We start from the raw sequence: 72,089 nt of genomic DNA, 5'->3' as shown, positions 1-72,089 counted from the left end.
ATACACACTTATGAACATACATGTATGTATATTTTAATATGTACAATATACTTTATCTATCATACATTTTAAGTGCTGTTGACTAACATTCTAACACTCCTAATCTTACCAGCATTTGGTATTGAATCTGCCATCTTTATATTTCAAGCCAAAGCCTACAAATTCAAATCTAATCATTAGATCTTAAATAGCTCTTTATTTCCTCTGTCATTTTTATTTCCTTTTGTGTCTCTTACCTTCTAAGAGCAATAATCAAAGGAAATACACACACACGCACGCACACACGTACACACACACACACACACACACACACACACACACATGCACACGCACACTCACAACTGCTGTTACTGAAATTTAGTTTCTTGCCCCAAACTTCATACTCATTGGGAATATTTTTTAAGTTCATTTGTTAGTATTCTTTGAATATAAGTGGATAATTGTTTTTTTACTTTGAAAAGACTTAGAGAGCTCTTTTGAAAATCTCAATTAATTAAGCAAATTCAATTTATTGAATAATTATTCAATTCAATAAATGGCAACAGACTGGGATTAAGTGCTACATGAAACACAGAAGTTTGGGTAGACAAATTATATTGATAAATAAGTTTAAATTCTAGAAAAAGGATAAGTAATATACATAGAAAATAATATTTCTTATTACTGATTAGAAAAACCACAAGACAAAGCTTTATGTGAAATATGATATGAAACCTTAATACCAATAGGGAAATGAGAGAAGACTTTATGGAAGAGGAAAATTTGAGTTAGTCTTATTAACCAAAAAACTCCTAAACTAAAAAACAAAAAAGCAAAACAAACAAACAAACAAACAAACAAAAAAGCGAGTCCACTATCAAGGCAAATACGCTAAAGGATGTTTAGGATTTAAAAAGCCATAGATAACCCCCAGTCATGAGGATGGGGAGGGAGGAGAATATGTTATTTTGAAGAATGATTACCCCTATTTGGTAAAGAATAAATGACACTGAGATATGGCTAGAAAGGCACTATGTACAAGATTGTGGATTGTCTTAAGTGATGAGCTTAGAATTAGTTTAATGGACAAAAACAATAGTTTGAAGACTTATATGCAGAAATTGACTTAATTCAAAAAATAAACAAGATTAGACTGGTAGTAGGAATAATGAATAGTTTTCATAGGAGACAAAATGAAACCAGAAAGGAATTAGGGTATTTTGTCTAGATCATTGGAAATCAGAGTTTGTATTAGTAGCAGTAGAAATGGAGTAGGGAATAAATGCATGAAAAATAATGATAATCTTATGACATCACAAAACTTTGTGGTCAGCTGATTCCTGTATAATGTTTAAGCTAACTTTCTGGAGATCCTCTGAAAGAGCCTTGGTCTCAGCAGGATAGACACCACCACAATGGACAAGAATAGACTCCAAAGTCTTTATTGTCTCTTACACAGCCTGTCTGTCTTAGTCTCACCCAGTCTCAGTCTGACCCAGTCTCCTTCAGCAATCTGCCAGTCTGCCGACTTCTGTCTGACTGCCTATTCTCAGTTCTTATACACCCTATTACAATTACATCATTACAGAATACTGAATATGTGTGAACTAGAGAACTATTACATCACCATGCTAAGTACTACATATATGTAAAGTAGATATCTATTGTCTCATTAATTTCACTGAGTTAACACCTTATTGTAAGTATCCTTGTTTCAAGTCTAGCACAGGTGGTCACACCCTCCCTGATTTCACAGGAAAGGTGAGAACATCAAAGGGAGATGAGAACACCAAAGGGAAAATGGAAAGCCAAACCAGAAATGGTTAGCAGGTTTCCTCTGGCCTGAAGGGTCTTATACCTCACCCAGAGTTCCCCCACTATCTGCAGCCTTCTACATTTGCCCCTTTCGTTTTAGTTTTAAAAGGTATGCATAAATCCATCATCATGGGATATATTACACAAACATGTAGTAATATAATTCAGGCTAGTAGTGATGTAACAAGCAACATGAATCAACATAGTGATACAACAAACAATATGAATATACATGTCTATAAGTCCTAGAAGGAGGGTATATAAATAACAATCACACATACTCCTCCTTCAGCAGCCAAGAGACAGTCCCAAACTAATCTAGTGTCCATTACTTCATGTTTCAGGGAATCCAGTGATTCCTGCAGATTTTAAAGTTTTTTGTTTTTTTTCTCCCACCCAGTCTTTTATGCCAACATTGAGTTTTCAGAAGCTCTACTTTAACACATCAACAGCATTGATGAGTCTCTCTGGAAGTCCCTTTCCAAAGGGGATGTTGTCTTCCCATGTTGGAATCTTCAAAAATCTGCATCATAACCTGGATATAAAAGGTATTTATGCCCACTGTGACACAGCGTCTTATGATCTCCTCTAAAGGAGCATCCTTGTGTAGTCCTAACATAATTCTTCTACAAACCTCATTAGCATTTTCTCTAGCAAGTTGTCTTATCGTAATTTTTGTTGCTGCATTTTCACCAATAGTTTATATGACAGCTGTCTGCAGACATAACACAAAGTCAGCAAAGGGTTCATTTGGACCTTGGGCTATTTTTGTGAAGACTTCCCCTCTATCTTGTCTTCCTGGGAGGATGCCACATGCTTTGATAGCAGCAGCAGCAACAATTTGCTCATATGCTGTTATAGAGTAATTAATCTATGCTAAAGTGTCTGCATAAGGACCTACACCTGCTACTTGATCACAGGTGACTGGTATATTAACTCCAGGTTGCCTATTTCATTGGGCCTGTATTCTACACCTGAGGGTGGAAATAAAAAACAAATGATAAGTGACTTTTCCTTCAAGGATCTTACAATCTAATATATATGTATGTGGGGAGAGGAAACTAACATTACCCAAATCAATAAACAGAAGACTCTCTGTTTTTCTCACTGTGAATAACAAACGTTGTTACAATACTTGACAATTTAATAGATACATGCTAGAGAACTGTCTAAAGGAAATAGAAATTAATTTGCCTGTCTAGCATCCCACAGCGAATAATTATCTGAGATAGAATTTGAATCAAGGTCTATTCTGAACCAATAATTTATGCACTATGGCAAGTTGTCCCTATTGATCCTTATTACTACTATTACAATTAGTTTTAAGTGATCACTATTATTGCCTCTCTGCTACAATTGAAAAGATAAATAATGATAATACAATACAAATAGAGACTGTCGCTTTGATTTCATTTCTATAAGGAATTGCAATGTGAGAATTCTTTCCATCAATGCAAAATAACATATTCTTTTAATTTATTATATTAGAGATTTGTCTAAAGTCCTGAGAAGTTGAGTACTTTACCTAGGGTCAGTGAGCCTCTGTATCACAGGCAGTACTTGAATGTCTCCCTCACCTCAAATTTGTCTTTTTCTTGACTATGCAATTCTGCTTCTCTAATAATGAATAAAAGCTGACATCTTTCATAGCACCTTAAAGTTTGCAAAACCCTTTGAATGTGTTGTGCAATTTTATCCTTATTAGAATTCTTGTCAGGCTCTATTTATTAGAGTTTTACAAATGAAAAAAATGAATCCCAGAAAAGCAAACCACATGTACACAGTAACATTCTTAGGATTCAGCTAGTAGGAGTCAATCCATGTCTTCCTTGCTCAAAGACCAGGATTTTATGTGCTACATCATGCAGGAGGGCTTTCTTGAGAGACAGTGGACTTAGTGAATAAAGTATTGAACTTTGAATAAGACCACAATTCAAATTATACCTCAAATGCTTACTGAAATAATCTTTGAATTTGCTTTGCACTTGTTAAAGGAAGACATAAATGTGAACTATTTTAATAGTAGAATTTAGCCAAAGCTTTTGGTATAAGACTTGGCAGCCAGCAGACCAAGGCATTTCAAAAAGACAAAACAATTTTCATGGAATTATAAGTCACTCTTATCCGCTATTCCATTCACCAATGAACTCTTTGGATTATACAACTCCAACTTCAGGAAAATCCTTTGCACATCTTTATCATGTTCTCATTTTCAGTGAATGGCTGCCCAGATTTTACAGGACCTAAATTTCCTTAAACAAAATGAAGATCTGGAAAATGTATACAACTTAATGAGCAAAAATTACTCCAAAAGGGCAGCTAGGTGGGGCAATGGATAGAGCACCAACCGTGAAGTCAGAAGTACCTGAGTTCAAATCTGGCCACAGATATTTAACACTTTCTAGCTGTGTGGCCCTGGTACCAGCACTTAACCCCAATTGCCTCAGGAAAAAAAAAAATTACTATGAAGAATAGAATGCATTCTTCAATTCTACAATCTGGATTTAAAAGATGTCATGTGCTGTTATTTTTTTTTTTTCAGGCGATAGCTGTCTTTACATGGACCTTTAGACAGAAAAATAAAAGGAAGAAAGGATTAAAGTATGGAAAAAAAAGGATGAAAGGAAGTAAACAAGGAAGGAAAGAAGGGAAATAAAGATAGAGATGGTGTGAAAATCTGAGATAGACATGAAAGACAGAGAGAGTGGGATAGAAACAAAAAGTTATTTCTAATGTGCAACTTGCAAAAATCATAAGATCTTCACATCTTTAAGACTTTTCCTTGTGGAAAAGTTTGATAAGAGGCTTGTTAACACTTTTAAACCTCTAAACTTACAATTCCTCACAGTGTGTTCAGGGCTAATATATGCAAAATTTGCTAATGCAGACTAAAATTTTTTGAGTTTCATAAAAACTGTTGATATTCAACATGTATTAAGTATCAATGGTGTAAATCACTGAGCTGATTCTAGGGATAAAATAAATTTTAAATTGTCTCCGCACTCAAGTACATGATTGTCTGGGAGGGGAAGAGTTTAAGAGACTTAAAACAAATAATTGTAATGCATATTAAAAGATAAATCAAGAAAAATGTAAATAAAATCTTAAGATCTATGAAGAAAAGATCAATTCAGCTGTAAATATTCAGGAAAGGCTTAATGGTGGAATTAGTACTTGAGTTAAAATTGGAATTCCAGGAAAAGATTTCTACTAGTTACTAGTGAAGAACATAGGCATGTCCACCAGAGAGGACAATAAGTTTCAGAAACAGGGAAATCTCAGTATGCAAGAGAGGGCAAAGATTGTACTTTAGATAAAGTAAAATAAAACATATGCTATGGAACAATTTTTTTTTTTTTTTACAAAGAGAAATTTTATTTATACTACCTGTTTTTTTTGTTTTTTGTTTTTTAATTTTTATTTAATAATTACTTTATATTGACAGAATCCATGCCAGGGTAATTTTTTTTTTTTTACAACATTATCCTTTACAATCGTTTCTGTTCCAATTTTTTTCCCTCCCTCGCTCCACCCCCTCCCCTAGATGGCAAGCAGTCCTTTATATGTTGGATATGTTGCAGTATATCCTTGATACAATATATGTTTGCAGAACCAAACAGTTCTCTTGTTGCATAGGGAGAATTGGATTCAGAAGGTATAAATAACCCGGGAAGAAAAACAAAAATGCAGATAGTTCACATTCGTTTCCCAGTGTTCTTTCTTTGGGTGTAGCTGCTTTTGTCTATCATTTATCAATTGAAATTCAGTTAGGTCTCTTAGTCAAAGAAATCCACTTCCATCAAAATATGTCCTCATACAATATCGTTGTCGAAGTGTATAATGATCTCCTGGTTCTGCTCATTTCACTTACCATCAGTTCATGTAAGTCTCACCAGTCCTCTCTGTATTCATCCTGCTGGTCATTTCTTACAGAACAATAATATTCCATAACATTCATATACCACAATTTACCCAGCCATTCTCCAATTGATGGGCATCCATTCATTTTCCAGTTTCTAGCCACTACAAATAGGGCTGCTACAAACATTTTGGCACATACAGGTCCCTTTCCCTTCTTTAGTATTTCTTTGGGATATAAGCCCAATAGAAACACTGATGGATCAAAGGGTATGCACAATTTGATAATTTTTTGGGCATAATTCCAGATTGCTCTCCAGAATGGTGGGATTCGTTCACAACTCCACCAACAATGCATCAGTGTCCCAGTTTTCCCACATCCCCTCCAACATTCATCATTATTTTTTCCTGTCATCTTAGCCAATCTGACAGGTGTGTAGTGGTATCTCAGAGTTCTCTTAATTTGCATTTCTCTGATCAATAATGATTTGGAACACTCATATGAGTGGGAATAGCTTCAATTTCATCCTCTGAAAATTGTCTGTTCATATCCTTTGACCATTTATCAATTGGAGAATGGCTTGATTTCTTATAAATTTGAGTCAGTTCTCTATACATTTTTGAAATGAGGCCTTTATCAGAACCTTTAACTGTGAAGATGTTTTCCTAGTTTGTTGCTTCCCTTCTAATCTTGTTTGCATTAGTTTTGTTTGTACAAAGGCTTTTTAATTTGATGTAATCAAAATTTTTTATTTTGTGATCAGTAATGGTCTCTAGTTCATCTTTGGTCACAAATTTCTTTCTCCTCCACAAGTCTGAGAGATAAACTATCCTATGTTCCTCTAATTTATTTATAATCTCGTGCCTAGGTCATGGACCCATTTTTGTTCTTATCTTGGTATATGGTGTTAAGTGTGGGTCCTTGCCTAATTTCTGCCATACTAATTTCCAATTATCCCAGCAGTTTTTATCAAATAATGAATTCTTATCCCAGAAGTTAGGGTCTTTGGGTTTGTCAAACACTAGATTGCTACAGTTGACTATTCTGTCTTGTGAACCTAACCTTTTCCACTGATCCTCTAATCTATTTCTTAGCCAATACCAAATGGTTTTGGTGACTGCTGCTTTATAATATAATTTTAGATCAGGTACAGCTAGGTCACCTTCATTTGATTTTTTTTTCATTAATTCTCTTGAGATTCTTGACTTTTTATTGTTCCATATGAATTTTGTTGTTATTTTTTCTAGGTCATTAAAATATTTTCTTGGAAGTCTGATTGGTATAGCACTAAATAAATAGATTAGTTTAGGGAGTATTGTCATCTTTATCATGGTCGCTCGGCCGATCCAAGAGCACTTAATATTTTTCCAATTATTTAAGTCTGACTTTATTTGTGTGGAGACTTTTTTATAATTTTGCTCATATAATTCCTGACTTTCCTTTGGTAGATAGATTCCCAAATATTTTATGGTATCAACAGTTATTCTGAATGGAATTTCTCTTTGTATCTCTTGCTGTTGGGTTTTGTTGGTGATGTATAAAAATGCTGAGGATTTATGGGGATTTATTTTGTAGCTAGCTACTTTGCTAAAATTATGAATTATTTCTAATAGCTTTTTAGTAGAATCTCTGGGGTTCTCTAGGTATACAATCATATCATCTGCAAAGAGTGATAGTTTGGTTTCCTCATTGCCTAGTCTAATTCCTTTAATATCTTTCTCGACTCTTATTGCCGAGGCTAGTGTTTCTAATACGATATTAAATAATAATGGTGATAGTGGGCAACCTTGCTTCACTCCAGATCTTACTGGGAAAGGTTCCAGTTTTACCCCATTGCATATGATGCTTACTGATGGTTTTAAATATATGCTCCTGACTATTTTAAGGAAAAGTCCATTTATTCCTATACTCTCAAATGTTTTTATTAGGAATGGATGTTGGATTTTATCAAATGCTTTTTCTGCATCTATTGAGATGATCATATGGTTTTTGTTTGTTTGGTTATTGATATAGTCAATTATGCTAATAGTTTGCCTAATATTGAATCAGCCCTGCATTCCTGGTATAAATCCTACTTGGTCATAGTGTATTATCCTGGTGACGATTTTCTGTAATCTTTTTGCTAATATTTTATTTAAGATTTTAGCATCAATATTCATTAGGGAGATTGGTTTATAATTTTCTTTCTCTGTTTTCAGCCTACCTGGTTTAGGTATCAGTACCATGTCTGTGTCATAAAAGGAGCTTGTTAGGACTCCTTCAATCCCTATTTTTTCAAATAGTTTATTTAGCAATGGAATTAATTGTTCTTTAAATGTTTGGTAGAATTCACATGTAAATCCATCTGGTCCTGGGGATTTTTTCTTAGGGAGTTGATTGATAGTTTGTTCTATTTCTTTTTCTGAGATGGGACTGTTTAGGATATTTACTTCTTCCTCTGTTAGTTTGGGCAAGCTATATTTTTGGAGGTATTTTTCTATGTCATTTAAGTTGTCGAATTTATTGGCATAAAGTTGGGCAAAGTAACTCCTAATTATTGCTCTAATTTCCTCTTCGTTAGTGGCGAGGTCTCCTTTTTCATTTTTAAGACTAACAATTTGATTTTCCTCTTTCCTTTTTTTAATCAGATTTACTAAGGGTTTGTCTATTTTGTTGGTTTTTTCATAGAACCAACTCTTAGTTTAATTAATTAATTCAATAGTTTTTTTTTTTACTTTCAATTTTATTGATCTCTCCTTTTATTTTTAGAATTTCAAGTTTAGTGTTTGACTGGGGGTTTTTCATTTGTTCCTTTTCTAGCATTTTTAGTTGCAAACCCAATTCATTGACCTTCTCTTTCTCTATTTTATACAAATAGGCCTCTAGAGATATGAAATTTCCCCTTGTTACCACTTTGGCTGCATCCAATACATTTTGGTATGATGTCTCATTATTATCGTGTTCTTGGGTGAAGTTATTAATTATGTCTATGATTTGCTGTTTCACCCAATCATTCTTTAGTATGAGATTATTTAGTTTCCAATTATTTTTTGGTCTACTTCCCCCTGGTTTTTTGTTGAATGTAATTTTCATTGCATCGTGGTCTGAAAAGGATGCATTTACTATTTCTGCCTTACTGCATTTGAGTTTGAGGTTTTTATGTCCTAATGTATGGTCAATTTTTGTATAGGTTCCATGAACTGCTGAAAAGAAAGTGTATTCCTTTCTGTCTCCATTACATTTTCTCCAGAGATCTATCATATCTAACTTTTCTAGTATTCTATTTACCTCTTTGACTTCTTTCTTATTTATTTTGTGGTTTGATTTATCTAATTCTGAGAGTGCAAGGTTAAGATCTCCCACTATTATAGTTTTACTGTCTATTTCTTCTTGCAGCTCTCTTAATTTCTCTTTTAAGAATTTAGATGCTTACCCCACTTGGTGCTTATATGTTTCATATAGATAGTTCTTTATTATCCATGCTACCCTTTAGCAAGATATAGTGCTCTTCCTTATCTCTTTTGATTAGATCAATTTTTGCTTTAGCTTGATCTGAGATCAGGATGGCTACCCCTGCTTTTTTGACTTCACCTGAAGCATAGTAGATTTTGCTCCAACCTTTTACCTTTAACCTGCATGTATCACCCCGCTTCAGGTGTGTTTCCTGTAAACAACATATTGTAGGATTCTGGCTTTTAATCCATTCTGCTAACCGCTTCCTCTTTATAGAGGAGTTTACCCCGTTCACATTTATGGTTAAAATGACCAATTCTGTATTACTTGCCATCTTGTTAACCCCGGTTTATGCTTTTCTCCCTTCTTACTCCCTTACCCCCCTTCCCAGTATTAAGCTTGTGAGCACCACTTGCTTCTCACAGCCTTCCCTTTTTTAGTATCCTTCCCCCCACCTTAGAGTTCCTCCCCCTAACTTACCCCTTTCCCTCCCAGCTACCGTATTCCCTTCCACTTAGCTTATTCCTTCCCTTTTCACTTTTCCCTTCTCACTTTTCAATGAGGTGGGAGAAGTTTCACCATAGATTGAATATGTCTAAAATTTTTCTCTTAATGCCAATTCTGAAAGCAGTAAAATACTCACTATATTCATCCCTCTCCATTCTTTCTCTCAGACATAATAGGTTTCCTATGCCTCTTCCTGAGATGTACTACCCCCACTTTCCCCTTTTTCTGGTACAATGTCCTTTCCACATCTAGTTTCTAGAACAAGGTATACATGTATTCTTTATACATCTTTATAGCCGAAATATAGTTCCCAAGATTAATCTTTACCTTTTTAGATTTCTCTTGAGTTCTGTGCTTGTAGATCAAATTTTTTGTTAAGTTCTGGCTTTTTCATCAAAAATAGGTGAAATTCACTTACTTCTTTGAATGTCCATCTTCTTCCCTGGAAAAAGATGCTCATTCTAGCTGGGTAAGTTATTTTTGGTTGCATACCAAGTTCCTTAGCCTTTCGGAATATCATATTCCAGGCCCTTCGATCCTTTAATGTGGATGCTGCCAGATCCTGGGTGATCCTTATTGTGGTTCCTTGATACTTGAATTGGGTTTTTCTACCTGCTTGCAGTATTTTTTCCTTTGCCTGAGGGTTCTGGCATTTGGCCACTATATTCCTTGGTGTTTTGATTTTAGGATCCCTTTCAGTAGGGGATCGATGAATTCTTTCAATGTCTATTTTACCCTCTGTTTCTATGACTTCTGAGCAGTTCTCTTTGATAATTTCCTGGAAAATAGTGTCCAGGCTCTTTTTTTCATCATGCTTTTCTGGGAGTCCGATGATTCTCAGGTTGTCTCTCCTGGATCTGTTTTCCAGGTCTGTTGTCTTCCCCAGAAGGTATTTCACATTCTTTTCCATTGTTTGATTTTTTTGGATTTGCTTGACTGATTCTTCTTGTCTCCTCGAGTCATTCAATTCCATTTGTTTGACCCTGATTTTCAGTGAAGTATTTTCTTCACTCACTTTTTTAAGATCTTTTTCTAATTGTCCCATTGAGTTCTTTTGTTCTGTGGAATTTTTTTTCCATTTCGCCAATTTTGTTTTTTAGAGAGCTATTTTCTGTTTCCAGTTCACCAATCCTATTTTTCAAGGATTTGATTTCTTTATCCACTCTCTCTTTAACTGAGTGGGATGACTTCTCCAGGCTCTTTTGCCAAGTCTCCCTCTCCTTTTGCCAAGTCTCCCTCTCCTTTTGCAAAGCCTCCTTCTCCTTTTCCCATTTTTCTTCTAGCTCCCTTGTGAGAGCCTTTTTAATTTCCTCCATGAGATTCATCTGTGCTGAGGAACAGATGATCTCCTCCTTTGGGGATTCACCTGGGGACTGTTTGTTTTTAGTCTCCTCAGGATTTGGAGTCTGCTCTTTATCTGTAGAGAAGCTGTCAAGGGTTAAAGTCTTTTTCAGCTTCTTGCTCATTCTGTCTAATAATCAAAGACAAACTATCAAAGAAACAGAAGAAAAAAACCCTTGAATGGAGGCTGCTTTCTTTGGGGGGAGGGGCAGGGTAGCCGTGAGGCACGGGTCCTACTGTGCTGTGGCGCCTGCGCTCTGAGATCCGAGAGCGTGCTGAGACACCGTGGGGGGAGGAGCGGCCAGGTCCCGAGAGACTCCAGCTGTCGGGGCTGCATTCTTCACCCTCGGTGCTTTCAGCCTCTCCGCTGGGCCGCCGACCTGCTGCCGGAGCAAAGCATCCAATCCTGCAGCAAAGCTCTCCCCTCAGAGACCGCCGCCATCACGCCCCACCCCCTCTCCGCTCCGCTCGCCCGAGCTGCCCCCTGTGCTCCCGCTGCAGCCGCTGCCCGCAGTCTGCCTCCGATCCAACAACCGTCCCTGCCCTGGCGAAAAACAGACCCTTCCCGACGAGTCCCAAGGATGGTCTCTCCTGGTAAGCAACTGCATGTCTTCTTTCAGTCGAGCATCAATTCAGAGGCACGAAACGAAACGGACAGTGAGAGAAAAACACGGAGGCCACACAAGGGTGTGCCTCCTCTCCGCCATCTTGGCCGGAAGTCTCGATAAAGTAAGATCTTAATAGGGTGAGAAGGATAGCAAAGAAAAATAGGAAGGAAGAAAATAGAGAAGTATGTTCATAGATATTTAAAACCAATATAATAAAAATGACAACTTTACTTAATTATTTAATGCCATCATGATTAAATTATTAAAACAAAAATCTTACTAAGTTAGGAAAAGATAAAGTTTTTTTGAAGAATTAACTTCAGGAGCTTCAAAGAAACCAGGAGAAAAAAAGATAAAAAGGAAACAAGTTTTGTACTATCAGACCTTAAACTATATTATGAGTTAAGAGCATTTTTTAAATATAAACAGATACTTTTAATTAATTTAAATTAAAATAGTCTTGTTATAAAATATTAAAATCCAGCCAAGAATAGAAGTAATACTAGAGGGGAAATATTTACCGACAATGTCTCAGGATGTCATTGGTTGGAATACTGCAGTGGAATAGGAAATAATGATCTAGGTAATTTAGAAAAAAGAATGGGAAGACTTGGGCTTATGAAGCAAGATTCTGTTTATCTGCAGAGAAATAGATGATAAATCAAAATAAACATAATATGTATTACATATATGTGTGGGTGTATATAAATGTGTATATATATGTATATTTGTGCTTAAATGTAGTCTTTAGATCAGGATTGGGGAAGGAAGGAGATAAAAATTGCAAAAGAGTATGACAGAACAAAAGAAAACCTATAGGGAAGTAAAGAAAAACTGGGTAGCTTTGAAAAAAATGTGTACTAATTACTATATAGGCTTTCTTGAAGTGGAAAGTTATCTTAATAACCCTCCTCAATTAAGAGCTCACTGTTTGTCCTGTTGGAATTCTTTTTCCGAAGAATACAAAATACATAAGCATGTCTCTTGTATGTAGCATAGCTTCGCTATAATATGATTGCATTTTTTATTTTGAATTTCCATTATTGTTTTTGAGTTCTCTCAAAATTGAAACAAAATTGAAAGCTTCACTTAGGGTTTCATTTCTACACAGAAAAAAATAAAATTGTTGATGACAGTTGTAGGAAGGGATTAGGATTTGTACATTCTTTTGATCTATGTTGATAACTATGATGTAATAATTTAAAGAATTATGAGGAAGAAGTAAAAGAAATGGGGATATTGCTCTCCATTGCTAACGAATTAACCAATACTGGGTGTTTTTATGTGGAGGTTGGATTTTGTTTTAGGATGTTAAAGAGGAGTACTCAGTTTAAATATGGATTGTCCTTCACGCTAGGAGATATGATAAAATTAGCCAAGAAAAAGAGTGAGCTGAACTGACTTTTAGAAATTGAAAAGTTTTATTTTTAATAACGGCAATCTCATGCTTTAATATCAGTTTTCTTCCAGTGTTGCTGTATGGCAATGAATCAAAGAGTAATAGAGTTCTGGGAGAAATATAATTCTAGATCACCAAAAAGAAAATGAAGAAATATGTGAGGGTGTTATAAAAATGAACAAATTACAAACTTAAATGTTAGAGTTTGCAGGAGAGAAGTACACACATACACACACACACACATGCACACACATATGTGTATATGTAAGTTTATACATGTGCATGAATAATGTGTGAATAATTATATGTAAAATATGCAATACCTAAGTACTTGTATGTATATAAATATTTATGCATATATTCATATATAAATATCTATACATATGCATATTCATTTGTAAGTGTATATACATATATGTATATATATATGTGTGTGTACACACATATATATATATATATATATATATATATATATATATATATATATAGTATGTATATATATGTATATAATAGTTTGCTTATATGGCTAAAATGAGAAATACCAATGTACAGTCCATATTTCAAATGGTATCTCCAAAATGTCAAGAGAACTCAGGAAATATGTCCTATAATTTTGACTTGAAGTCTTTTCCCAAATTTATGGTAGCATATGGACAAGAGTTCAACAGTATGACTGACTATAAATGTATGGGTCATCCAACACACAAATTGAAGAGCAAATACGCACAAGTGAAAATAGATCCATTGGAGAATAACAATTCTTAGTTTTGTGTGTGGATCAGTAGATATGTCCTTGTTATATTCGTGTCCATCATAATTATTATGCACACCCTCTTGATCAAAATTAATATCATTATCTACCAGCATTGCCAAGATTATCATCAATACTGCACTTCTGGCACATTAAATTGAAAGGCAACATAATATGGCAGTTAGAGTCAGAATCTGGACACCTTTGAAATATAATACATCAGACTCTAGATTTATGATTCTGGCTAAGCTGGGTTTCAATTTTCATATCTATAAAGCAAGATGATTTCCCTCAATGAGCTTAAAAATCTCTGCCATCTCTCTTTATCACCACCAAACTGAGAAGGGAGTGGGGAAAGGGTGTAAAGGGCTTGCATCTTGAACAAGAAGATATCTCCTGAATTGAGTCAAATCCTGTCTCTGGATAATCCCACACTTTCCTCCTCATATCTCCCATTGTTTATGGGTGCATTTAGCATATGGGAAATATACCAGTATTAGGATTAGTAGTTTTTTTGGCAAAAGCATGGTTACTAGTACTATACCTGTACAATAAGGAAATATATATATATATATATATATATATATATATATATATATATATACATACACACACACACACACACACACACATATATATATTATATATACATATACAATAAGGAAATGTAAACATATATATATCCATATATATATATATATGTTTACATTTCCTTATTGTACAGGTATAGTATGTATATGTATATATATGTATATTATATATACATATATATATATCTATATATATAAAGAGAGAGAGAGAGAGAGAGAGAGAGAGAGAGAGAGAGAGAGAGAATCAGTTTCTCTGACAGGTTATTCTCACTAAACTATTGTGTTGTCCAATAGTTGTCCTTAAAATGATTCTTCTGTCATAACCAAGAATGCTATTGACTGGCTGGCTACTCACCGGCAACAGAAATAGGATATATTATTAAATTTATCCATCCCTGGATATCATGAAAAATTAAACTAAATTTCCCACAACAAGGAAGAGGTAAAGATATATCTTTCTTTTCTTTTTCGACCATTGCATTCCTCATTATTGATTATAATTTTTGTGGTGATATCTGTATTATATTCTCACTTTTCTATCCCATACTTCCAAAATCACTCTAATACATATAACCCGGGTTATGGTTGGGCACAATATTAATGTTTTACTAAGTGAAATGGCTCTTCAATCCTTTAGAGGACTCAGGATTTTGATTATCCTCTCCCGGATTCTCTTTGTCCTGACCCCGTAGATGATAGGATTTGCCATAGGTGGGACCAATAAATAAATGTTAGCCACAAAAATATGGACATGAGGAGGAACATTGTGTCCAAACCTGTGAGTGAGGAATGAGAAGTAGGCTGGAATGTAAGAAACAAATATGACACAGACATGAGATCCACAGGTTCCAAGGGTCTTCAGACGTGCTTCCTTAGAAGGGAGCTGGAAGACAGCATGGAGAATGAGAATGTAGGAACAGATGATTAATATGAAATCCAGTCCTCCAGTAAGGAATGCAATAGTGAGGCCATAAGCTCTAAGTATTTTGGTCTCAACACAAGCCAGTTTGACCAAGGCCATAAACTCACAGTATGTATGGGAGATGATATTGCTCTTGCAGTAGGGAAACCACCTCAGTAGAAAAGGAAGAGGACTGATTAGCACAATTCCACGGAAAACAATAACCAACCCCAAGCTTCCAATGACTTTGTGGGTCAGGATTGCTGAGTGTCTAAGGGGTTTACATATGGCCACATAGCGGTCAAAGGCCATAGCCAGAAAGAAACCAGATTCCATTATGGAGCAGGAGTGGATCAGAAAAATTTGTGTCAGACAACCTTCAAGTCGGATTTCTCTGTCTTTGAACCAGAAGAGGCTGAGAAGCTTGGGAACTGAAACCGTAGACACGATTAGGTCTGCTACAGCCACCATGGAAAGGAAGAGGTACATGGGCTCATGAAGACTGGGGTCAGTCTTAATGATGAATAATAAAGTAAAGTTTCCCAGGAGAGCCACCATGTATACCAGGCAGAAGGGGATGGAGATCCAGAGGTGCGCATTCTCCAATCCTGGGATTCCAATGAGGATGAAAGTAGAGGGATGAAGATTGGTCCTGTTAGAGAGTGACATGTTTTAACAGCCAATGTGCAAGATAATCTGAACCTTTAAAAAAGATCAAGATGTCAGGGTTAACAAAGATTTCTCCTGAAATTATCAAAGTCCCAAACTAGAAATCTAGAGCTGGAATTCATAGGTCAATGAGATTATCTTTAATATTTCAAAAGTTCTAGAAAATCTTCTTGAATCACAATGTGTGACCCCAAGCTTTCCTATCTACAATATTTTGCCTGCTGGAAATACTGTTCCCCATCTCTCCATGGCCAATTATAAGACTGTGATGATTCAGCATAGTTAGAGTGCTTAAAATTTTGAAAATTGCTTCACAGGCTACTATCATGCAGACCTGAACACACTAAAGATGAGGTGATAAGATATAGTAACCAGGGACTGGAAATTGCCGCTGAAGAAATTGACATCTAAATGACTTCATTATAGATAAGAACAATTCCTACCTTTAGATAGCCACATTTCCAAAGCAAGTGTAAGTCCAACTTGCTACTTACTTTGGGATCATTGTGCTCCTTCTTTATATATATATATATATATATATATTTTGGTAACAGTGATATACATCTAGACAATATCAAAATGGGTACCATCTTGTTTCCACATTATATTGCAGCTACCTATACTTGCCCCTTGAGGATTATTATTAGATTTATTATAATCACAATAAACTATGTTTTGTTTTGTTCACTAAAATAAAATAATACTGGACAATTTTAATAATGGATCCAAAATATATGTGCAATCAATTTACTAGCAGAGGTACCTAGAGATCATAACATCCTTCCTTTGCCCTGAAATTTTCAAAAGAAGGTTGTTGTGAAATAGTCAAATTAAAATTGTTCCAAAACTCTCAACACTCATCACCTCCCAGTGAATCTCATTCTACTTGTGGGCAGCTTTGTTATTTAGTCTTTCCTTTTATGTTTATGAAATTTGTCTTTAACAGTAATCATGAGCCCCATTTCTTCATTTTACAACTATTCAGAACAAATTTAATCTCTCTTCCACAATTGTGGAAGTTTTAGTGCTTGAATGTATTTTAAACTCAAGATGACTCATCACTTTGTTGTGAAGCCACAAAAGTTAGTGCATCCAGTGTACTTTTGAATTTGCTCTGTAGATTGATACAAGTGAAAGCTTAAATAAATTCTATCCTAACCCAAACAGAGCTGGTCTATTGTATTATCTCCTGGTTATCCCTCTTTGAGATGGACATTGAAAAATGAGAGTATGTCTTCAGGAAGTCAGTAACATCATGAGGAAATATGAATCATGTTTTGCAGCAATATTTAGAAAAACACTCTAGTAATTCAATATCAAACATATCTAAGAAGTAGACTAGTAATAATATCAGTAAGCTCAGGTGTAGATATTAAAATGAAAGAAAGTGCCCACTATCACCATTATTATTCAATATCGTATTAGAAACACTAGCCTCTGCAATAAGAGTCGAGAAAGAGATTAAAGGAATTAGAGTAGGCAATGAGGAAACCAAACTATCACTCTTTGCAGATGATATGATGGTATACCTAGAAAACCCCAGAGATTCTACTAAAAAGCTATTAGAAATAATTCATAATTTTAGCAAAGTAGCAGGATACAAAATAAATCCCCATAAATCCTCAGCATTTTTATACACCACCAACAAAATCCAAGAGCAAGAGATACAAAGAGAAATTCCATTCAAAATAACTGTGATAGCATAAAATATTTGGGAATCTACCTACCAAAGGAAAGTCAGGAATTATTTGAGCAAAATTACAAAAAAGTTTCCACACAAATAAAGTCAGACTTAAATAATTGGAAAAATATTAAGTGCTCTTGGATAGGCCGAGCGAATATAATAAAGATGACAATACTCCCTAAACTAATCTATTTATTTAGTGCTATACCAATCAGACTTCCAAGAAAATATTTTAATGATTTAGAAAAAATAACAACAAAATTCATATGGAACAATAAAAAGTCGAGAATCTCAAGGGAATTAATGAAAAAAAAAAATCAAATGAAGGTGACCTAGCTGTACCTGATCTAAAATTATATAATAAAGCAGCAGTCACCAAAACCATTTGGTATTGGCTAAGAAATAGATTAGTGGATCAATGGAAAAGGTTAGGTTCACAAGACAGAATAGTCAACTATAGCAATCTAGTGTTTGACAAACCCAAAGATTCTAACTTTTGGGATAAGATTTCATTATTTGATAAAAACTGCTGGAATAACTGGAAATTAGTATGGCAGAAATTAGGCAAGGACCCACACTTAACACCATATACCAAGATAAGATCAAAATGGGTCCATGACCTAGGCACGAGATTATAAATAAATTAGAGGAACATAGGATAGTTTATCTCTCAGACTTGTGGAGGAGAAAGAAATTTGTGACCAAAGATGAACTAGAGACCATTACCGATCACAAAATAAAAAATTTTGATTATATCAAATTAAAAAGCCTTTGTACAAACAGAACGAATGCAAACAAGATTAGTAGGGAAGCAACAAACTGGGAAAACATCTTTACAATTAAAGGTTCTGATAAAGGCCTCATTTCCAAAATATATAGAGAACTGACTCAAATTTATAAAAAATCAAGCCATTCTCCAATTGATAAATGGTCAAAGGATATGAACAGACAATTTTCAGATGAAGAAATTGAAACTATTACCACTCACATGAAAGAGTGTTCCAAATCACTATTGATCAGAGAAATGCAAATTAAGACAACTCTGAGATATCACTACACACCTGTCAGATTGGCTAAGATGACAGGAAAAAATAAGGATGAATGTTGGAGGGGATGTGGGAAAACGGGGACACTGATGCATTGTTGGTGGAGTTGTGAACGAATCCAGCCATTCTGGAGAGCAATCTGGAATTATGCTCAAAAAGTTATCAAACTGTGCATACCCTTTGATCCAGCAGTGTTTCTATTGGGCTTATACCCCAAAGAGATACTAAAAAAGGGAAAGGGACCTGCATGTGCCAAAATGTTTGTAGCAGCCCTGTTTGTAGTGGCTAGAAACTGGAAATTGAATGGATGCACATCAATTGGAGAATGGCTGGGTAAATTGTGGTATATGAATGTTATGGAATATTATTGCTCTGTAAGGAATGACCAGCAGGATGAATACAGAGATGAATGGAGAGACCTACATGGACTGATGCTAAGTGAGATGAGCAGAACCAGGAGATCATTATACACTTCGACAACGATTTTGTATGAGGATGTATTCTGATGGAAGTGGATTTCTATGACAAAGAGACCTAACTGAGTTTCAATGGATAAATGATGGACAGAAACAGCTACACCCAAAGAAGGAACACAGGGAAATAAATGTGAACTATTTGCATTTTTGATTTTTTTTCCGAGTTGTTTTTACCTTCTGAATCCAATTCTCCCTGTGCAACAGGAGAACTGTTCGGTTCTGCAAATATGTATTGTATCTAGGATATGTTGCAACATATTTAACATATATAGGACTGCTTGCCATCTTGGGGGGGGGGGGGTGGAGGGAGGGAGGGGAAAAAAAACGAAACATAAGCGAGTGCAAGGGATAATGTTGTAAAAAAAATTATCCTGGCATGGATTCTGTCAATACAAAGTTATTATTAAATAAAATAAAATTTAAAAAAAAATGAAAGAAAGTATTAGTAATAAGTGTCATGAATTAAGCATTATAATACAAGGAGTCTATTTTTGCATAGATATGTTAATAACTGAAATACAGAAGTGGTGATTTATACACTTTATTACAAGGAATGGATTAACTTAAAAGTGGGAAAGTGTAGAGTAAATGGTGATCTGGTAATATTGCACATAAAAATATAAGAATTCTTTAATGAAAGCCACAAATCACAGAAGGAAGATATTAGTAGAAAATATTTGGTTGAAGATAACTGAAGGAAGAAATAGAAATAATATTGCAGTAGAAACACAATATTTACATACCAGAAATAAAAATATAATAAATTCTAAAAGCACTTTACAAAGCTAACACAAGAAAGATATATAGTTAATAAAATTCAACTACATGCAAATGGTTAGATGTTTTTCTTTTCTAAAATTAATAAAGCCAGGAAATTCTCAATTTGTTTTAATGATACCATTCTTTCAAAAAAAATGAAGGAAGCAGAGATTTAAAAATGGATCTGTTCCTTATCAATGAGTGAACTTGTTGACTAAATGGAAATGATAGGAGCTCCTGGTGGATTTACAGGAAAGTATAATCTGAGAGCAGTGAAGATGTAAAGAAAGGCTTTCAAAATTATACTGAAAAGTTAAGTGGGATGTCATAGTAAAAAGCTCTTCAGAGAAAATGACCTCACAAGGGATGAAATATTTTCAAGGATTAAGGAAAACATAATGATTTTAATGTTTAAAATTTAGGTTGCAATGCAAAAAATTCATGTGGAAAAATGAGGACTATGTAGACCACAGCTGTTTTAATGTTTAAACAAAAAAAAAAAAAAAAAAAAGAAAAGGCAAGTAAGAGGAAATGAGTACAAATTAGCAAATGCTCATAAGCATAATATCAAGTACTTTAAAGTCTAGATAATTTGAGTCTTTTGATAGATTAAAAGGATAAGAAAAAAGTGCTCTTAAGTATATTTTGGAAGCAAATAGAAGATCAAGGAAGGCATAAGACTACTATCTTACGTTAGATACATATTGATGGAGACAAGAAAGATCTATCCAATTTAATATTTAGTTATTCTATAAGAGATAATAATTTTCATAACAGAAGAGATAGAAGGTAAAAGGCTTACAGGGGGCTATAACCCAATGAGATAACTTTTTAAAACAGCAACAGCTAATCTGAATTACATTTTGGACCAGACCTCCAGATACCACAATACTGAAAACAAATTGTGAATATAATTCCTTAGCCATTTTCAAAAAAAGAGATCCTCAAAAAATCAATTCATTGAGGTTGTCCTAAAGGTCAGAAACTAGGTCATAGTGTTATTCTCTTCACAAAGGAAAATATGGGTTGTTTATAATATATGTTGTTGAATTTGATTTTGATTCTTACAATATTCTAGAGGTCTAGAATATGAAAAATCCTGGAATATTAAATGGATAGTTTCAAGAATTCTTTTTTTAAAATGAAAGATTATATTCTGTCAGGGGACAGATATAGGACATAGTAAAATTTAATTGATATAAAAAGAAACATTAATAAAATCCTATTTGAAGAAAACTGTTTTTGAGGAAAAAAATATTCATTTGAGATCAATTTTGGCTTCATCCAACACAGGTCATGAAAGAACAACTGAATTTTTTTTTCCTCCCTTCCTTCCCTCCCTCCCTCTCTTCCTTCTTTCTTTCCTTCCTTCCTTCCTTCCTTCTTTCCTTCCTTCCTTCTTCCTTTTTTCTTTCTTTCATTAGCCTGACAGATGAAGTAAATTCCATAGACATAATATAAACAGTTGAGCAAATTATTTCATAATATCTTGGAGATCACTAAAAGATTTTACCTATTTAATTCACAGTTAATCAAAAGGATATTACCCAAAAAGTGGCAATGATTATTATCGTGGGAGGAGGTCTCTGGTTTATCATGTGAGTAAGGAGGAGAAAATATTTTAGAATTGTTTTGACACCAGAGATTAGAACTAAGAGTATCAAGGAAAAGGAGCAGAGAAGAAATTTTAGCTCAGTACATCTAAATATTTCCGAACAAATGAAATTCTCAAAAGAGGGACTAAGAAAACTGAGGGAGGAAAGCATGATCACATTCCTGCAGATCTTTAAGCTGTCTAATGATGCAGGACACATATAAGTCAGACTACATGATCCTAGAATTCCCTTTAATTCTGAGATAATAAGAATCTAAAATTGTTGAATATACATAATCTAGGAAAATAGAAGGCTTAAGGGAAAAGAATAACTAGGTAGCTATTTTCCAATGTGTGACTATCATGTGAAAAGGGAATTTAAGTTTTTATTACTTCAGAAGTCAGGTCTCTGATCATTGGATGAATGTTGCAGTGCTACAGATTTCAAATAAATAAGGAAATATATAGAGGAAATTTACATTACTACAACTGTCCCAAAAGGAAAGGACCTGTTTTGTAAGGTAATGAATCATGTATCAATGACAATGTTTATGCAGGGTTCTGTGACTTATTTCAGAAAATCTGCATTGTTTAGTTAGGAATCCTAACTAAACTGTGTTAAATTAATTGCAGTGTTAAATTAATTGAACTCAAAAGACTATTTCTGAGAATGTATGATTCCAAGAAAAGATTCACTTACATGCTTAAAAGTTTTTTTTTTTTCTTGAAGTTGTGAGTAATGGATGAGTATATATTTGATTTTCAGTTATGAAAAGTAAATTGGAAAAATGAAATTTAAATTAGATAATTAAAACCCAGAAGCACATCAAAGAATAATCAAGACTGGAGGTTATTTATCTTCCTCTAAAAGAATGTAAACTTCTTGGGGGTAGAGACTAAGTTTTATATTCAGAGATGGTGGCCTAAGATTTGAAAAGAGAATGGCATTGAATTGTAATGTAATAAAGCATCAAAAGGAAGGTTCATTCAAGTAGATGCTTTTGGCTGGTCAGTTAATGTTAATTTGATAACCAAACAAAGCCTTTACCTTTGTTTCTAGTAATAACTAATGGTTCTTATATCATTATTTGACAACTTTGCTTGAAATAAGTGAAAGGAACTATATTCATCTATTTCACTTTTTCCTCTACCCCAACTCTCTGGGAATATGTCCACTATTGGTAGTTGGTCTATGCAACATACACAGTCCATGCTAAAGGGTCCTGATTGTAGTAAAGAAATTTATAAAATAACTACTAATTTGAATTACATGTTCCAGAAAATTCTGTCAATAAACTTTAATGAAATTTCAAAAAACTGTCTATCTCAAAGTTGACAAATGTTGAATGCCAAATCATTACTGATTTTAATACTACTAAATGTATCTGAATCACAATTAAAACATAATTGTGAAATAGTTAATGAAATAAAGAATATATTATAAAATATAGATCCCATTATATTTAAAAATTAAGTTGATATGCAGTGTGTTTAGGAAGGATCCTTAAGTATGTATTAATGGTTCCAATTCTGTTTTGAGTTTGATGGCATGGTCTATCGCATTCATTTTCTTCTCTCACAACCACAGTAGATTTTTCTGTTTTTCTTTTCCTTTTTCTTTATAAATGATGAAATAGAAGCCAACTGTAAAATTTAGCCAAGTCATGACACCAAATAAGAAATATGAGAAGCCAACTCCTCTACTTATCTGTAGAGGAGGGGGCCTAAAGGTATGGAACACTCTATATAATATTGGAATTTTTCAGTGTTTCATAGTTTTGCTGATTTTCCCCATATTTACTCTTTTTTATAAAGTAAAATGGTTCACTTGCATTGTTGAGTATACTAGTACTAGTACAACTAGTAGTTAGTACTGTTGAAGTACTAAATAAAGGGAAGAAGGCATTTTTTCTAAATTGATAAAGTGACTAAAGGAATTATCCTTATGGATTTTCCTGGGAGAGGATTGTACTTTATAGTGCTACACAAGCACTTAGTCTTTATCTCCACTGCAAAGATAATTAACTTAATGGCCCTGGATAAAGCATTTTTTCTCTTCAGGATCAGTTTCCCTAATAGTAAAATGAGTATAAAGATATTTAATCTTATTTCATCATAGGAATTGTTGCACAAAAAAGCTTTGTAAATTTTAAAGCCCTTTCAAAATTTATTATTTCAATTACTACTTAATTAAGTGCTGTGCCCACTGGTTATACTTGGTCTATCCTTTTATGTACATATCTTTTTTCTAATAATCAATTATAAACTCCTGAAGAACATCAAACCATTCTTTTAGATGTGAATCTTTTATAATCTTGTTGTTTCAACTTGGTATTGTCAATGGAATCCCCTAAGTCTATTTCCTTATCCTTTTGTGATTTTTGCTATTTAGTTCTATATAAAAGTCAATAATCCTTCCCCTCAGTGATTTTTAGAGCTGTAACTAGGAGGCTTGAAAAGTAAGTATTTAAAAAAAAAATATATGACCACCTTTAAGGAATGAGTCTTCCTGAATCCAGCCTCCCTCTTGCTTCAATTACTTCATCTCTGCTTACTAGACAGTTAATACCCAGTAAATATTCATAGAAACCAATGACCCAGCTGAAGGCAAAAGAAACTGCTAATACTACAAGAAAATTAACCAAGGAGAGCAGAGGGAGCCATGTATACTCATGTCTTCTTGGATGATAGTCGCAAAGCCTTCCTGCTCCAGTGATCTGTTTCCCTTCTATATCCCCAGTTTACTCACTTAGGATACTCCTAGGGTGGGATTGATTTATTCCAATGCCAGCATCTTTACCTGTCCTTGCCCACTGTAATACTGAGGAGAATTGCTGCCAGAGAAGATAGAGACTGTGGTTCTGTCTCCAGTTTATAGATTGTGACCATTGAAATTAAAGGGATTTATACCTTTTTTCCCCCAGGCATTCTGAATTCCCATAGGCTTTCACAAGTATTTAACAGAGACACTGAAATGAAAAAGTTTCCAGGGAAATTGCTTTTAGATGAGCATCCTTAGGGTTTAGGACTGAGGATTCCCAGAGTGAATATTTTTAGAATCAAGGGACAATCAGGCAAAGAAGGGACCAAGCCACAGATTGGAAGACCTCCACAAAGGGTGGAACCATGGAGCTAAACTGATCTCTATCAGTGTCTTCTTCCTAATTGACTCAGGGATCAATTTGTTAGTTTCTCTGTCCAACACACTATTCAGGACCTCATCACTCCCAGGTCCACATATCATTCTTTTACTTGTATTTATTAATCTATGTACAGGCTATATCCATACTTAGAAAAACAGACTAGGATGCATTTGTTTTGTTTTGTCTTTTGATCTTTCTCTTACAACTAGCATAGTGCATTTTTTAGAATGCACATAGAAATCATAGAAACACTCAATAATAGTTATTAAATTGAATCAGACTCCCTCATTTTACATATTAGAAAAGTGTAGTTGTTTAATATGGAAGCTTCATTGAGTGAGCCTAGGAATGTAACTCATGCTCTCGAAACATTAAGCTAGTCTTTCCATTGCTACACTGTTCCATCATTCTGTCACTTATTATTTATATGACTTTGGCTTAGTCATAAACTTTCTGACTCCCAGCTTCTCTCTATATATAAAATAGAAATTATAGTTTTATTGCCTTTTTTGAAGAGTGGTATGAGGAAACTGCTTTGTAAATGCAAAACTTTCACATAAATATTCTCATTATAATATCTATATCTCTCTCTCTATATATATATATGGCAGCTGAGTTGTGCAGTGGTTATAACATTTTCCACAGGGTCTGGAAGACTTGGTTTCAAATTTGGTCTGAGGTGTTTCCTAGCCTATGTTATCCTGAGAAACTTGACTTGTCAGTCTCGTTTTCCTCATCCATGAAATAGAGACAATAATCTCTACTAGTGATGTTGTGAGAATGAGATGGTTCAAAAGCAATCAATTAATCAATAATAGTTTATTAGGAGTAGGAACAAAGACAACAGATGTCAGAATTAATTCTTGGTTGAGGCTCAGAAGAGCAAGAACATTAACAGGATAAGGGAACAAAGGATTTAACACAACACCACAGTATAGGATTGAATGGCTTTATTAAGGGATTAAGATTGGGAAGGCAGTAGAGTAGAGAAGATGTAGGAATTGCTCTACCTCTCCATCTTGTTGCTTTTAAATAAAGATCTATATAGCATCTGCATATCTAGAATGATGACATAGTCATGAGTCTCTTCTATCATGTCATTCATTAGGCTAAGTGTACCTTTTTGTATTAAGTCCTCTTTTTTAATAACTTTGCTTTGGGTCTTTATAGTCATTTGAGGCCAGGAGCTTCACTACTGTGTCTTATTTTGGTTTTTGCCTCTTGTGAACTTGTGAATGTTTCAAATGTTTTTCTGGTTAGATAACATTTCTCTATGATAATTTGGAATACACACTTATGAACATACATGTATGTATATTTTAATATGTACAATATACTTTATCTATCATACATTTTAAGTGCTGTTGACTAAAATTCTAACACTCCTAATCTTACCAGCATTTGGTATTGAATCTGCCATCTTTATATTTCAAGCCAAAGCCTACAAATTCAAATCTAATCATTAGATCTTAAATAGCTCTTTATTTCCTCTGTCATTTTTATTTCCTTTTGTGTCTCTTACCTTCTAAGAGCAATAATCAAAGGAAACACACACACACACACACACGCATGCACACACGCACACACACACACACACACACACACATGCACACGCACACTCACAACTGCTGTTACTGAAATTTAGTTTCTTGCCCCAAACTTCATACTCATTGGGAATATTTTTTAAGTTCATTTGTTAGTATTCTTTGAATATAAGTGGATAATTGTTTTTTTACTTTGAAAAGACTTAGAGAGCTCTTTTGAAAATCTCAATTAATTAAGCAAATTCAATTTATTGAATAATTATTCAATTCAATAAATGGCAACAGACTGGGATTAAGTGCTACATGAAACACAGAAGTTTGGGTAGACAAATTATATTGATAAATAAGTTTAAATTCTAGAAAAAGGATAAGTAATATACATAGAAAATAATATTTCTTATTACTGATTAGAAAAACCACAAGACAAAGCTTTATGTGAAATATGATATGAAACCTTAATACCAATAGGGAAATGAGAGAAGACTTTATGGAAGAGGAAAATTTGAGTTAGTCTTATTAACCAAAAAACTCCTAAACAAAAAAACAAAAAAGCAAAACAAACAAACAAACAAACAAACAAACAAAAAAGCGATTCCACTATCAAGGCAAATACGCTAAAGGATGTTTAGGATTTAAAAAGCCATAGATAACCCCCAGTCATGAGGATGGGGAGGGAGGAGAATATGTTATTTTGAAGAATGATTACCCCTATTTGGTAAAGAATAAATGACACTGAGATATGGCTAGAAAGGCACTATGTACAAGATTGTGGATTGTCTTAAGTGATGAGCTTAGAATTAGTTTAATGGACAAAAACAATAGTTTGAAGATTTATATGCAGAAACTGACTTAATTCAAAAAATAAACAAGATTAGACTGGTAGTAGGAATAATGAATAGTTTTCATAGGAGACAAAATGAAACCAGAAAGGAATTAGGGTATTTTGTCTAGATCATTGGAAATCAGAGTTTGTATTAGTAGCAGTAGAAATGGAGTAGGGAATAAATGCATGAAAAATAATGATAATCTTATGACATCACAAAACTTTGTGGTCAGCTGATTCCTGTATAATGTTTAAGCTAACTTTCTGGAGATCCTCTGAAAGAGCCTTGGTCTCAGCAGGATAGACACCACCACAATGGACAAGAATAGACTCCAAAGTCTTTATTGTCTCTTACACAGTCTGTCTGTCTTAGTCTCACCCAGTCTCAGTCTGACCCAGTCTCCTTCAGCAATCTGCCAGTCTGCCGACTTCTGTCTGACTGCCTATTCCCAGTTCTTATACACCCTATTACAATTACATCATTACAGAATACTGAATATGTGTGAACTAGAGAACTATTACATCACCATGCTAAGTACTACATATATGTAAAGTAGATATCTATTGTCTCATTAATTTCACTGAGTTAACACCTTATTGTAAGTATCCTTGTTTCAAGTCTAGCACAGGTGGTCACACCCTCCCTGATTTCACAGGAAAGGTGAGAACATCAAAGGGAGATGAGAACACCAAAGGGAAAATGGAAAGCCAAACCAGAAATGGTTAGCAGGTTTCCTCTGGCCTGAAGGGTCTTATACCTCACCCAGAGTTCCCCCACTATCTGCAGCCTTCTACATTTGCCCCTTTCGTTTTAGTTTTAAAAGGTATGCATAAATCCATCATCATGGGATATATTACACAAACATGTAGTAATATAATTCAGGCTAGTAGTGATGTAACAAGCAACATGAATCAACATAGTGATACAACAAACAATATGAATATGCATGTCTATAAGTCCTAGAAGGAGGGTATATAAATAACAATCACACATACTCCTCCTTCAGCAGCCAAGAGACAGTCCCAAACTAATCTAGTGTCCATTACTTCATGTTTCAGGGAATCCAGTGATTCCTGCAGATTTTAAAGTTTTTTGTTTTTTTTCTCCCACCCAGTCTTTTATGCCAACATTGAGTTTTCAGAAGCTCTACTTTAACACATCAACAGCATTGATGAGTCTCTCTGGAAGTCCCTTTCCAAAGGGGATGTTGTCTTCCCATGTTGGAATCTTCAAAAATCTGCATCATAACCTGGATATAAAAGGTATTTATGCCCACTGTGACACAGCGTCTTATGATCTCCTCTAAAGGAGCATCCTTGTGTAGTCCTAACATAATTCTTCTACAAACCTCATTAGCATTTTCTCTAGCAAGTTGTCTTATCGTAATTTTTGTTGCTACATTTTCACCAATAGTTTATATGACAGCTGTCTGCAGACATAACACAAAGTCAGCAAAGGGTTCATTTGGACCTTGGGCTATTTTTGTGAAGACTTCCCCTCTATCTTGTCTTCCTGGGAGGATGCCACATGCTTTGATAGCAGCAGCAGCAACAATTTGCTCATATGCTGTTATAGAGTAATTAATCTATGCTAAAGTGTCTGCATAAGGACCTACACCTGCTACTTGATCACAGGTGACTGGTATATTAACTCCAGGTTGCCTATTTCATTGGGCCTGTATTCTACACCTGAGGGTGGAAATAAAAAACAAATGATAAGTGACTTTTCCTTCAAGGATCTTACAATCTAATATATATGTATGTGGGGAGAGGAAACTAACATTACCCAAATCAATAAACAGAAGACTCTCTGTTTTTCTCACTGTGAATAACAAACGTTGTTACAATACTTGACAATTTAATAGATACATGCTAGAGAACTGTCTAAAGGAAATAGAAATTAATTTGCCTGTCTAGCATCCCACAGCGAATAATTATCTGAGATAGAATTTGAATCAAGGTCTATTCTGAACCAATAATTTATGCACTATGGCAAGTTGTCCCTATTGATCCTTATTACTACTATTACAATTAGTTTTAAGTGATCACTATTATTGCCTCTCTGCTACAATTGAAAAGATAAATAATGATAATACAATACAAATAGAGACTGTCGCTTTGATTTCATTTCTATAAGGAATTGCAATGTGAGAATTCTTTCCATCAATGCAAAATAACATATTCTTTTAATTTATTATATTAGAGATTTGTCTAAAGTCCTGAGAAGTTGAGTACTTTACCTAGGGTCAGTGAGCCTCTGTATCACAGGCAGTACTTGAATGTCTCCCTCACCTCAAATTTGTCTTTTTCTTGACTATGCAATTCTGCTTCTCTAATAATGAATAAAAGCTGACATCTTTCATAGCACCTTAAAGTTTGCAAAACCCTTTGAATGTGTTGTGCAATTTTATCCTTATTAGAATTCTTGTCAGGCTCTATTTATTAGAGTTTTACAAATGAAAAAAATGAATCCCAGAAAAGCAAACCACATGTACACAGTAACATTCTTAGGATTCAGCTAGTAGGAGTCAATCCATGTCTTCCTTGCTCAAAGACCAGGCTTTTATGTGCTACATCATGCAGGAGGGCTTTCTTGAGAGACAGTGGACTTAGTGAATAAAGTATTGAACTTTGAATAAGACCACAATTCAAATTATACCTCAAATGCTTACTGAAATAATCTTTGAATTTGCTTTGCACTTGTTAAAGGAAGACATAAATGTGAACTATTTTAATAGTAGAATTTAGCCAAAGCTTTTGGTATAAGACTTGGCAGCCAGCAGACCAAGGCATTTCAAAAAGACAAAACAATTTTCATGGAATTATAAGTCACTCTTATCCGCTATTCCATTCACCAATGAACTCTTTGGATTATACAACTCCAACTTCAGGAAAATCCTTTGCACATCTTTATCATGTTCTCATTTTCAGTGAATGACTGCCCAGATTTTACAGGACCTAAATTTCCTTAAACAAAATGAAGATCTGGAAAATGTATACAACTTAATGAGCAAAAATTACTCCAAAAGGGCAGCTAGGTGGGGCAATGGATAGAGCACCAACCGTGAAGTCAGAAGTACCTGACTTCAAATCTGGCCACAGATATTTAACACTTTCTAGCTGTGTGGCCCTGGTACCAGCACTTAACCCCAATTGCCTCAGGAAAAAAAAATTACTATGAAGAATAGAATGCATTCTTCAATTCTACAATCTGGATTTAAAAGATGTCATGTGCTGTTATTTTTTTTTTCAGGCGACAGCTGTCTTTACATGGACCTTTAGAGAGAAAAATAAAAGGAAGAAAGGATTAAAGTATGGAAAAAAAAAGGATGAAAGGAAGTAAACAAGGAAGGAAAGAAGGGAAATAAAGATAGAGATGGTGTGAAAATCTGAGATAGACATGAAAGACAGAGAGAGTGGGATAGAAACAAAAAGTTATTTCTAATGTGCAACTTGCAAAAATCATAAGATCTTCACATCTTTAAGACTTTTCCTTGTGGAAAAGTTTGATAAGAGGCTTGTTAACACTTTTAAACCTCTAAACTTACAATTCCTCACAGTGTGTTCAGGGCTAATATATGCAAAATTTGCTAATGCAGACTAAAATTTTTTGAGTTTCATAAAAACTGTTGATATTCAACATGTATTAAGTATCAATGGTGTAAATCACTGAGCTGATTCTAGGGATAAAATAAATTTTAAATTGTCTCCGCACTCAAGTACATGATTGTCTGGGAGGGGAAAAGTTTAAGAGACTTAAAACAAATAATTGTAATGCATATTAAAAGAGAATTCAAGAAAAATGTAAATAAAATCTTAAGATCTATGAAGAAAAGATCAATTCAGCTGTAAATATTCAGGAAAGGCTTAATGGTGGAATTAGTACTTGAGTTAAAATTGGAATTCCAGGAAAAGATTTCTACTAGTTACTAGTGAAGAACATAGGCATGTCCACCAGAGAGGACAATAAGTTTCAGAAACAGGGAAATCTCAGCATGCAAGAGAGGGCAAAGATTGTACTTTAGATAAAGTAAAATAAAACATATGCTATGGAACAATTTCAAATGAGCTGGATAGATAATATAGAACCTGAAATTTGGATTTTATCCCATGGGGAACAAGGAATCATTCAGAGATCTTGATCAACAAAGGTCTTCACATTTGCATATTTTAATATCTGTTTTAAAACTTCCTGAAATGTAGAATTCATTAACTACCAAGATGGCTCCTTATATTTTGGAATAGATTAAGTGATTAGACAAGTAGTGACTACAGATAAAATCTGAATGATGGCTGTTTGACTGTAAAAATGAGGATTCAAGTATTTCTTTCTGGGTTGTAAAAAATGTCAAACTTTTTTTTTCTTTATATGTCAGAACTTCAACTATTTGAAAACACTTAAACATCTTCCAAGTGTCTCTGTTTATCCAATTAAATTTCTCTTCTTTTAATGAACATCTTTACTTCATTTAATAAATACTGATATAACATAATTTTAATTCTCCTCATCTTTGTCCATGTTGGGATGTGATCCTGCCGCTCTGGAATCTGGCCAATAACCTGATAATTGTCTAATCTTACCCCTTATCTGCCTCTCTGACTTTTGATTTTGTGCTTGCTTTGACCTTTATCTTTTGTATGTGAACTGAGTTTCATTGATTTTGTTTTTTTTCTTTTTCTTCTCTACTAGATGATGTCAATGGTCTCTCAATGGACCTGTATCCCTTTCCCTGTATGCTACACTTAAACCCTTATTCCAGCTCCATGGAACTTTTCTTCTCTATGGTACCAATATACTCACGGCTGCTAAAAAAAAAATCTGACTCTGCTCATATTTTTAAAACAGCATTAAGGGACAAATACATAATTTGGGAGGGACAGTTATTTTCAGTTTGTCAATGGTGCTAATAATAAAAATTAGAGAAATCATGGCTAAGAAAACAATTCATTTTTAAACATTGCATTTGAGAATATTTTTTAAATGACTAAGAAAACAGGCTTCTTTCCAATTACATAATGTCAGTCAGTTGGAGCAATGGAAAGTGAATGATTATAAAGGGCAGGTATATTTCATTTTTTCTGTGTACCCTGCAACCTAAATCAGGAAAATACTAAATATTTTCTTCACTACACTCAACACTCCCAAGTCAACTATTTCTCATATTAAACTATTTTGAGCCTACTTACCCAGCTTTGTCACTTTCTTCTATATATACACTAATTTACCACTGTACCTGTCTGAGATTTAGAATTTAGGGTGATTGAAAAGCTTCCCAGGATTAGAAAAAGTAGAAATATATATGACAGGTAAAAATGGTTAAAGTAAATTTGTTGTTGTTGTTGTTATGCTTTGTTTTGCTTGTGATTTTGTGATTTCTTAGCTAAAATCAGACAGTTTAGATAATGTCATTCTTAATTATTTTCATAGGTGAAAAGAACTGAAGTTGGAATTGTTCTTTTATCTCATTCTTCCCCTTCTTAAGTTTTTTTTTTTTTTTTTTTTTTTTTTTACAATTCTCTCTTCATCCTTCCATTTCTTTGTGGGTGGCCAGGATTCTCCGTCTTTTAAAAAATCTTCCCTGAAAAAGGGATGCAATATTATACATCAACACTAACTATGAATTAATCTGTGTTTCCTCTCCCAAGGACAGTGGCCTTTTATATATATATCTATGGAATAGATATCTGATTCTCTATTAAATGGCTTCTGAGAAGCATCAGTGATTGGTAAATGACTATAGAACTAAACCCAATATGCCAACTCTATATAATAAAGACAGAATACAGAAAAACTAGCACTTTCCTCTTTGGGAATGCAAAATTTCTGTTTACAACTTAAAATTTCACTTTAAAGAAAAAGGCAGTTACTGAATTCAGATTTTGATCAATCTTAATCACCTGAAATGTTGGCAATCCATGCCACTCTTATTCTTCTGTCTGATTGTTTTTCTGTTTATTTTTGACTATTATGACCTCATATTATAAATTCCCAGAGGTTAAAAATCACATTTTAGATTTTTGTCATTCTTTTAGGATATATCCAGAAAAGCTTGTAAGGTAATTTTTCAAATTTTCAGTGGTGCTAATTATTGAAGTCAGGGAAATCATGGTTAAGATAAAATGAGTTTTAAAACACTAAATTTGAGATTCAATGTGATCTCATTCAGTCTTAGAGAATTGCTTCTATATATCAATGTGTTTTTGTTTTGGCAAGACTTTGAGACAAACAATAGGGAGAATATCAAAGACTGAAGATATGTTTTTAAGTAACAAGGATTGAACTAAACAATTTTTTGAGAAACACTAAAAATGGTAAATAATTTGTGGTCATCTGTTAAATAAAAACAACAACAGCAACAACAATTAGAAAGTTTAGAGTTCCATCCAAATGGAAAGAAACCACAGAGCTTATCATAGAGATAAACTAGATAGGCACCTTTTATGTTATAGAATACCTGGATGAATCTCTCTCTTTTTCCATATTCTTCTTTAGTTTACCTTTAATAGAGGATACAGAAATCATTAAGAAAAATAAAATATTTCTGGATAAGTCTAAATAGTGATTCATTTAACATAGCATGACTGATATTATTTCCTTAGTGTAGATTTTTGAGAAAAGAAAAACAGCTCATATGAGAAAGATTAAATAAGCAATAAAGGTGAGATATAATGAAGAATAACATATACATTAAAAAAAATTCTCCTCCTGATTCAGGGATCACATAGTGCTCCCTGATTCCCACCAGAATTAGCTGTTTCCAAAAATGTTCGATCTTTTATAAAAGCAAAACATACCAGAAAATCCTTTTCACTTTGAGATTATTTGAGTCCATCAGAGACTTATTATCTGGCCAATCTTGGGATGCTAAACATCAGTTCTTTTGAGTCCCAACGATATTCAATACCTTTTCAGGAAGAAGACTCTTTGGATCCTGATGCGAATCTGCCTGGTCTTGATGCTATAGATGATGGGGTTCATGAGAGGTGGGAAAAGGATATAGATGTTTCCCATTAGAACATGGACGAGAGGTGAAAGGTGTTTTCCAAACCTATGCACCATTGTAAGACCAATAATTGGAATGTAGAAAACCAGAACAGCACAGATATGGGAAATACAAGTCTGCAAGGACTTGAGTCTCTCCTCCTGAGATGCAATAGCTAAGACTGTATGTAAGATGAGAATGTAAGAGAAGAGGATGAGGAGGGAGTCTAATAGAAAGATGCAGATCACCAATGCCAGGGCATAGAAGCTATTGAAACGAATGTCAGAGCAAGCCAGACGAAGGAGATCCTGGTGAAGACAGAAAGAATGGGAGAGGATGTGGTGGCGACAATAATGGAAGAACTTCAGGCGGATGATTGCAGGAAGAATTGAAAAAGCACTCCTCACCAAAATAATCAGCCCCACTTGTATGACTTTGGTATTTGTCAAGATAGTTGTATATCTGAGAGGATTAGAGATTGCAATGAATCGATCAAAGGACATGGCAAGAAGGACTCCAGATTCTGTACCAGACAGACCATGAATGAAGTAAGTTTGAGCAATGCAGGCATCCAGGCTGATTTCATGGCTGAACTTCCACAAGATCCCCAATACTGTATGAATGGTAGAGAGCCCCATGCACAAGTCAGTGAAAGCCAGCATAGCTAGGAAGTAAAACATGGGCTCATGTAGACTTGGCTCAGTCCGGATCACATGGAGAATCAGACAGTTCCCCAGCAGGATGATAGCATAGATGGAGGAGAAAGGGATGGCAATCCAGGAATAAAATTGTTCTAATCCTGGAAAACCAGTGAGGAGGAATGTGGTGGTACTAAGATTGTGAACAGAAAGAGCCGACATAAGTGAAAAAAGTGATTTTTTGGGTGAGATAAAAACCTCCACTTATACAATCATATTTAAAAGATTTTGAAAAAATGCACAGTCACTTAATCTCTTTCAACACTATCACTTCAAAAGTAGGAATTACTGCTTTCTTGTAGAAATATTATTTTATGTCAATTCTGGGAATAATATGTGCTAATGGCTGGATTAGAAACACTCCAACTATTAGCAATTCACTTTATTCAATGTTCTCCATAAACCAGGAAAAAAACATACCTGTTAGTCTGAATCTGATTGTTGGATTCATCATCACTGTAGAGGAATTATTTCTATCCTGCTTTGAATTTTTTTTCTTCCCAGAATTTTGAGCTTTTCAATTAGTTCTCAATAATCATAAGAAATCAACTGGAATGAATCATATAACATAGCTATTGCTGCTCCTTGATGTTCTAGTAAGTAGATCCTAAGAGACCTAACCATTCCTCGGCCTCTGCCATAGGGAAGGACAGAGTTTCCAGTACTTATACAAACAAGAAAATGATAATAAGTCTTAAGGGAAACATTTATCTCTTGGGATAATTAGAATTATCTTTGAATCTGAAGAAAATGCTGCAATCCCTATCTTAATTACCCCTGTCTCCAGAGTGCTATGAGAGACTCATGTAAGAATATGCATGAAGTTTATATCTTGGCTATATATTCCCTCTAGTCCTACAACATGTAGATCATATGGTTATATGCCCCTGGAGCTAATGACATCCAAAATAGTTTGAGAGAAAAGACTGAGGGATAGAGAGTAGAGAAAGAAAATATATAAAATCAATGAAGGAATGGGAGTGATATTGCTATCTCGATATTTTTAGTGTCTAAGATACCTCTTTTCTCATAAAATATTGGACATAATAAAATTAGTTGATATTTACATAAGGTTTACATTGTGAAAAATACTTTATTCACAATTTTCTTTAATGTGAAATAGAAATTGTAGCTATAAATATTCATATATACTGGTGAGAAACCACACTCAGAAAGGTTAAATTATTTGCTTATGATTTTATTGCTAATAAGTCTAGGCTACATTATTCAAATCAAGGTGTCTTGATTTCAGTCTTACAAGCTTTCTATAGCATATCACTTTTTTCCCTCCAATATTTGCTTTGTCCCTGATGTTAAGTTTTCAGATCTGACACACCTGATGAAGTCCAAGGAAGTGATGCTGATTATTCTCTCTGTGGAATCTTCAAATGTTTTCACTTTTCTAAGTCAGACACTTAACTATAATCATATGTATATATACCTACATAGATATCAAAGTACAATAACCCTCATATGACACCAGTTCTTCTAGAGATATAAGATTAAAGGAAGAAATTGGAGAAAAGAAAAGGCTACATAACTTTTTTTTCAGTATTTATTAGCTCATGACAGTTTATTTAAAAAAAAATCTTTAGAGTCATAAGATCATAGTTTTTGTTTTCCAAGCAGTAAGGGAACTTGGACATCATCTATTTCAGCTATCTTAACTCATCTAAGAAGAGGGGACTGAAGCTCAGGATCAGTAAACATCTTGTTGCATTAGTAGTAAGATTGAGAACTCAAGGCTAATTTTTTTTTTCTTCAAGTTCCCTGTATTCATTATCATATATATGCTAACATAGAATCCTAATGATTTGTATGTTTCTATATAAGAAAAGGTGGAACCTCTTGTTCCTCTTGACATCTGGGAGAAGGGAGTTCAGGAATTGTTGAAGGCTAAGCAGCTTTTGATGTTGTCAGTAATGATTCATCACAAGGATCTCGGTTTCTTTTTATATTAAAAACACCAGTGAATATGGCTTCAATGGTTGTTTGTTTCTTTGCTTCCTTAACAATCAACTGTAGTGAGAACTTCATCTATCCTCTTTTGAGTGAATATGAACCAACAGCAAATGTGTTGAAGTGGGATATCTTTCAACCTGATATCTGCCTCTAAATCTGTATGAGTTGTTCTTCATCCTGAATATGCTTTTCCTCAGACAAAACTGTTAGGCATCTGTCGTATTTAAAAAAAATTAGGCTAAACCATTTTTAATTTTTTTTTTAGAGAATATTTGACCTGTGATTTCATTTTTCTGGAAACTTCTTTTCTTGGAAACTACATTAAGTGATAAAGAACATTAATTCATCCATAACTTATATTAGAGCTTTTCCTGAGATATCTGGGTTTGCTAAGTTCCAGTAGCTCTCTTTTATTTATTAGACTAATATAATCTTCAAAACTGTTCCTTTTCTTTCTTCTTGATTTTCTTACACCTTACTTTTATCCCTATACACTACAATCTAGCTACACACTACTATACTAGCTTATTTCTATTCCTGACACATGACATTCCACTTCTCCTCTGTCTACCTTGGAACTATATGTTCTCCACACTCAGAATATTGTATTTCTTCACTTGACTTCCATTTCTTGGCTTGATTTCCCTCAAAACTTAGCTCAGCTCCCAACAAACAATGATTTGATATATTTATGATATAAAGAACTGAAATATATCAGTAACTAATCATACACGCATGTCTACATATACATACACATATGTATATACATGATATACATATGTATGTGACCTTTATGACAGCTCCCCATTTTGTTTCAACTTATCCATTTGTTTATTATCCATGGTTGCTTCCAATGACAAAATGGTAGAGTAGAATGATTATGACAAAGGTCCTATGTGGTGTTCTCATTGATTCACTTTGCTGCTCAATGAGCTACAGATTGCAATGATGCAGTTATGATTAGATAACCTTTCTTGTGTCATACATATGGCTATCCAAGCACATTTTTTAAATTAAAAGTGCACAACTATCATTTCAAAAGAAGAAGAGAAAAGTAAGCTTTGAGGGTTCACACTTTAATTTCATATCAAGGTGTGTATTACTTTATTATAAGATTAGATGGCAAAGTAATGCATCATTTAATTACATTCTAGCTATATCGAAATATACACAATATACATTGACATTACCAAACTAAGCTCTCATCATAATATTCTCAACTCACAGGATATTAATAATTAGGAAAATTAGAACATTTGAAACTTCGTATCTCATCTCATCAGAATTTCTTGAAAGAAAGGTTTGATTGATTCTTTTGATAACCAAGAAAGGAGTGATTTACTTATGTTAATTAAATCATATTTGATCATAGGATTTGAAGAAATGTGTCCAGAGAAAATAACTCATTTAAGATAATTATCATTTCAGTTCAATTAGAATCATATAAATTATGTCAATTTAAATAAAATAAAATTTTAAAATAAATATCATTACAACTTAACATATTCAGTTAATTTTGATCATAGGGAAAACTGACATTAATACCCCATTAAATAAAATGTTATACCCCCAAATTCCACATTTTCCTCATTAGTAGACCTGTATTACAAAATGTATTTCTTATACATATACATTTTTCATTTAATCATCTGTGTACATGTTGTATCCCTTCTGTAGAAAAGAAATTCCTTTAGACCAGGGACAGAGTGTCTTGTCAAATGATTGCTTATTCCATTGTCAATTATCCCATTAATATATAGAGTGATATTAGGTAAGTCCCTTCCTCTGTTTTATGAATTTTATAAAATTGGTTTGAATTCAAGCTCTCCTGACTTGGAGGCCAGCACTCTACCAATCAAATAATTACAAAAAAAAAAAAATGTGCAAGAGGAAAAAAAAAAAAGTGTGGCATAATAATGACAGAATTACAGAATTTTATTGTTAAAAAAATTGGAAGCCATTGATCTTAACCTATATTTGACAAGGAGAACACAATATAACAAAACAACAAATGATTCTGTAAGCTATGGAAGACCTCCAATGAAGGTAAATCTATTCCTTTGCTCTCTTTCACCCCTTCCTGAAACAACCAATATTGGAATGATAAACATATAGTTTATATGTTTATGGAGAGATCAAAGGAGAACACAGCTTAAAACAAAGGGTACAAACTGGCACTAAAGCCACATACTCTCCAATGCAGTAAAAGTAGATCTATTTGTTTAGAAGATGTATAGCATATAGAAGGAACTCAGTAGTGAACTTAAGTACAAAATATTTATTATTGCCTTAGTACTTCCAAATTGTAGAATGTTACAATAGGAATAAAATCTTAGTAATCATCTTATCTAAACTTTATTTTACAAATAATAAATTGAGGGGCATGGAGTTGGAATATAATGTCTTTAATCACATTTATAAGAACTGACTGAGTTTGGAATATCAGTAAAGGTGTGTGTGTGTGTGTGTGTGTGTGTGTGTGCGCGCACATGTGTGCATGCACAAAAAATAGAGATGACTGAGATTCATGAAATTATTATATTTTTCAGTACTCTTCTCAGCTCATCACAATTACAGGCTTCATGGGATGGTATCTTAATAGTGCTTATCTTAGGGTGGGCTGCATTCTCTTTGGGGTGATTAAATAGATGATCCCCTTACGAATTTTCTTGTTTTTCACACTATAGATGATAGGGTTGAGAACTGGGGGCACTAGCAAATAGATGTGAGCCATAAGAACATGCAAAAGGGGAGAGGCATTCTTGGCAAAGCGGTGAACAATGGAAAGACCAATCATGGGGATATAAAGGATGAGAACAGCACAGATGTGAGAGGCACATGTGTTCAGGGCCTTGAGTCTCTCCTCCCAGGATGCAATGTTCAACACAGAGTGAAGGATAAAGATATAAGACACAAAAATGCCCAGTGAATCAAGTCCCCAGTATAGAATGAGTACAACTAATCCATAAATAGAATTGAATTTGGTGTCTGCACAAACCAGGCGTATTATATCCTGATGCAGGCAGTAAGAATGAGAGAGGACATGGGATCGGCAGAATGGAAAGTATGTCAGCCGGATCATCAATGGAATGACAGGGAGAGAGCTCCTAAGAAAGGCAAATATTCCAATTTTAGCAATGCGTTGTGGGGTAAGAATAGTGGCGTATCTTAATGGATGACAAATAGCTACATAGCGATCAAAAGCCATTGCTAGAAGCACTGATGATTCCATGAAGGAGAAGGAATGGATAAAAAACATCTGTATCACACAGGGATTGAAGTCAATCTCCCTGGAAATGGACCACAAGACTTGGAGGACAGATATAAGTGTGGGAAGGGACATGCCCATGTCTGCAAAGGACAACATAGCCAAGAAATAGTACATGGGTTCATGGAGGCTTGGGTCAGTCCGAATAGCATGAAGAATGGTGCAGTTACCCACTATTCCAATAAAGTAGAGGATGCAGAAAGGGATGGAGATCCAGTGGTGTATAGCCTCATAACCGGGAATTCCAGTGAGGTAGAATATGGAAGAAGAGGGAATACTGGCATTGAAATCTGCCATGGAAATACTCCACAGGACCACAATCCCATTCCCTTAAAGAAAATGAAAAAGACATTAGAGGATAGAATGAAGACTTCACTATGTATCTGGATACTGTTCCACACCATATTTGGATTTGTATCTTTTCACTGTATGTCTGTCCTTTGATCAATAATCATAAAACTGTTCTAAGATTCAAAGTTATTTTTAATGTTTTAAGTCTATTATTTTGCGATTATATTTCTCAAATTAAGTAGCTAGAAAATTGTTGAAAGTCAGTCTTTGCCCTCATTGCCAACATTATCTCTGTCATTTGCTCTATTAATGTTATTTTTAATTTTATATTTAAATCTGATATTTGTTTTTGCAGTAGCCCTTTTCAAAGAGCAACATTTTTAGAGTCTGAAAAGGTACATCCCAACTGAGGAAAGAGAAATTTAAAGACAATAGTCACAGATCTTCCTGGAGAAAGGAAAGATCCATATATTCATTAGAAAATGGAAAAGAGGATGCATGAATATGATGAAAATGAGGTAGATAGCAAATTGAGCAGGCAGAAATATTTCTTTATGTTTCATAATGGCATAAGTTCAAGTGATTGATTTAATTTTCTACATTTTTACATTATCATTGCCTGATTTCATTTTTGTTGTTGTTTTTTTGTTTTTTAGAAAAAAATTGACTTTTTAGATGTGGTGGCAAAAAGAAGGGATCTATTCTTTTTTGCCATGAGTAATAAGATTTAAAAACAAGCCTCTATTTAAACATAAATGGACAGTCTTGTCTAATCTGTAGAATTTACTTTCATTATTTCTAGTTCTTATGCAAGGGCATCCAAAAATGCAAGGGCATACAAAGTTTGTCCTATCTTGTGATGTAAGGTGAATCCAGCAGCTTAATATGTCACTGTCCTGTTACCTAGAACCAAAAAGTCACTAGTGACTGTCCTGTTGTGAACCCAATGTGATGATATATTTTCTGTATACTATAATTACCATGAAAGTTGAACGGGTAAGAGAAGAGTAGCTCATTCAGATTTCCACTTGTTCCATATGGATTTCCTTGCTATATGGAGTAATTGATGCATCCCAAAGCCTTGGTACCAATGATTGAAAGAAAACCATTTATTGCCTTTTGCCTTTATTCATAAGCAATGGATTTTCCTTCCATGACATACCTTACAATATTTTAAGTACTTAGTAACCAGGGGAAGTATAGTGTTATAAAATGACTCCTCTATTTGAAATTAGAAGAACTGGATTAAATTCCAATTCTAACACTTGCAGCCTGTGTGATCTCAGCAAAGTTACTTAACTTATCTAGATTTCAATTTTCTTTTGAGTAAAATGGGAGGATTCTTTTGGGAAATAAAACTGTTCTAATTCTAAAATCTATTACAGCTACAAGTGAAGGATTTCTAAATCTTTGCATTGTCCAGACTTTTTATGCCTACTCTGAACATTGGAACGAGGAACATAGAGCCTTCCAGTTCAACTGTGGACACTGTATAGCAAAGATCTGTATATCTAGCTACCCGAACATTACATTTTCTTTGCATTTATATGGAAAGATTATGAGATGGGGAGAAATTATGTTTTCAAGTTGGAATGAAGTAATAGAGTACTTTACAGTGTAGTATGGGGTACCTTTTTGCCAAGCATTGTCCACATGAACATCTCTTGGTCAAGGAATGAATCCTATTTTGCTTAGTAGTTTTTCAGCCTGGTTCCCAGTGATATGAGCCTTCTACCCCTGTACACAACACTACTCCCAAGCTATTGCCACGTATTTCCTTTTCCATTTACAATTAATACTGTTTCCTCTATCTTTGTTTCCATTTTAATATAATGTCCAAATAGAAAAGACTCCAAAAGACCAATTGTTTTGGATTTAGGTTGCAAGAATGATTACCTCATGAGTCTCCAATTTCTTGTGTTCAAAAGTGAGTACAGCCAATAACTCCCTCCTTTTATTGGAGATTTCTGATGATGAGCAACAAACTTCCTCTAGAAATACCCATTCCATTTTTGGTTTTTTCTCACTTTTAGAAAGTTTTCCTTTGCATCACTTCAAATATGATTTTCTTCAGCTTCTATACCTTACTCCTTTTGAAGAAAAGTCAAGCAAATCCAATCTCTAATCATAATGGCAGTCCTTCAAATAATAAAAGTTACCATATCCTTTCTTAAATATTTTTTCCTATCATTATCAAGTAGATAATGCAAAATCATCTACTTTTTTTAGTTTCTTTTCCTGTACTTCCTATAGTCTTCTGTTGTTTAGGTTCAAGATTGTCAGTCTTTTGTTATTAATTCAAATCTGTAAGGGTATTTCAAATATGGTCTTAGCAGAACAATGTGTAGTAACTGTATAATACAATAAAAATGTCTAAAGCTAAAAAGATCTTTGATGCAGTCTAGTGCAACTCCTTGATTTTCATCATCATCAACAATATTATTTAATTATTTAATGTTGCATAAAATTCATTAATTATTTTTGACTACTGTCACACTGTTGACATATATTGACCAAAAATTCACTGAAACTCTCAGATTTTTTTCATAATTGTTATACATTCACACTTTATTCTATCCTCAAATTATTTATTTTTGGACCCCCCAAAATGAAATTCATTTTTTTAAATTTAATTTGCCCACTTCATTAGCTACTAAGATGATTTTATATACTAATATTCTCATTTTTGATATGTGGTCTCTTCCAGCTTTATTTCAGGGGCAGTTTTGATAAGCAGCCCATTTATTCCCACCGGTCCTTCACCTCAGATATAGTTAGAATTGTTAAAACAGCACAAGTTCCTGTTCTCTTTCCCCTACATTATAAATTCCACATTTAAACATCCTTCCTCCTTTCCCCATTCCTGAGTTTTTTCTTTGCCCATCTCTGTTGCTCTTTTCCCTATGTTAACTCACTTGGTTGATTCCACTGGTCTACCTCATTCATTTTCTTCTCTCATAATCACAGTAGAGAGGTTTTCTTTATACATGATGAAATGGAGGGCAACTGTAAAATTTAACCAAGCCATGACACCAAATAAGAAATGTGAGAAGCCAACTCATCAACTAATTTGTAGAGGAGGGGGACTAAGGATATGGAACACTCCATATAATATAAGCATTTTTCAATGTGTTTCTTAGTTTTGCTGATTTTTTTTCATTTTTACACTATATTAAAAGACTCTAAAATGGTTCAACTGCATTATTGAGTCTTGAAGTACTAAATAAATTATTGATGGCGTAACTAAACAAATTTTCTTATTGCTTTTTCCTGGGAATGAATTGTACTTTATGAGTGATGCAGAAGCACTAAGTCTTCAAGTCCAGAGCACTAAGTCTTTATCTCCACTCCAATAGTAAATAACTTAATGGACGTGGGTAAAGTATTTTTCCCCCAGGATCAGTTTTCCTATCAGTAAAATGGGTATAAAGATATTTACTCTTATTTTGTTATAGGAATTTTTGTGCAAAAAAGGCTTTGTAAGCTTTAAAGTCCTTTCAAAATATGAGTTACTGCAATTACTATTTAATTAAGTATTATGCCCAATAGTTATACTTGCTTTTATGTACATGCCTTTTTTCTGGTAATCAATTATAAAAGCCTAATCAAAACCCTTCTTTTAGGTATAGTTATTTTATTCTCTTGTTTCAAGTTGGTATCTATTTTCCTCATCTATTGTGATTGTTGCTATTTTGTTCTTATGGTTCTATATAAAAGTTAATAATCCTTCCCCTCAGTGACTATGTAACAGAGAGATATAACTAGGAAACTTGAAAAGTAATTTTTTAAAAAAATTGACCACCTTTAAGGAACGAGTCTTGAGCCTAGCATCCTTCTTCCTTCAATTACTCCATCTCTGTTTATTAATCAATATCCAATAAACATTCTATTAAAAATAATCTTCTTTTTCATAGAAATCAATGACCCAGCTGAGGGCAAAAGAAACTGCTAATACTATAAGAAAATTAATCAAGGAGAGCAGAGGGAGTCATGTATACTCATGTCTTCTTGGATTATAGTCTCAAAGCCCTATGATATTTATGACAATGATACTTCTTCTCCTCTCTCCTTTCCTGATCTGATGACCAGTCTCCCTTCTACATCCCCAGTTTACTCATTTAGGATACTCTCAGGGTGGGAATGATTTGTTCCAATGTCAAAAACTTTACCTGTCCTGGGCCCCCGTAATACTGAGGAGAATTGCTGCCAGAGAAGATAGAGACTGTGGTTCTGTCTCCAGTATATAAATTGTGACTATTGAAATTAAATGGATTTATATCTTTTTTCCCCTAGGCATTCTGGATTCCCCATAGGCTTTCACAAGGATATAACAGGGACAACAAAGTGAAAAAGTTTCCAGGGAAATTGCTTTTAGATGAGCATCCTTAGGGTTTAAGACTCAGGATCCTTAGAGTGAATATTTCAAAGGACAATCAGGCAAAGAAGGGACCAAGACACAGACTGGAAGACTTCCACAAAGGGTGGAACCATGGAGCTAACCTGATTTCTATTAGTAACTTCTCCTTACTTGACTCAGGGATCAATTTGTTAGTTTTTCTCTGTCCAAGATATTATTCAGGACTTCATCACTCCCAGGTCCACATATCCTTCTTTTACTTGTATTTATTAATCTATGAACAGGCTATATCAACACTTAGAAAAACAGACTAGAATGCATTTGTTTTCTTTTGAGTTTTTGGTATTTCTTTCTCTTACAACTAGCATTTTGAGTAATGATTGAAACACTCAATAAATAATTGTTGAATTGAATCAGATGCCCTCATTTTACATATTAGAAAAGTTTAGTTATTTAGTTAATATGGAAGCTTCAATAAGTGAACGTAGGAATGTAATCCATGCCTTCAAAATATTAAGCTAATCTTTCCATTGCTACACTGTTTCATCATTCTCATTATTATCATTATATTAAGATAAATATTCTCTAAATTTACCTCTTTGTATTAACTCCTCTTCTTTAATAACTATGCTTTGGGGTTTAATTATAGTTATTTGAGGCCAAAGGCTTCATTACTGTTTTACTTTGGTTTCTATCTCACATTTAACTTGTGAATGTTTCAAATATTTTTCTTCTAAGATGGTAACTTTTCTCTATGATAATTTGGAATACAACTGTATTATGTTATATAATACATATACAACATATATGTATGTATGTTTTTATATACACAATATTCTTTATTTCCTATAAATTGTAAGTACTATTGACTATCATTCTAACACTTCTAATTTTACCAGCTTTTGGTATGGAATCTATCATCTTTACATTTCAAGCAAGGGCCTACAAATCCAAGTCTGCTCATTAGATCTTAAAACAGCTTTTTACTTCCCCTGTCATTTTTAGTTTCTTTTGTATACCTTTCCTTCCAAAAGCAATAATCAGAGTAAACAAAACAAAACAAAACAAAATACCTGTTGTTACTGAAATTTAGTTTTTTGCCCCGAAGTTCATATTCTTCAGAAATATTTTTAAAGTTCATTTATTAGTATTCTTTGAGTCTAAGCAGATAGCTGTTTTATTTTGAATGCTCAGAGAGCTCCCTTGGAAATTTTTAATTAATTAATTCAATTTATCGAATAGTTATTCTTTTTTTTATAGCTTTTTATTTATAAGATGGGTAATTTTTCAGCACTGACAACTGCAAAACCTTTTGTTCCAATTTTTCCCCTCCTTCCTCCCACCCTCTCCCCCAGATGGCAGGTAGACCAGTACTTGTTAAATATGTTAAAGTATATGTTAAATACAATATATGTATACATATCCATACAATTATTTTGCTGTACAAGAAGAATTGGACTTTGAAATAATGTACAATTAACCTATGAAGGAAATAAAAAATGCAAGCAGATAAAAACAGAGGGATTGAAAATGCTATGTAGTGGTTCACACTCACTTCCCAGAGTTCTTTTGCTGGGTGTCACTGGTTCTATTGATTATTGAACAAATGGAACTGATTTGGTTCATCTCATTGTTGAAGAGAGCCATGTCCATCAGAATTGATCATCATATAGTATTGTTGTTGAAGTATATAATGATCTCTTGGTCCTGAATTTTTCACTCAACATCACTTCATGTAAGTCTCTCCAGACCTTTCTGAAATCATCCTGCTGGTCATTTCTTACAGAACAATAATATTCCATAACATTCATATACCACAATTTACTCAACCATTCTCCAATTGATGAGCACCCACTCAGTTTCCAGTTTCTAGCCACTACCAAGAGGGCTGCTACTAATATTTTTGCACACATGGATCCCTTTCCCTTCTTTAAGATTTCCTTGGGAAATAAGCCCAGTAGTCACACTGCTGAATCAAAGGATATGCACAGTTTGATAACTTTTTGAGAGTAGTTCCAAATCACTCTCCAGAATGGCTGGATGTATTCACAGTTCTACCAACAATGTATCAGTATCCCAGTTTTCCCACATACCCTCCAACATTGAATAATTATTCAATTGAATAAATGGCAACAGAGATTTATTAAGTTACCTACTCTGTATGGAATTAAGTGCTAAATGAGACACGGATGTTTAGGTATACAAATTATATTGATGAATGAAGTTTAAATTCTAGCAGAAGGATAAGTAATATATGCAGAAAATAAGATTTCTTATTATTGAATTGGAAAACTTCAAGAAAAAGCATTATGTGACATTTGATATGAAACATTAATTCCAATGGGGAAATGAGAGAAGAATTTTATGGAGGAAAAGAATTTGAGTTACTCTTATTAATGAAAAAAAAAAGTAAGTCCACTATCAGAGCAAAGACTTTAAAGGATGTTAAGGATTTAAAAAGCCAAATAGATAACTCTCAGACAAGAGGATGAGGAAGGGAGGGAATATGTTATTTTGAAGAATGATTATTGAAGATTTTATGAAGAAGAATTATTATTGGTAAAGAATAGATGACATGGAAATATGGCTAAAAAGATACTATGTGCAAGATTGTGGATTGTCTTAAATGATGTTAAATTGAGATTAGAATTACTTTAATCGACAAAAACAATAGTTTGAATATTTATGGGCAGAAATTAACTTGTCAGTTAAAAAAAATAAACAAGATTAGACTGGAAGTGGGAATAAGGAATGGCTTTCATAGGAGAGAAACTGAAGTCAGAAAGAAATTAGGATATTTTGTCTAGGTCAGTGGAAATCTTGGTTTGTATTAGTAGCAGTAGAAATAGAGAATAGGGGATAAACATATGATAAATAATGATAATCTTATAACAAGACCAAACTTTGTGGTCAGCTGATTCCTGAGGGTAGAAATTAAAAAAAAAAATGACAAGAGACTTTTCCTTTAAGGATCTTACAATCTAATGTATATGTATGTGGAGAGAGGAAATCAACAAATCAATAAACAGAAGAATCTCTGTTTTTCTCACTATGAATAACAAACATTGTCACAATACTTGACAATTTAATAGATAAATGTTAGAGAATTATCTAAAGGAAGTATAAATTAATTTACCTGTCCAGGATCCCACAGTGAATAAGTATTTGAGACAGGATTTGAATTAAGGGCTTTCTGAATCCAAGCCCAGTAATTTCTACATTATGTCAAGTTGCCTCTATTGATCCTTATTGCTCCTATTACTATTAGTATTAACTGATCACCATTATTTCCTCTCTGCTACAATTGAAAAGATAAATAATGACAACAGTCTCTATTCCTGTCACTTTGATTTCATTATAAATAATGACAACAGTCTCTATTCCTGTCACTTTGATTTCATTTCTATAAGGAATTTCATGATGTGACAATTCTTTCTACCAATGCAAGATGACACATTTTAAAAATTTGTTATATTAGAGATTTGCCTAAAGTCCTGAGAAGTGGAGTGCTTTACCTAAGGTCAGTGAGCCTCTTTATCACAGGCAGGACTAGAAAGCCTCCCTAATTTCAAATCTGCCATGTTCTTGACTGTTCAATTCTGCTTCTGTAATAATGAATTAAAAAGCTGATTTCTTTTATAGTACCTTAAAGTTTGCAAAGCCCTTTGAGTATATTGTCCAATTTCATCCTTATTAGAATTCTTGTCAGGCCCTATTTATTACAATTTTATAAATGAGAAAAATGAATCCAAGAAAAGCAAACCACATGTACACAGTAACATTCATAGGATTCAGCTAGTGGGAGTCAATCCATGTCTTCCTTGCTCAAAGACCAGGGTTTTATGTACTACGTCATGCAGTGATTCTTGAGACAGTGGACTTAGTGAATAGAGTATTAAACTTTGAATAAGACCACAGTTCAAATTATATCTCAAATGTTTGCTGAAATAATCTGTGTAATTTGTTTTGCACTTCTTAAAGGAAGACATAAATGTGAACCATTTTAATAGTAGAATTTAGCCAAAGCTTTTGGTATAAGACTTGGCAACTAGCAGACCAAGGCATTTCAAAAAGACAAAACAATTTTGATGGAATGATAAAGGTCACCCTTAACCTCTATTCCATTTACCAATGAACTCTTTGGATCATACAACTCCAACTTCAGGATAATCCTTTGTACATCTTTCTCCTTTTCTCATTTTTTTGTGAATGGCTGCCTGGATTTTATTGGAACTAAATTTCTTTATTTTTTTATTATAGCTTTTTATTTATAAGATATATGCATGGGAAATTTTTCAGCATTGATAATTGCAAAATCTTTTGTTCCAACTTTTCCCCTCCTTTCCCCCATCCCTTCCCCCAGATGGCAGGTTGACCAATACATGTTAAATATGTTAAAGTATAAGTTAAATACAATATATGTAAACATGTCTAAACAGTTATTTGCTGTACAAAAAGAATCAGACTTTGAAATAGTGTACAATTAGCCTGTGAAGGAAATCAAAAATGCAGGTGGACAAAAATAGAAGAATTGGGAATTTTATGTAGTGGTTCATAGTCATCTCCCAGAGTTCTTTCTCTGTGTGTAGCTGGATCAGTTCATTACTGCTCTATTGGAACTGATTTGGTTCATCTCATTGCTGAGAAGTGATCATCTTATAGTATTGTTGTTGAAGTATATAATGATCTTCCAGGCCTGCTCATTTCACTTCATGTAAGTCTCTCCAGGCCTTTCTGAAATTATCCTGCTGATCATTTCTTACAGAACAATAATATTCCATAACATTCATATACCACAATTTACTCAGCCATTCTTCAATTGATGGGCATCCACTCAGTTTCCAGTTTCTGGCCACTACAAAGAGGGGGAACTAAATTTCTTCAAACAAAATGAAGATCTGGAAAATTTATACAACTTAACCAGCAAAAATTACTCTAAAGAATAGGGTGCATTCTTCAATTTTACAATTTGAATTAAAATGTTATGTGCTATTATTTTTTTCAGGCGAAAGTTATCTTTACATGGAAGTTTAGGGAAAGAAATAAAAAGAAGGAAAGAAGAAAGTATGGAAAGAAGGAGGGAAGGGAGCAAACTAAGGAGCAAGGAAGGGAAATAAAGCTAGAGACAGGGTGTGAAAATATGAGACAGACAAGAAAGACAGACGGGAGGAAGGAGGTGGGGGGGAGAGGGACAGAGACAAAAAGTTATTTCTTTTATGCAATTTGCTAAAATCATAAGATCCTGAGATCTTTAAAAAATTTTCTTATGGAAAAATCTGGTAAAAGGCTTGTTAAAATTTTTAAACCTCTAAACCTATGGTTCCCCCACAGTGTGTCTAGAGTTAATATATGCAAAATTTGCTAATGCAGATTAAAATTTTTTGAGTTTCATAAAAACTGTTTATATTCAACTTTTATCAGGTACTGATGGTACAAATCACTGAGCTGATTCTAGGGATACAAATAAATTTTAAGTTGTCTCTGCACTCAGGGAAGTGATAGTCTGAGAAGGGATGAGTTTAAGACACTTTAAAACAAATAATTGTAATGCATTTTAAAAGATGTCAAGAAAAATATGAGTAAAATTTTAAGATCTTTGAAGAAAAAATCAAATCATCTAGAAACATCAGGGAAATCTTAATGGAGGAATTAGTACTTGAGTTAAAACTGGAATTACAAGAAAATATTTCTATAGTTACTAGTGAACAACATAGGCATTCTATCAGAGAGGAAAATATCTTCTAAGTTTCAGAAACAGGGAAATCCTCAGAATGCAAGATTTGGCAAAGATTATGGTTTTGATGAAATAAAATAAAACACATGGTAGAGAATAATCTCAAATCAGTTAGATTGATAATGTAGAACCTTAAATTTGGATTTGTCCCCTGGGGAACAAGGAATCATTCAGAGATCTTGATGAAGGAAATGATGTTTTAGAAAGAGTTTTCTGAGAAGTGAGGAGTCCCATCTACAAAGACCTTCATATTTGGATATTTTTATATCTGATCAAAGACTTCCTGTAATGAAGAATTCACTGATTATCAGGATAACCCCTTATATTTTAGGATAGATCAAGTGATTAGGTAGGTAGTGGCTGCAGTCAAAATCTGTATGACTGCTATGTGACTTGTAAAAATGAGGACTTAAGTATTTCCTTTCTGGATTGTTAAAAAAAAATCAAATTCTTTTTTCTGTTATACCTCGGAACTTCAGAAATTTGAAAACATCTAAATATCTTCCATGTATCCCTTCCTCCCTCCCCATCCTTATTTCATCTAATTAATCCTGATGTAACATTGTTTTATCATTGCCTATGTTGGGACATGATTCTGCTTCTCTGTACTCTACCCAATAACTTGCTATCTCTTATCTCAAGTATTTGTTAAATCCTATCTCTTATTTGCCTGTCTACCTTCTAATTTTATGCTTGTTTTGACCTTTATCTTTTGTATGTGAACTGAATTTCAGTGTTGTTGTTTTTTATTTTTCTCCTATATTAGATGATATCTGTGGTCTCTCAATTGACCTGTAGCCCTTTCCCTGTATGCTACACTTGCAGCCTTATTTGTGTTCCATGAAGCTTTTCTTCTCTATGCTACCAATATACTCATGGCTGCTAAGAAAATCTGACTCTGCTCATATTTTTAAAACATCATTAAGTGACAAATACATAATTTGGGAGAGACTGTTATTCTCAATTTGTCAGTAGTGTTAATAGTTAAAATTAGAATAATTATGGCTAAAACAATAATACATTTTTAAACATTGCACTTGACAATGTTTTTTAAATAACTAAGAAAATAGGCTTCTTTCCAAATACTCAGGGTCAGTCATTTGGAGCAAGGGAAAGAGAAAGATTGTAAAGAACAAATATATTCCATTTTTCTGTGTACCCTACAAACTAAATCAGGAAAATAGTAAATATTTTCTTCACTAGACACTTCCAAGTCAACTGATCCTCATGTTAGACTATTTTGAGCCTACTGACTCAGCTTTGTCACTTTTTCTATACATACACTAATTTACCACTGTCCCTAATTGAGATTTAGAATTTAGGGTGATTGAAAAGCTTCCCAGCATTATAAAGGGTAGAAATGTATAACGGGTAAAAATAATAAGTAAAATTTTTTGTTGTTTTGATTTGTTAGGTTTGTGTTTTTCTCTTTCTAAAATCAGAGTTTATGCAATGTCATTCTTAGTTACATTCAAAGGTTACTTTCTGAAGGAAAAGAACTGGATTTGGAACTGTTCTTTTATCTCATGTTCTTCCCCCTCTTAACCTTTTTTTTTTTTTTTTTTTATAATTCTCCCTTCATCCCTCCATTTCTTTGTGGGTGGCCAATTTTCTCCATCCTTTTAAAAATCTTTCCTAAAAAAGAGATGCAATATTCTACATCAACACTAACTGTGAATTATCCTGTGTTCCTTCTCTCACAGATAGCTGCCTTATATAGATATAGAATGGATATCTGTATCTCTTTTAAATGGTTGCTAAGCAGCATCAGTGATTAGTAAATGACTCTAGAATTAAACCAAATATGCCAAATCTATATAATAAAGACATAATGAACAAAAGTAGCACTTTCCTATTTTGGAACACAAGATTTCTGTTTACAACTTAAAATTTCACCTTAAAGAAAAAGGCAATTACTGACATTCAGATTTTGATCAATTTTATCACCTGAAATGTTGGCAACACTCTTATTCTTCTGTCTGTTTTTTTTTTTCTGTTTACATTGGACTATTCTGATCTCATATTATAAATTCCCAAGGTTAAAGATCAAATTCTGAAAATCATTCTTTCAGAATGACAGAAAAGATCAAGGCAATTTTTCAAATTTTTAGTGGTGTTAATTATTGAAGTCAGAGAAATCATAGTTAATATAACAATGAGATATAAAGCACTGCAATTTAGAATCAGTGTGATCTTATTTAAGTCCTAGAGAAGTGCTTCTATATATAAATGTGTTTCTGTTTGGCAAGATTTTGAGACATATCAATAACAATGGGGAGAATATCAAAGACTGAGCATATAACTTTTAGAAGTAAAAATTGCTATAAACAATCATTTGAGAAACATTATAAATGGCAAATGATTTGTGGTCATTTGTTAAGTAAAAACAACAACAGCAACAATAATTGGGAAATCTAGAGATTCCATACAAGTGTAAAGAGACCACAAAGCTGACCATAAAGATAAACTTTAAAGATGCCTTTCTATGTTAAAGAATATGTGGATCTGTCTCTGTCTTTTTCCATATTCTTCTATCTTTTACCTTTAACAGAGGATGCAGAAATCATTATGAAAAATAAAATATTTCTAGATAAGGGAAAATGGTGATTCATTTCACATAGAATGACTGATATCTAGTTATTTCCTTAGTGGAAATTTTGAAAAAGGAAAAACAATTCATATGAGAAAGAACAAATAAGCAATAAAGGGAAGACAATGAAATAATGAAAAATAGCATATAAATTAAGAAAAAAAGATTTCTCCTCCTAATTCAGGGATCACACAGTGCTCCCTGATTCCCACCAGAATTAACTCTTCCCAAAAATGTTTGATCTTTTATAAAAACAAAACGTAACAGAAAAACCTTTTCACTTTGAAATCATTTGAGTCTGTCAGAGAGTCATTATCTGGCCAATCTTGGGATACTAAACATCAGTTCTTTTGAGTTCCAAAGATATTCAGTCCCTTTTCAAGAAGACTCTTTGGATCCTGATGCGAATCTGCCTGGTCTTGATGCTATAGATGATGGGGTTCATGAGAGGTGGGAAAAGGATGTATATGTTTCCCATTAGGACATGGACGAGAGGTGAAAGGTGTTTTCCAAACCTATGCACCATTGTAAGACCAATAATGGGAATGTAAAAAACCAGAACAGCACAAATATGGGAAATGCAAGTCTGCAAGGACTTGAGTCTCTCTTCCTGAGATGCAATAGCTAAGACTGTATGTAAGATGAGAATGTAAGAGAAGAGGATGAGGAGGGAGTCTAATAGCAAGGTGCAGATCACCAGTGCCAGGGCATAAAAACTATTGAAACGAATGTCAGAGCAAGCCAGCCGGAGCAGGTCCTGATGAAGACAGAAAGAATGGGAGAGAATGTGGTGGCGACAATAATGGAAGAACTTCAGGCGGATGATGACAGGAAGAATTGAAAAAGCACTCCTCACCAAAATAATCAGCCCCACTTGTACGACTTTGGTATTTGTCAATATAGTTGTATATCTGAGAGGATTAGAGATTGCAATGAATCGATCAAAGGACATGGCAAGAAGGACTCCAGATTCTGTACAGGACAGACCATGAATGAAGTAAGTTTGAGCAATGCAGGCATCCAGGCTGATTTCATGGCTGAACTTCCACAAGATCCCCAATACTGTATGAATGGTAGAGAGCCCCATGCACAAGTCAGTGAAAGCCAGCATAGCTAGGAAGTAAAACATGGGCTCATGTAGACTTGGCTCAGTCCGGATCACATAGAGAATCAGACAGTTCCCCAGCAGGATGATAGCATAGATGGAGGAGAAAGGGATGGCAATCCAGGAATAAAATTGTTCTAATCCTGGAAAACCAGTGAGGAGGAATGTAGAGGTACTGAGATTGTAACCAGACAGAACTGACATGAGTAAAAAAAAAAAAAAGTGATTTTTTTAGTTGAAATAAGAACCTTCACTTACATAAACATCTTTAAAAGGCTTTGAAAAAAAGGACAGTTACTTAGTTTTCTTAAGCACTATCACTTCAGTGCTTTCTTGTAGAATCACTGCTTTCTTGTAGAAATATTATGTTATGTCAATTCTGGGAATAGTATGTGTTATACGACTAGATTTGAAACACTCTGACTATTGGCAATTCACTTTGTTCAAAGTTCTGTTGACCATTAACCAGGCAAAAAAAAAAAAAAATACCTGTTAGTCCAAATCAGATGGTTGGATTGATCACCTTTGTAGAGGAATTATTTCTCTCCTGTTTTAAATTAGTCTAATTTTTTCTCCCTATAATTTTGAGCTTTTCAATTAGTTCTCAATAATCATAAGAAATCAACTAGAATGAGCCATATAACAGTTATTGTTGCTTCTTGATGTTCTAATGAATGGATCCTAAGGGACCAACCTATTCCTCAGTCTCTTTGGCAGGGAAGGACAGAGTTTCCAGTACTTATACAAACAAGAAAATGATAATAAGTCTTAAGGGAAATCGCCATCTCTTGGGATAATTGGAACTACCTTTGAAACTAAAGAGAATGCTGCAAACCCTATCTTAATTACCCTAGCTCCAGAGTGCTATGAGAGACTCATAGAAAAATATGCATGAAGTTTATATCTTGTCTATGTATTCCCCATAGCCATTCAGCATATAGATCATATGATTACAGGCCCATGGAGCTAATGACATCCAAAAAAAAAAATTAGTTGGAGAGAAAAGACTGAGGAACAGAGAGGAGGGAAAGAAAAGTACATAATACGGGTGATTAGGTGGGGGGAGGAGGGGAACCAAGATATCTCATTGATATTTTTAGTGTCTAAGATATCTCTTTCCTCAAAAAATATTTGGCATAATAAAACTAGTTGACATTTACATGGTGTTTTACGATTTGAAAAATACTTTATTCATATAATTTTCTTTGTTATGAAATGGACATTGTAGATATAAATATTCCTATGTACTGATGAGAAATCAGATTCAGAAATGTTAAATTATTTGACTATGATTTTATTGTTGATGAGTCAATTAAATGTACACATCAAAAAAAAAATAAATATAAATTTATTGGGCAGCTGGGTGGCAAAATGAATGCAGGACTGGGTGTGGAATCAGGAAGACTCATCTTTTGAGTTTAAATCTGACCTTGGACACTTACTAGCTGCCTGTCCCTGGGCAAGTTACTTAAGCCTATTTGTCTCATCTTCCTCATCTTGAAATGAACTGAAAAAGTAAATGGCAAATCACTCCAGCAATTTTCTCAAGAAAATCCCAAATGGAGTCATGAAGATTTAGACATGATTGAAACAAGTGAACAAAAATGATAAATTGCTCACATGCTATATTCTTTACTGTTTTTCTTTGTTTACTGAAGCATTTATGTTTGCTAATGCTTGTTCAGATCATAATTTAAAAAAAACATTAAATTAGTAATTTAAGACAAAGATTTTGATAGTTGTAATCTATGTAAATCTGAAGTATATGGCTTATTTCTTCAGATATTTCTGGGCCCATTCTTGTTTTTCTAGGGCAGCATGATGCTGATGTATCTAAAAGAAGTGTCTAGACTGCAAGAAAGTGAGTAATCAAGGCTGTTAAAAAGTTTGATTATTAACAAATAGAAAAGATTCAGGATATTTATAAAACTATACATTACAAATACAAAAACAGGGAATGTTTAATTCCTGGTGATAAATAATATAAAAGGAGTAGGGCAGATTAATGGGGGATATTTGACCCAAGAGTCCAGTTTAGTCTTCCTGATCACCAATTGCAATTTTTATTGCAATTCCCTAGGTATGAAAGCATCTATAGGTACTTTACATTTCTTAAGATGAATCTTGGCCACAGAATTAAATCAGATAAACTAGGAAAATCAAAATGTGTGGTTTTATAATTGTTAGCTTTATTGTTAAAATAATACTGTCATCACTATTCTCTACATCTCACCCTTTTCTACTTGTGGATGACTTAATGATTCAAACACATATTGTGCTATTCTGGACATTCCTTACTTTGATTTGGGTATATATTCCCTTTTTTTTTTTCTTTTATTTTTTCTGACAGAGTCTAAAGATGTGAGTACGAATCTCACTAGTTTTAATACAATATACAATGGGGTTGAGCACAGGGGGGACCAGCAAATAAACATAGCCCATGATGATGTGAACCACAGGTGGGACATGTTTCCCAAAGCGGTGGATGATGGATACACCTAGCATGGGAATATAAACCAATAAAACAGCACAGATGTGAGAGATACAGGTGTTGAAGGCCTTGAGCTGCTCCTTATGGGAGGCAATGCCCAACACTGTGATCAGAATTCTCAAGTAAGAGAGAAGAATGAGCACAGAATCTAGACCAAAAGTAATGAGGATGATAATAAGACCCAAGATGCTATTAATACGGTGGTCAGAGCAGGAGAGCTTGATAATGTCCGGATGAAGGCAGTAGGAGTGAGAAAGGACATTTTCCTTACAGAACTTTAGTCGTTTGATGAGGAATGGTGCTGGGAGGATGACTGCAGTTGCTCGAAGTATTAGGCCAAAGCCAATCTTGACAATGGTAGCATTGGTCAAGATAGTTGTATAGTGGAGCGGACTGGAGATCGCTATATATCGATCAAAAGCCATAGTCAACAAGATGCCTGATTCCATGAGGGAGAAGACATGGATGAAGAACATCTGAACCAGGCAGGAATCAAAAGGAATCTGGCGAGCATTAAGCCAGAAAAGCTTGAGCAGGGTGGGCAGGGTGGTGGCACAGAGGCCTAGATCACTGGCAGCTAACATGGAAAGGAAAAAGTACATGGGCTCATGGAGTGACTGTTCTTGCCAGATTACCACCAAAATCAAACTGTTCCCTACAAAGGCAATCACATAGAGGGCACAGAAGAGGACAGAGATCTGTGGGTGTGAAGCCTCTAGGCCTGGAAATCCAGTCAGGAGCAAGGGTCTGAAGTCACTGTTGTTGAAGGAGTCCATTCTCAAACAGGAAGATGTCCTGGGTGTCTACAGAAAAAATAGTCTGGGTTACTTCATCATTGCCTCTTCCACCAAACAATCTTTATCTACTTTTGTGGATCTCCATGGTGAGTACCTGTTAAAAACCAATCAAGCCCATCACTTATCTCTTTATTGTCCTTTTATCTCCAAATCATCAGATACTTTGATATCTTTTTGAATCCTAGAATTATGAAATCATTAAACTAGCATTGATATTTAAAAATATCAGCTAAAATATCCTTCTGTAAAAACCCTTTCTCAGTGTTCCTTAATCCTAGTGTCTTCCCCCAAAGATTATCTCCAAGTTATCTGTACATGAGGCAGCTCTGTAGCACAGAGGAAATACCAGAAGCCAGGGAGAAGACCCATCTTTCTGAGTTCAAAACTACTCTCAGAGAAATATTAGCTCACTTAACCCTGTTTGCCTTTATTTCTCCATCTGTAAAAGGAAATGGAGAAAGAAATGGAAAACCATTTCAATACTTTTGCCAAGAAAATCCCAAATGGGATCACAAAGAGTTGGACATGAAAGAAATGACTGAACAGCAAGAACAAAAAAATATATATAATGTATGTATCTTGTTTGTACATTTTAAAGGGCTGAATCTCTGAGCAGATGCACTTGGATAATGGAGCACCTAAGGCTAATTACTTATTGGAGAATACTCTATTAGCATATGCTTGGAAAATGCCTCGCCCTACTACTCTGTGCTGGCTTGATCTGTTGGTGTATAGAGAGATTTGGAGGAAGGATTAGAGAGGGGAGTAAGACAAGCCAGGTGATTCCTGGCTGAGAGAGCAAGAAGAGAGGTGTAGAGATTCCTATATCCATTCCTCTGACTTTGGCAGAGAATAAAGACAAGAGCTTTTGCTTATCCTGAGTCCAGCTGATTTTAAAGTATCTAGGGTGCTAACTCAGTCTTCACAGTATATTCTTATTTTCATTACATTATTAGAATCTAGAGGATATAGATTGGTTTTTACCTTTCTTTGTATCATAAATACTTTGCATGGTATCTGGCATTTAATAAATGTTTGTTGATTTGATGAGGTGAAAAAGATATACTTTCAGTTCAGAAAAAAGTTTGAGATCAATAAAAACAGTAAATTGTTTTCAGAAAGACAAAACAGCACCCTTTCTTCATACTTCATTCTAGGCCAAGTTTAATATCTGTCTGTAAAATCTATATAGAATGAAGACAAAATCTATATATTATGAAGAATGAAGATCATGTCTATGGATTTTCTACCCACTCATATCATAATTTGGTAATAGGCATTCTTCAGTTGCTTCAAATATGCATCTTCTATATAGCAGGCACTTGATTAGCCAATGCAGAAATTTATTTTTTGTACTATATACAATTGTTGCTAAGGATGTTTTGAAGCATTTTTTTTTCCTGAATAACATTCGAAAGAAATTATTTAAACATTAAAAAAGAAGATTTTTCAAGTTCTGTCTAAATATAAGGTATAACGATATGATCAGATAGAAAATATGTATAAAGTAAAGGGAATGGAAAAAAATGAAAAAATAAAATGCATATATTTCTAATTTTTTAGAAACATGGAGGGGATAACTCAAAACTTTTGAGGTTTTTATGAGCAAAAAATTGATATATTTAAATGTAGGTCCAAAGCAAGTTCAAATATTTGCTATGAGATTTGATGTTGTTTAAAATTAATCATAAACAACAAGAAGAAAAATATACTTGATTGAATGCATAGAAGGCACACTTGGAATATGAGAGACTTTCTGGTCTAGTGATAAGACCATTTATGCTAGAGTCAAGGACTGTAAGTTCAAATCCATTGCTAGATATGGAACTATATACTCTTGTCTCTATTACAATGAAGGGGCCTTTGAAACTATTGACTGAACCTTGGGAAAAGGAACAGTGTTGTGAATGCTAATATCAATTATCATCTGGAAAGCCTATTGCTTCTTGTTAAATCATGTTATCGAATTTGGAAGCTATGACTGAACAATGATGCCTAGAATTTAAAAAAAAAAGCATCAATTTTCCTGAGTTTCAGCTTTATCATATGAAAAATAATGCTAATAATACTTAGAGTAAAAATGGAGTAGTACTAGAGGACCTGTTAGATTTCTTCTAGTTGTATACTTATGACACTTGTTTAGTTCCTTTTTCAGCTATTTCTCAATAGTCATGCATGTGATCCTGGAAAATTCATTTGATCTCTTTGAGTATCATTCTCACCATTTGTAAAATGAAAATAATATAACTTGAAGTGCATAACTTAGGGGGTTGTGAAGTACACTGATAAACAAATGCAAGATATATACAACGTGAATGACTATGTCTTCTGTGGAAATGGTTCTTGTTTTCTTTGAATACTAAGAAAGCCAACTCCATGAATTTCTTTATTTATCTCTCCAAGGAGAAGTTGTAAATAATTCTTTTACTTAATTTTAACTGGAAACTCCCCAGACCTAGCAGACACTTAGTAAATGTTTGGCAATTGAATGCATTTCTCCATAGTTGACACTTTCAACAAATATTAAACACTTTTCTAACTTGGTAATGTTCCTATAATAGGCAACACACATCTCACAACTTGTAGTTAAACTTTTCAAGCATTAGTAAAGATTCTCCATTCTTAGTGAAAATGGATAGTAAAATTAAACAAAATTTTTAACAAGTCAGTTAAGGATTTGGAACCTTATTTAAAGATACATTTAAAATGATAATAAGATAGGAAAAGACCCCCTTCTTCAATAAATCTTTCCCTCATGTTCTTTAATCTTAATATCTTCCCTCTGAAACAACCTCCACTTTATCCTGTGTATGTAAGTGTAGTTTGTATGTAGTTGCTTTTGTGTAGTCTCCCTCATTAGACTGTGAAATCCTTGAGAGCTGAGACTGTTTTATGCCTTCCTTTGAATTCTCAAAACTAAATCTCTGGCATACAATAGGCACTTAATAAATACTAGTTAACTAATTCTAATAATTCCTTTCAAGATGTTACCTTAATAGGTGAATAGGCACAATCTGAAAAGGGAACTTAATTTCTCTGCCTCTAAAAAGAGACTCTGGTGCTGATATTCTTAGTTAACTTTGTCAATATTTAATAATGGCAAGAAAATACATTGATTCCCTTCCTCTCGCACATTTGCAAAGTGCTTCTATTGGTAACTTTTTTCTAAAAGCCCATCAAATTATTTGTTGAGGGTCAACTCTAGATAAGAATTTAATTGATATAATTTGCAAAAGTTTCTAATATTAGTAACTCATGATTGATCACTTAACTTATGTTCTATCCCTAGTATAGGAATGTTTGGGAGGAAGAATCACATATAACCTTTAAAGGTCTGCTTCTATCCTAACCCTCAATTTTTGTCTGGTATTTTCTGGTTTTCTTTTGTTTTTCTTCCCTCATCCTAAAATGTACTTTTCTTCCTAAAATACAAAAATTAACTCCTTGAGAGCAGAAATGAGGATATGGTCATGTCTGGAGAATTAGTCAATCTATATAAAAAAAAAATAGATCCTAGTTTTTTGTTTCAGTAGGGAATAATAAGAAGGATGATCATCTTACCGTTGTGATCAGCAGTTCTGGAAATCTTCATAGAGTGCATGAAATTTGTGTGATGTATGAGAGAGAGAAAGAAATAAGTCAGTCAACTGGATTGAATAACAACACATAGTCTGTCCAGCCTTGAGGGAATATGACTTGGAATACAAAAAAGCTAATATAGCCCTTGAACTCAGAAAGACTATTTTTAGTGTTCTTATATTTTGACTATAAACCTAATTACAATCATATTTTGTTATTATCTGTCAATAAACCCATGTAAAAATTGAAGCCATGCTGGTGACTCACTATATAAAGATAGAACTAGGTGGGGAAAACCTAGAAGTAGGGTGGACACCAAGTGGATTATTGTATTCAATGAAACTTGAAGTAATGAGAGCCTGCACTAAGGTGATAGTAGTTTAAGATGAAAAATAGATATATAAAAGTTATAATGATAAAATTTTCTTTTAAAAAATTGACAATAGATTGTTGATGGGGAGCTGAGGATGAGATGTAGGTTGTAAGTCTAGGAGAATGGCAGAATATCATTGACATCAACAGCAACTTAGAAGTTCAGAAGAAGGAAGATTTAGAGGAAAGATAACTACATTATTAGACACAGTTAATTTATCTATGAGACATCTATTTTGAAATAACTTACAGTGGAATATGTGAGACTGGAGGAAAGGAAAACAGATTAGAGCTGGATAAGCAGACATGGAAATCACTAGCATAGAAATGATTAATGAATGCATGGGAGTTGGTGAGTATAAATAGAAAAGAGAATTCAAAACAGAACACTAGTCATATGGGTCAAGCCTCATTAGCAGTTATGAATTATATAAAATCTCCAAAGAATGATCAGAAGGAGTGATCAGAAAGCTAAGAGGAGAATCAGAATAGAGTAATGTAGGAAAAACACAGAGAAAGGAAAATTTAAAGTAGAGAGGGTGATCAGCAATATCAAAAGCTGAAAAGAGACAAAAACAAAAGAATGAGTTTTGAAAAATGTCCATCATATTTGGCAATTAAATATGGGTAATTTTGGAGAAAGTAGTTTCAGTTGAATGATGAAGTTAGAAACCATACTGTAGAGTTAAAAAACAAAGTGAGAGGAAAGGAAGTTTTTGGCATAAATTGTAGATGTTTTTAAGGAAAGGAAAATGAAGGGAAAAGAGATATAGAATGGTGAAACAAACAGAATGAAACAAAACAAAAACAAAAAGTGTTCAAATCATGCATTATGGGCAGAAACCAGTAAGAATCCAGACACCAGAGAAAACTTTTGGTAGAATGACTAATTAATTGAACATGAATAGACAGTAGAAGCATGAACTAGCTTCCATTGAGTACTGCTTTATCAATGAAGATCACCATCTTTTCTTCAGTTAAAGATTAGAGTGCCAAAAATCTATAAAATCATGCATATCACTTTGATCTAACTATTAGACATAAATTCCAAAATAAAATTTTGAAAAGGTAAAAGATTTACAGATATAAAAATACTTATAGCTATTCTTTTCTTAGGGCTGATTTGAAATTTGAGGGGATGATCATCATTTAGAGAATGGATACTTAAGATGTGATATTTGCTTATGATGGAATATTATTGTTCTATGGAAAATAATTAGAAAGATGCTTTTAGAAAAATCTTGAAACTTCTTTATGAACTCAAGCAACATGAAATATACAAAGTAATAGCAATGTTGTGGGAGAATCAGCTGTGAACGACTTTATTATTCTCAGCAATAAAATGAACCAAGTCTACTCTGAAGGAATTACTTATTATGAAAACTCCTAACATGCCCCCAGAGGAAAAAAAACTGATTATATCTGAATATTGATTGAACCATATTTTTAAACTTTGTTTTCTTTGGTTGAAGGAGATCTATTTTTCTTTCATGACATGATTTTGATGGAAATATTTTGCACAACTTCACGTGTGCCTTCTTAATTGATGTTGGGGAGGAAGTGAAAGAATCTAGAAGTCAAAGTTTTAAAAACACATAAAAGAATCATTTTACATGTTGCTGAGGAAGATAGAAATGTTAAATTAAAACATAAATATAAAATGAACAGGAAAAAAGAAAGAAAGGGACACAAACAAATAAACAAAAAACTGGAGTTCTGAGGTTAAAGAAATTATCCAGAATCACAAAGCTGGAATTTCTCAGAGGAGGGACATGAAGCCAGATCTTAATACCAATATCAGCTACAACCTACTTCAGTGCATTCTCTCTCTCAAGGCGCATATATTTATAAGACATATTATTGCCTGAATCTCTTGGCATCTTTCTGATGTAGGTAAGATAAATGTAATTATAACTGTTTTACAGGTAAAGGAATTAAAAATTTAGAAAGGTGATGACTTGTCCAAAGTCACTTGGTAAGGTGGGAGTACACCTATTACACTGTCTTGATTTCCTTTTAACATCACTGCTTTTTCTTAAGAAGAGATTTTGATTGTATAGTGACTCAAACCACTCATATAAGTGGTTATTCTTCCTTTCAAATATCCCAAATTCAATTATATCTGTGACCTAATTGAGGTGGCTATTCCCTTAAATAATTTAGATCATTTTGTGTAACTCTTGTCTATGTCCTCCCACATGTTTAATGTAGGTGATAGAAGGAATGCTTCTTGGTCTCCTAACATGCCAAGGATAACAGGGGAGAATTCAGACTGATCATCTGTCATCCCTCACCCTTGAAATAAGAGCAACGCATCATTTTTCTGTTATTCACTAGATGGCAGCTTGTCACTCCACAGTTCAGAGCACAGGGCAGGGATTCTTGGAAGACAATGAATATCCATCCTCAGGAATTTACTAATATTGTAACTGTGCAAATCACTTTTCATCCTTTTGTCTCAGTTTTCTCACCTGTAAGATAGAAATAATAATAATAATAATAACTAATTCACAGGGATGTTTTGGTGATCAAATGGTACAATAACTACAAAGCACTTTGAAAATCTTAATAGATGATAATATAAATACTAGTTATTTATCCTCATTATCATCTTTATAATTATTCCCTGAAGATACATTTTGCTTCTATTCTTCTTCAATATACTCATTTTATATGACTCAACATGATCACAACCACAATGCTCTTAAACCTTCGTGGTTATTACCTTTCAGTTCTTCAAAGATTGTTTTATTAAGGCCTTTTTTTGTGTACCTATGTTTATGACTTCTACCTCTTTTCTTTAAAAAAAAGTAATTTCCATTTGTGATTTATGCGGAAAAGCTAGTCACCAGCTCACTTTCATCCTCACCTACTGAACACTGGGAATCTCAATCTCTCTCTCTTTTTTTTTTTTTTAGTTACAAGTTATATGTATGAGTAATTTTACAGCATTGACAATTGCCAAACCTTTTATTCCAATTTTTCCCCTCCTTCCCCCCACCCTCTCCCCTAGATGGCAGGATGACCCATAGATGTTAAATATATTAAAGTATAAATTAGAAACACAATAAATATACATGATCAAACCGTTATTTTGCTGTACAAAAAAAAATCAGACTCTGAAATATTGTACAATTAGCCTGTGAAGAAAATCCAAAATGCTGGTAGGCAAAAATGTAGGGATTGGGAATTCAATGTAATGGTTCTTAGTCAACTCCCAGAGTTCTTTCGCTGGGCATAGCTGGTTCAGTCCATTATTGCTCCATTGGAACTGATTTGATTCATCTCATTGCTGGAGATGGCCAGATCTATCAGAATTGGTCATCATATTGTTGTTGAAGTATATAATGATCTCCTGGCCCTGCTCGTTTCACTCAGAATCAGTTCTTGTAAGTCTCTCTAGGCCTTTCTGAAATCATCCTGTTGGTCATTTCTTACCGAACAATAATAATCCATAATATTCATATATCACAATTTATTCAGCCATTCTCCAACTGATGGGCATCCATTCATTTTCCAGTTTCTGGCCACTACAAACAGGGCTGCCACAAACATTTTGGCACATACAGGTCCTTTCCCTTCCTTAGTATCTCTTTGGGGTATAAGCCCAGTAGTGACACTGCTGGATCAAAGGGTCTACACAGTTTGATAACTTTTTGAGCATAGTTCCAAAGTGCTCTCCAGAATGGTTGGATGTATTCCCAATTCCACCAACAATGCATCAATGTCCCTGTTTTCCCACATCCCCTCCAACATTCCACATTATCTTTCCCTGTCACTCTAGCCAATCTGACAGGTATGTAGTGGTATCTCAGAGTTATCTTAATTTGCATTTCTCTGATTAATAATGATTTGGAGCATCTTTTCATATGGCTAGAAATAGTTTCAATTTCTTCTTCTGAGAATTGTCTGTTCATATCCTTTGACCATTTATCAATTGGAGAATGGCTTGATTTCTTATAAATTAAAATCAATTCTCTCTATATTTTAGAAATGAGTCCTTTATCAGAACCTTTGACTGTAAAAATATTTTCCCAATTTATTGCTTCCCTTCTAATCTTGTCTGCATTAGTTTTGTTTGTACAAAAACATTTCAGTTTGGTATAATCAAAATTTTCTATTTGCAATCAGAAATGATCTCTGTGAACACTGGGAATTTCATTTATGGTGGCATTTTTGTTTATTTTTTTCAATTTTATTTTAATGTTCTCGTTTGTCTTTCCATTACACTCATTTCTGATTTCTTCTTCTTCTTGCCCCCTATTCAGTTAGATACCCATTACAAATTTTAAAAAAATAAGGAAAAGCAAAAGCAAATAAACACATTAATCATGTATGAAATATATCCAACATTTTACCTCTGCATTCCTTGACCTTTGCAAAGAAGGAAAGAAGGTACAATTTCTCAATTCTTCTCTGAGGCAAAGCTTGATTCATAAAATATTAAAGCACTCACAATCAGTATTGTTATAGTCATATAATTTGTCTTCCTACTTTTCCTTACTTCCTTCTAAATAAGTCCACACAAATCTTCCAAAGTTTTCATAAATTCTACATATTCCTTATTTTTAACAACACAATAGAATTCAATTATATGAATGTACCACAATTTTTTAATCCAACTGATGGTTGTTTTATTTCTGATTTTTTGCCCTCACAAAAATAAAGCTATGAATCGTTTTTGGTCTATGTACCATTGGAAGGGGTTAGAGGGATTATCAAAATAGTATTCATTCTATCATCTTCTACAGCTTCTCCAACACATATATAGTCAAGGGGCAGGGCAAGAACCCTGACAACTAAAGATGTGCACCAGAAAAGAAGAAATTCTCTAAAGTCAGGGTTCCTAATATTTTATGTCACTCACTCCTTAAGAAGTCTCAAGAAACCTATGAAAATCCTCATTATAGTAATGATTTTAAATACATAAAATAAAATATACATAATTATAAAGGAAACTAATGAACTTGAAATAAAATGTATTTTTTTCTCATCCAATGTCAAGGACTTCCTTAATATGTCTACAGAACTCATAGGGGACTGGGGTGCCCAGATTAATAACCTCTACTGCAAGGGAACTTCTACTATCATAGGGAAACATAGCACTTGCCTGAAAAATGTAGAGGTATAAGCTAGGGACTTAGATGCAAATCTTCCCTGAACCAATCAGAATTTATCTGCAATAAAATCATATGCCCACTCTCCCATTCTTCTTAGTTGAACTGAGAGCCTTAGGGCCGGGTTTCTAAATATGAAAAACCTCTGCCTAGAACCTTTCCTTCTTCATTTCTTGTCTTTCTTTTATATATTCCTCTATTCTAGAGAATGAAGAGTCTACAGATATGGTATTTAATCTTCTGCTGTCTGCTACTTTTCAGGCACTGACTCATTTTGGAGGACATGAATGTTATTAGATATCTTTGCAAAAAATCTATCTAGTCTTTTCCTCCCAGACTCCTCCAATCGCCCCAAAGCCAATTACTCTGTTAGGACACTGATACTCTCTTATGACAATTGTAAATAGTGAATCATTGCATATCTATAGACTGATAGAATATTAGAGCTTAGAAGGGATCTCAGAAATATTTTATTCTTTTTCAAAAAGGGAAATTGAGGATCAAAATGTCTAAGTGTCTTTCTTAAAATTAAACAGCAAGTTAGGTACCAGAACAGAAAGTAAGTTTCTTGACTCACTGGGTAGAGCTCCTTTTACCTATTGTGATAGCTTTTTTTCTCCTCATGTATAAGTGTGGCTTAGAGCAAGATCTCTGACAATGATAATAATAATAATAATAATAATAATAATAATGTAATCATAGTTCAATTTTACATAGGACCTAATGAATAACCAAACTTTTTCCCCCACAAAACCCTCAAGAGAGTTACTCTTAATCACTACTTAAAATATATAGAAAGTCTGGGGTGAAGGAGGGGTTGTCTACAGTCTCGCTTTTATCAAACACCATATTTGAAACTAAATCCAGTTGTTCTCTTCTCAGTTCTATACTGAAAAATTAGCCTAAAAGTCTCTAGGGAGCAGATAAAGTGAAGACATTAATTTCTTTGATCAATACAATGACCACAGCTTTCTAGAGGATCAATGATGAAACATGCTACCCATCTACTGACAGAGAGGAGATGAACTCATGAAACTAAATGAGTCACACATTTTGGATATGGCTAACATGGAATTTGTTTTTGATATTGATTATGTATATTAATTACAAGCACTCTTGCCTCAGTGTCCTTCTACCAATATTATCACCCTACCACACACACACAGACACACAGATACACAGACACACAGACATACACACACACATACATACACCTTCAATGAAAGAGGACATGAGAAAAGAAATACTTATTAATTGAAAAAATGAAAAAAAATTAGGAACAACAAAATTTAGTATTAATAACCATATGCAGGAAAGTAGCTTAATAATCCCATAGTTTTCCTGGTCCTTAGACTTTGTCTGGGAAACAACTTTTATATATGAAGTTTCCTCAATATCAGGATACTTACCTGGAGAATCAAGCAGTAGGGTGCCTCAAAGTGTCTAAAACAAGAAAATAAAATGAGCCTATTCCAAAGTTGATAATATCTCACTACAGCTCCCAGGGAAAGAGCTCTTATAGTCATTTGCATGCTCTGCCAACAACAAAAGAGAGTAGTGGGAATAGGAAAAAAAACAAACCAAAAAAAAACTTTTAATAGTAATTATAATCTCTGAGGATGTGATATTTTGCTAGCTAGCAGAATCATTTAGAGACAATGGGTATGTTTTCTGTGCCTGAGATTTCTTGGAAAACATGAAACTAAAGTTTTTTGAGTTATTAATAGGACTTTCTTTTGTATGAAGACTTCATAAGATTAGTCTTAATTAGGAAAACTGGAACTAAGTATAAGTGTGTGGGAGGGAGGGAGAAAAAAATTTCTAATTTGGAGAAAGGCCAGGAGACTCTGTTTGAGAAATTATACTCACAGTATTTGATGTCTTTCTGTGTAATTGATATAGCTAAAGGGATTTTCATGGAATTACTTCCAAGGATTTGATACCAGGAGATGGAGAATGAATATGAACAGAATATGAATGTAAAGAATAGCAAACATCTCTTACATCACTGGGAAAAACAGAAGCAACTAAAATTAGTAGGTTTTATTGTTGTACCACAGTTCCCTTTTATTGTCCTGCCTCAGTTTTCCTAATTGTTCTGCCTCAGTTCCTTCAATTGTTCTGCCTCAATCTCCCTGGTTGCAACCCTGCTGCGTGACCATTAGGACTGATATAATTTAGGACTAGCTACTCTAAGATTATAAATTGTAAATGTGTAACCTTAAGATGGGGGAGGAAGGGTTTCAGCCTTCCTGGCTTCTAAATCCTCCTAAGTTATCAAGAATTTATGGTCCTCACCCCCAACCCTGTCAGAATTGGGATGTAATGGTCTGAAACTGAACAGATGCACTGAGATCCGAGCACTTAAGGCTAATTACTAATTGGACAATACTCTATTAGCATTTACTTGGAAAATGGCCTGCCCCAACATTTGGTGCTGGCTCTGTCTGTTGGCTTATAGAGAGATTTTGGGAGGAGGGAAAAAAAGCGTGGAATGAGAAAACCAGAGTGACTCCTGTCTGGATTTGTGTTGCAATTGCTCTCACTTCCTATTGCCATTCCATTCATGTCCAAAAAAAAAAAAAAAAAAGATCAAGGACTTTCATTGATCCTGACTCTGGCTGATTCTAAAGTATCCAGGGTGCTAACCCGGTAGTCACACAGGATTAATCGTCAGTTCCTGGAAATTCCTGCATTTACCAGTGTTCAGACTCCATCCCTTTCTCCAGGACCTATGGAAAGATATAAAAACTATTGGAATCTCATATTCGATGCTTGTGCTAAGGCTAATGCTGCTGCTGTTGCTGAATGCTTTGAGACATCAGCCCTGGGACCAAAATGGATCCTTTGATCCCAGATAATCTCTCCCTCTTAGAAATCCAAATAAGATATTAAAAACTCTCTAATCTCTATCTTGCCTCAGTTCCTCCATCATTACATTATTTAGTGTCATAGACATCAAAGACCCTAGAAAGCACAGTGATAGATCCATGTACAGGTATATGGGGACAATTCTATCTACAGTGTTAGGATTGCAATAAGTCTAAAAAAACCCAATATTTTCAACTCCACAATATTTAATTCCTTATCAAAGACATCTAGTGACTAGTCTCAGCTCTTTTCCCCCTTACTTTGGACAGCATCTATAAAATCAGTAAAAGGAATGGGTTGATAGTGAAGAATGCTTTCAGCTTTAAAATTCTATGATTCTATTATAGATTTGTCTTCTCTGTTCTTCCTTTCTTTTCTCCTTTCTTCCATTCTTCCTTCCTTCTTTCCCTCTTTCCTTGCCCCCTTCCCTCCTTCTTTCTTTATTTCAAAAGAAAAAATCCTCATAAAAATAGTTACATTAATCATGTGATTTCTCTTGGTTTTATTTCTGATATGCATGATTATGTTAAGCGTTTCCCTAAAATTGAACCAGCCCTGTGTTTTTAATGTAAATTCCACATTGTTATAGTGTGTGATCTTTTTGGAATATTGATACAATCTCTTTGTTAGTGTTTTATTTAATTTTTTTCATCAATATTCATTAGGTAAAGTGACTTCTAGTTTTCTTTCTGGGTTTTGGCTCTTCTTTGCTCCTCCTTTGACCATCTACCTCCTTTGCCATTTAGTATATAGTATTTTAAATCTTACCATTCTTTTGTGCAGAAGCTGTCAACTCCTATATTATCCTGACTGTAGCTCTATAATATTTAAATTATTTGGTTTTGGCTACTTGTAATAATTATCTTTGAAATCAAAGAATTCTGGAACTATGATTTTACAGAAAGTTTTCATTTTAGAATCTTAGGTGATGATTGATTTATATTCTTCTATTTCTATTTTGTTCTCTGGTTCTAAAATATTAGAAAAAAAGAATTTCTTGAAAATGTTTTCTAGGAGAAATCAACAAAATAGAAAGGAAAAATAAACTATTGAATTAATTAATAAAACTAAGAGTTGGTTCTATGAAAAAACCAACAAAATAGACAAACCTTTAGTAAATCTGATTAAAAAAAAGAAAGAGGAAAATCAAATTGTTAATCTTAAAAACGAAAAGGGACAACTTGCCACTAATGAAGAAGAAATTAGAGCAATAATTAGGACTTACTCTGCCCAATTTTATGCCAATAAATTTGACAACTTAAATGAAATGGAAGACTATCTACAAAAATATAGCTTGCCCAGAGGAAGAAATAAATAGACTAAACAGTCCCATTTTAGAAAAAGAAATAGAACGAGCTATTAACCAACTCCCTAAGAAAAAATCCCCAGGACCAGATGGATTTACATGTGAATTCTACGAAACATTTAAAGAACGATTAACTTCGATGCTATATAAACTATTTGAAAAAATAGGGATTGAAGGAATCCTACCAAATTCCTTTTACGACACAGACATGGTACTGATACCTAAACCAGGTAGGCTGAAAACAGACAAGGAAAATTATAGGCCAATCTCCCTAATGAATATTGATGCTAAAATCTTAAATAAAATATTAGCAAAAAGATTACAGAAAATCATCCCCAGGATAGTACACTATGACCAAGTAGAATTTATACCAGGAACGCAGGGCGGGTTCAATATTAGGAAAACTATTAGCATAATTGACTATATCAATACCCAAACTAACAAAAACCATATGATCAGCTCATTAAATGCAGAAAAAGCATTTGATAAAATCCAATATCCATTCCTAATAAAAACACCTGAGAGGATAGGAATAAATGGACTTTTCTTTAAAATAGTCAGGAGCATATATTTAAAACCGTCAGTAAGCATCATATGAAATGGAGAAAAACTGGAACCTTTCCCAGTAAGATCTAGAGTGAAGCAAAGTTGCCCACTATCACCATTATTATTCAATATTGTATTAGAAACACTATCCTTGGCAATGAGTCAAGAAATAAATTAAAGGAATTAGAGTAGGCAATGAGGAAACCAAACTATCACTCTTCGCAAATGATATGATGGTATACTTAGAGAACCCCAGAGATTTTACTAAAAAGCTATTAGAAATAATTCACAACTTTAGCAAAGTTTCAGGATGCAAAATAAATCCCCATAAATCCTTAGCATTTTTATACATCACCAACAAAATCCAACAGCAAGAGATACAAAGGAGAAATTCCATTCAAAATAACTGTTGACAGCATAAAATATTTTGGAATCTATCTACCAAAGGAAAGTCAAGTATTATATGAGCAAAATTACAAAAAACTTTCCACACAGATAAAGTCAGACTTAAATAATTGGAAAAGTGTTAAGTGCTCTTGGATAGGCCAAGCGAATATAACAAAGATGACAATAATCCCCAAACTAGTCTATTTATTTAGTGCTATACCAATCAGACTTCCAAGAAAATATTTTAATAATCTAGAAAAATATAACAACAAAATCCATATGGAAGAACAAAAGATCGAGAATCTCAAGGGAATTAATGAAAAAAAAAGTCAAATGAAGGTGGTCTAGCTGTACCTGATCTAAAACTATATTATAAAGCAGCATTCACCAAAACCATTTGGTATTGGCTAAGAAATAGATTAGTTGATCAGTGGAATAGGTTAGGTTCACAAGACAAAATAGCAATTTAGTGTTTGACAAACGCAAAGATCCTAACTTTGGGGATAAGAATTCATTATTTGACAAAAACTGATGGGATATCTGGAAATTAGTATGGCAGAAATTAGACATGGACCCACACTTAACACCATATACCAAGGTAAGATCAAAATGGGTCCATAACTTAGGCATAAAGAATGACATTATAAATAAATTAGAGGAACATAGGATAGTTTATCTCTCAGACTTGTGGAGGAGGAAGATATTTGTGACCAAA

General features: G+C 33.9%; 5 protein-coding genes across 5 annotated transcripts; all 5 read right to left on the bottom strand.

Moving 5' to 3' along the window:
* Nucleotides 1-14,906: 14,906 nt before the first annotated feature.
* On the bottom strand, nucleotides 14,907-15,851 carry LOC127557460 (olfactory receptor 52D1-like). The gene has a single exon (XM_051990775.1). It carries the CDS (start codon nucleotides 15,849-15,851, stop codon nucleotides 14,907-14,909), a length of 945 nt encoding a protein of 314 aa, XP_051846735.1.
* A 17,967-nt stretch (nucleotides 15,852-33,818) lies between these two features.
* On the bottom strand, nucleotides 33,819-34,763 carry LOC127558125 (olfactory receptor 51V1-like). The gene has a single exon (XM_051991353.1). The coding sequence runs from the start codon at nucleotides 34,761-34,763 to the stop codon at nucleotides 33,819-33,821; it is 945 nt and encodes a 314-aa protein (XP_051847313.1).
* Nucleotides 34,764-39,168: 4,405 nt separating this feature from the next.
* On the bottom strand, nucleotides 39,169-40,128 carry LOC127557459 (olfactory receptor 51I2-like). The gene has a single exon (XM_051990773.1). The coding sequence runs from the start codon at nucleotides 40,126-40,128 to the stop codon at nucleotides 39,169-39,171; it is 960 nt and encodes a 319-aa protein (XP_051846733.1).
* Nucleotides 40,129-53,170: 13,042 nt separating this feature from the next.
* On the bottom strand, nucleotides 53,171-54,112 carry LOC127557458 (olfactory receptor 51V1-like). Its single transcript, XM_051990772.1, has one exon. It carries the CDS (start codon nucleotides 54,110-54,112, stop codon nucleotides 53,171-53,173), a length of 942 nt encoding a protein of 313 aa, XP_051846732.1.
* A 2,130-nt stretch (nucleotides 54,113-56,242) lies between these two features.
* LOC127557457 (olfactory receptor 51L1-like) lies at nucleotides 56,243-57,175 on the bottom strand. The gene has a single exon (XM_051990771.1). The coding sequence runs from the start codon at nucleotides 57,173-57,175 to the stop codon at nucleotides 56,243-56,245; it is 933 nt and encodes a 310-aa protein (XP_051846731.1).
* Between the last annotated feature and the right edge of the window lie 14,914 nt (nucleotides 57,176-72,089).

The sequence above is a fragment of the Antechinus flavipes genome, chromosome 3 (genome assembly GCF_016432865.1).
Source record: "Antechinus flavipes isolate AdamAnt ecotype Samford, QLD, Australia chromosome 3, AdamAnt_v2, whole genome shotgun sequence".
In the NCBI taxonomy this organism is placed as follows: Eukaryota; Metazoa; Chordata; class Mammalia; order Dasyuromorphia; family Dasyuridae; genus Antechinus; species Antechinus flavipes.
This window is presented reverse-complemented; position numbering and strand designations above follow the sequence as displayed.

Excerpts from the sequence above, each read along its gene's own strand:
- LOC127557458 (XM_051990772.1), bottom strand. The coding sequence starts at position 54,112 with ATGTCAGTTCTGTCTGGTTACAATCTCAGTACCTCTACATTCCTCCTC.
- LOC127557459 (XM_051990773.1), bottom strand. The coding sequence starts at position 40,128 with ATGGCAGATTTCAATGCCAGTATTCCCTCTTCTTCCATATTCTACCTC.
- LOC127557457 (XM_051990771.1), bottom strand. The coding sequence starts at position 57,175 with ATGGACTCCTTCAACAACAGTGACTTCAGACCCTTGCTCCTGACTGGA.
- LOC127558125 (XM_051991353.1), bottom strand. The coding sequence starts at position 34,763 with ATGTCGGCTCTTTCTGTTCACAATCTTAGTACCACCACATTCCTCCTC.
- LOC127557460 (XM_051990775.1), bottom strand. The coding sequence starts at position 15,851 with ATGTCACTCTCTAACAGGACCAATCTTCATCCCTCTACTTTCATCCTC.